The following is a 72,089-nucleotide window of genomic DNA, read 5'->3' on the forward strand; positions in this document are numbered from 1 at the left end:
TATTTGATTGTGTGCAGGTATGTATGACAATTTTCCTATCTATTTACCTGTTATTGAACATTTGGATTGTTCCCAATTCCTGCCTATTGTACTTAGAATTGCTATGAATAGAGCCATGTATAGAATTTTTCAAATTAATGTTTTTGTATTCTTGGGTAGATTCCAAAAGTGGAATCTCTGGGTCATGTGGAAGCTTTATTCTTACTTTTATGAGAAGTGTCAAACTGTTTTCAATAGTGGCTGAACTGGCTCACATTCCCACCAGCAGTAATAAGGTGTTCCTTTTTCATCTTAAGGGTTATTTTTTTTTATAATAATAAGGGTTCCTTTTTCATCTTAAATTCACTAACCTGGGTTACTTCCAGTCTTTTTGATATATGCATGACATTCTCACTGGTGCAAGATGGTATCTCATTGTCATTTTTTATTTTCATTTCTTTGATAATATGTGATGATGAACACTTTTTCATAGCCTGTTGACTCTCTTGTCCTCTCCAGGAAACTATCTGAAGCTTATCTTCTTTTCTGATTTAGGGACTTAAGACTTTCTAGTAACTGGTGAGTCAAAGAACTGAATATGATGAGTCTCTATTGCCAACAGAAGACAAATTATTGGTTCTACATATAGTACTGAAAATCATGTTTATATTATATTTTCAACTTATAAAATGCCACTTTATATTCATTCTCCTATCACAGCTCTTAAAGTCCTGATCTGTGAAGGAATACAAATATAAGAGGATATTTAATAATTACAGATGTCCTGACAGAAAACATTTCTGTTTAGTCACATGTCTCCATATGTATCAATTTTAAGGTGCTAAAATGGACTTTCAAAAATTATAATAATAATTATATTCAATATTTGAACAGTTTCATTTACTTTTATCTCTCTCACTTTTCATTCATTTGTTTTCATTTGTTTGGGGGCTATACTTGGCAGTTCTCATGGGTAACTCCTGGCTCACACTCAGGAATTACCCCTGGAGGTGCTCAGGAGACCATGTGGGTTGCTGGGGATTAAACCCGGATCAGCCGTGTGCAAGGCAGACGCCCTACCCGCTGTACTATTGCTCCAGCTCCTGTTACTCCCACTTTATTACTCCAAAATCAATGTTATCAGATCCTTAATGATAACATTTTGAGAAATATGTTATATACTTACATACAACATGTATATATAATATATATTCATATACATACATATATGTATATATATTATATACATTTTATATATATATATATCCCTCACTGTTTCTAAAGTAGTTTAGGCCTTCACCAAAAGCTCAACAAACAGTCTCTGCTCTGTCTCGTCTATCATTCAAAGAAGATAAGGACCATCTCTCCCCAGTGAGTTCGCATTGCTCAGGGATAAAATCTAAGTCCTAAAAAAAAAAATCTAAGTCCTATATCTGGGTTGGTCTTCTTGTTCCCAAGAACGTGCTCCCACAGACGCTCCTAAACCCCTGTCACTAATGTCCTGGGTCTAGCCCAAGAGAAGAACCCTTAATGCGCTTTTTTGAGGGTTTTTTTTTTTTTTTTGGTTCTTGGGGTCACATTCGGCGATGCTCAGGGATTACTCCTGGTTCTGTATTCAGGAATTACTCCTGGCAGTGCTGGGGGGAACATATGAGATGCCAGGGATCAAACCTAAGTCAGCCACATGCAAGGTAAATGCCCTATCTGCTGTTCTATTGCTCTGGTCCCTTATTGTTCTTTTTTAGTCATTTATTAAACCTATCATGTACTTTCTAGAGTGGTTAATTTTGTAAGGAGATGAATCATCTTTTTCCCTTTTGTCTTCTCTTTGGAGTCTGATATCCTATATTATTTCAACTACCAGTGAGTGAAGTTGAGTTATTATAGAGATAAGCTTTCTGCCGAATTCTGTTTTCTTGACCCAACTATATCACCTGGATTAAGATATAATAATATTTTGAATAAGAGGAGCATTTATTTGGTTTGGCTGGTCAGTGATTTGGTACATGAAGGAAAACTCTTTAATGGAAGGTTAATTCAGACTCATAATAATTTGATAGCTAACTTTGTTTTCTATTCCAGAGATATTTATAATCTAAAAGTTAACAAAACATATATACTTCAGGAATATTCTCTTAAACTTATAAATATTTCTTAGGCCTCTAATATAAAGATTATTACTTGAACTTTAATTATTTTTAATTACTAAATATATTCCACTTTAACGGGCCTTAAAAGATAATGCAGTGTGGGTAGGGAGTTTTCTTGTACATGGCCAACTCAGATTTGATCTCTAGAATCGCATTTGATTCTCTGAGTACCACCAGGAGTAAGCACAGAGCCAGGACTAATCCTGAGCATCACTGGGTGTGGCCCTCAAACAAAAATTTAAAATTTAAAATTCTGGGAGTGGAGCAATAGTACAGGGGGTAGGGAGTTTGCCTTGCATGCAGCCAACCTGGGTTCAGTCCCCAGTATCCCATATGGTCCCCTAAGCTCAGTCAGGAGTAATTACTGAGTGCAGAGCTGGAGTAACTACTGAGTATCACCAGGTGTTATCCCAAAAGCCAAAAAGTCCAAAAATTTTTCTTTTAATTCACTTTTCAAGGAGAAAAGAATTCGTGTATCCATACCAAGGTGAAACATGATTTGCCAAACAAATACCATTATTTCCCCACCCCACCCCCACCAATTCCCACCCCTAAGCAAGCTTTTTTTTTCCTTTTATCTTATCCATGTTGTAGTGCATTGCTAATCTCTTGAAGGTATCATGACAAAATGAACAATCAACCAGTTACCAACTAACACAAAGGAAATCCTGTTGAACCTCAGGAATCTAGAATCATCTGCTCTGCTGTAAAACAATGCAGAACACACCCATGCCTAGAGGGACTCTGAAAAATAGCTATGATTACTCTCCACATACTCTTACCCTTGATTCCCCCATGCTATTTAGTGTAAATTTAATATACAGTGTAACACAGAATAGACTTAGATCTTATTAGATCAGGAAAACTGCATGGTAAATGTGCTCTATTCATTTCAATGGACATATTGCTTATTCAGTAAGAAGATAATGTAACTCAATACCACAGTAGAATTCCTTTTGACTCAGTTTAAGGACAGATTACAAAGTAAGTACTAAATAATTGGTAAAATTAAATTCCTGAGTAGTGAGAACAAGTAAGATTTTGTTTGTACAACATTCTCAAATTAAAAAAACAAAACAAAACAAAACAACCACCAAACCCCTCCCCCCTTCAATCCAGTCCATATCTGGAACTAAAAGTTTATCAGATGATAATTAAAAGAAGTCAATTGGAGCTCAGAGAAACACAGTAAATAATTAGAGAGAACAATTTACAAAGAGAGTTCAAAGGATTTCTGCTGTGTAGTTAAATAAAACTCAGATTTGAGCCTCTTGTGACTGCAAATGCAAGAAAAGAGGATTTACAGTGAAACTGGGCAGAGCTTATGTTATGTAAGGAAGCAGTAGCCTAGCACCACTGTCTGGTGCCAGGTTCCTGGAGAGCTCTGGGACCCGGGGCCCTTCTCTCATCTGAGTCATGGTGTTGAGTATTGGAAGAACCTGTTCAAGCACACCTGGAAGAGTGACCGCAAGTGGACTCCACAGAACTTTGAAATCTAGCTCAGAATTTCACCCCCACCCCTACCTCTATCCTATCTATTATTATTCTGCAGAATGGGAAAATAATAGAGAATCCAGACAAAAACTAGTCAATGTGGTTTTTTGAGTCCATTTCCATTCCAGGTGGGGTGTCATGGAGGATGTGGAAGGGGGTGGGGAAATTTTTATAATTGCAGGTATCAGTTCCATGATGGTGAGATCCTGTGTGTGGTGCAGGGTGCTGTGGTCAGGCTATGATAAAACATCCCCTTGATTTTCCTTATTTACCATGTCTCAGGATTTCAGAACGCTCATAACCCACTTGACACTTCTACCTCCTTCTTGGCTTTTTTGCCAAGGGAAAACTGCACTGTGAGTGTGTACTTGTGTGCACACACTAAAATGTTTGCAGGGGTGATGGAGGGAGTATCTATAAGAAAGCATCAGTATACTAGAAGCTAGAGGTCTCTAAGACAAGCCTGCTCTGTGAGGAATAAAACCTATCAGCCCCCAAATATTTCACAGGAGGCACTCAACAGACATAAGTAGAGTTTGCCCTTTTGTTAGCTAGAGACATGAATGAAAACCTTTCTTTTTAGGGATGGATACTCTCATCAATCCCTTCAGCTTTTATCACTACGAAGGCAGCAACTTAAATTTGCATAATGGCTATGCCCTTTCCCTGGAAGCAACTGACTTTCCCCACTCAGCTTCCTTTGTCCCTAAGTGAATTTACAGAAGGTGCTGACTTAAACCATTTTTCTTTTTTCAGAGTTACTCAATTCTCCTGGATTTCACCTATGCATAAGTGGGAACACAGGTTATACTGAAGCTTATTCTTTGTTCTTGATTTTCTTTTGTTCATCTATCTACTACTTATCATGTTATTTGCCAGCCTAGATGAACCGAGAGGAGAGAGGGATAATTCCCTTCTGTTGTGACAGCAGTGTCCCCAAGAACAAGGATGAACAATAATGATCATGTGCTGATGGTGATGACAATGTCAGGGTGCAAGTCAGTGGATGGTTGACTCAAGAAGGAGATAAGAGAATGAATTTGTGAAGTTCAGGTATGATGTCAGTGAAAAAGAAACAAGACTAGTGAAGATAAGTTAGGCCCAATCAGTTGTAAAGTTTGGAAAGAAATATGAAATAAAGAAAGCAAAAAGGTTTATCTTTCAAAGACCCTTATAAATTGTGAAGGTTGGGAATTAATCCATAGCATTGCACACAATGACAGAACATTTTTCTGTGTCTTGGGATATTTTTAGTGATCTAGAACAGCTATAAGGCATTCAGCAATAATTGTGGTGAAAATATGAGAACCAGGCAGAAGCCAATATCTCCTGGGGTGTATTCCGTAGTTTATCCTGCAAATTTGGGTTTCAGCTTATCTGTGAAGTCTAGGACTGAGTTTAAGAGGGAGGAATACAGAGGTATTCTTTAACCACTGAGGACCAAAGTCGTATCACTGGTCCAGCCATCCCCATAACAATTGCAAGATAGAAGGGCATAAAAATACAAGGGGAAACAACTTCCTTGGGATAAATAAAAGGAGATAGCAGAAATGGTAAATTCTTGGGAAAATAAAGCAACCAGATGCAGGAAGCATTCTACATTCATCTCCCCCTTGAACAGCAGACACGGTGCGTGTACCTTCAACAAACAGAAGCGGTGGCTGTGAAAAATAAAATGCAAAGGCTCTGAATTTTGGAATCAAGACATGTTTAACCCCAGGTATAATGTTGTGTTCCTATTCTCAATACTCAAATACTTTCCTTAATTAAAGCTTTGCCTTTTTCTTACTTCTACAAAGTAAGGAATGCAAAATTGCATTACTCTTTGTACCCTGGAAGCAAATCAAGGAAAACAAATACTTTATCATTTAAGACAGGACCCTTTAAACTCATCCACTGTGTATTAATATTTTATGGGAAGGCCTCTGTCTTGCTGATGATTTTGTAGAAAGTAGCATAAGTTCCTTCAATCATATTTTCATTAGCATTTTGTTTTGTCTGTTGGGAGATTAAAGAAACCTAGAACATAGCCAGGGAAACTAGAATCTTTGTCTTTGCCAATATCATGAGTAGCAGAAAGAATGTGGTTTTATTCTGCTTCATCTTCCAGTGGCTGCAAAGTACTTGTAGTGAACATGGCATGTGATGACACAGAAGTAGTTCCAATTCATTTCTCTTGAATTAACTGCAGATATCTCATTGCAGAAAATTGTCTCACCATGACACTGAGTGGACGAAAGGTTTAAAGTGTGAAGGAAAAGAAGATGGGAAAAAATTTAACTTATATTCTGTTCTCAAAAAATAAAATGCGTCTAGGAAAAAACATCCTGGAAATGGAGGAATCTATGATGTTAGGTTCAAAGAGATTCTTCAAAATGTAGTTTCTAACCTTCACTGGCTCCTATAAATGAAGACATTTTAATCAGAATCCACTAAATCCCAGTTTTCTAGAAGTCATATTTGATTTCCTTTAGTTAACACTTACTAAAAACTGGTTTGTTTCTGTGGGAAGCTCTGTGGTGAGATACAAGTGTGATTCCTGTCTCTATGGGGCTCTCAGTCTGAGAATTTGTGTCAGCCTTGGAAAAAATTTCTCTTCTTCTTCAGATCATGGCACAATTTAGAAGAAGGTATATATTATTAAGGGTGGGGGGAGCAAAAGAGAAGTGTCTGTAGACTTTACCAGAATATTTTAATTTTTGTTTGTGGCTTTGGGGGCCACACCCCGTGGTGCTCAGAAGACTATATATGGTTCTGGAGACAGAAATCAGACCTCCTGTATGCCAAGTGTGCACATCATTGAACTATATCTCTAGTCCTCCCTACATGCTCCTTGATATAGAAAGATAATAAATGTCAGGGCTGGAGTGATAGCACAGCAGGTAGGGCCTTGCATGCGGCCAACCTGGTTCGATTTCCAGCATCCTATATAATCCCCCCAAGCACCGCCAGGAGTAATTCCTGAGTGCAGAGCCAGGAGTAACCCCTGTGCATCACCAGCTATGACCCAAAAAGCTTTAAAAAAAAGAAAAAGAAATGTTATATTACACTTGGATAAATTATTAGGAACAATATTAAAAGGCTAAACTCTATCATATGCAGAGAAAGCACTGTAGCACTGTCCTGTAGCACTGTCCTCCCATTGTTCATCGATTTGCTCGAGCGGGCACCAGTAACGCCTTCATTGTGAGACTTGTTACTGTTTTTGGCATATCGAATACTCCACGGTGAGCTTGCCAGGCTCTGCCATGTGGATGGGATACTCTTGGTAGCTTGCCGGGCTCTCTGAGAGGGGCGGAGCAATCGAACCTGGATCGACTGGCAGAGAAAGTGAGGCATAAATTCAGTAGTAGAGACAGAACATCATTGTTTACAACATTTTGCACTTAGTTTCAATTTTGGGTGGAGAAAAATACTAGAGTTATGATATTAGTATGTGGGTACTACTAAGAACATTTTGGAACTTGACAGCAATAAATTATCCTAATTTATGTACCAGGTTCAAAGTAAACACATATTAGAAGATGCTTTAATGTTGCTGTTTCAGCAAGTCTTGCTCTCCACTATTTTTTAGAAATGATTGAATAACTTGATTCTTCTAGCGGGGCACTGCTGATAAGCTTAAAACATAATGCTTTCTGCATGGAGGTTGATGTCCCTGAGCTAACAACCGAGACTAATCACGGATAGATTTTTTTCTCTGTTAGGTAGAATATGCTTCTTGTGAGTTTAAGGATTGATTCACGTGAGGTGATGCATATATTATTTGTTATATTTTTAAAAATGTATTCCTAAGGCTGGAGCAGTAGCACTGTGGGTAGGGCATTTGCCTTGCACACGGCCAACCCGGGTTCGATTCCCAGCATCCCATGTGGTTCCCTGAGCACCGCCAGTAATAATTGCTAAGTGCAGAGCCAGGAGTAACCCCTGTGCATTGCCGGATGTGACCCCCAAAAGAAAAAATAATTATTTCTACTTAAGCATACATTACACGGCGCCAGGGGGCCAGGTGGTGGGTGTGACCCCCGCCTACTGGAATTTGGAGGATCTGGGTGGAAGATGCTCGACTCCAATTCGAGTAGGCTTGGAGGTCTCGGCCCCGGAACCCGCGTGGCTTTGTCCCTCTGCCAGTACCTTCATGTGTGCGGAGAGTGGTCTCAGCATGGTGGTGGCTGGTCCTGGAGGTCTTCGGCTGCCGGAGCCCTGGTCGAGGTGGGGAGGAAAGCTCAACCCGCTCCCCTCCAAGGGGCTCCGGGAAGGAACACTCAACGCGGGGGCAGAAGACTGCACTGTTCTCGTCCAGAATCTGGATTTTATAGTCTCTGAGTCTTGGCCGCTGATGGGATTACACGGCGCCAGGGGGCCAGGTGGTGGGTGTGACCCCCGCCTACTGGAATTTGGAGGATCTGGGTGGAAGATGCTCGACTCCAATTCGAGTAGGCTTGGAGGTCTCGGCCCCGGAACCCGCGTGGCTTTGTCCCTCTGCCAGTACCTTCATGTGTGCGGAGAGTGGTCTCAGCATGGTGGTGGCTGGTCCTGGAGGTCTTCGGCTGCCGGAGCCCTGGTCGAGGTGGGGAGGAAAGCTCAACCCGCTCCCCTCCAAGGGGCTCCGGGAAGGAACACTCAACGCGGGGGCAGAAGACTGCACTGTTCTCGTCCGGAATCTGGATTTTATAGTCTCTGAGTCTTGGCCGCTGATGGGATTACACGGCGCCAGGGGGCCAGGTGGTGGGTGTCACCCCCGCCTACTGGAATTTGGAGGATCTGGGTGGAAGATGCTCGACTCCAATTCGAGTAGGCTTGGAGGTCTCGGCCCCGGAACCCGCGTGGCTTTGTCCCTCTGCCAGTACCTTCATGTGTGCGGAGAGTGGTCTCAGCATGGTGGTGGCTGGTCCTGGAGGTCTTCGGCTGCCGTAGCCCTGGTCGGGGTGGGGAGGAAAGCTCAACCCGCTCCCCTCCAAGGGGCTCCGGGAAGGAACACTCAACGCGGGGGCAGAAGACTGCCCATCAGCGGCCAAGACTCAGAGACTATAAAATCCAGATCCCGGACGAGAACAGTGCAGTCTCTGCCCCCGCGCCTGGGTGTTCCTTCCCGGAGTCCCTTGGAGGGGAGCGGGTTGAGCTTTCCTCCCCGCCCCGACCAGGGCTACGGCAGCCGAAGACCTCCAGGACCAGCCACCACCATGCTGAGACCACTCTCCGCACACATGAAGGTACTGGCAGAGGGACAAAGCCACGCGGGTTCCGGGGCCGAGACCTCCAAGCCTACTCGAATTGGAGTCGAGGATCTTCCACCCAGATCCTCCAAATTCCAGTAGGCGGGGGTGACACCCACCACCTGGCCCCCTGGTGCCGTGTAATCCCATCAGCGGCCAAGACTCAGAGACTATAAAATCCAGATCCCGGACGAGAACAGTGCAGTCTCTGCCCCCGCGCCTGGGTGTTCCTTCCCGGAGTCCCTTGGAGGGGAGCGGGTTGAGCTTTCCTCCCCGCCCCGACCAGGGCTCCGGCAGCCGAAAACCTCCAGGACCAGCCACCACCATGCTGAGACCACTCTCCGCACACATGAAGGTACTGGCAGAGGGACAAAGCCACGCGGGTTCCGGGGCCGAGACCTCCAAGCCTACTCGAATTGGAGTCGAGCATCTTCCACCCAGATCCTCCAAATTCCAGTAGGTGGGGGTCACATCCACCACCTGGCCCCCTGGCGCCATGTAATCCCATCAGCGGCCAAGACTCAGAGACCATAAAATCCAGATTCCGGAACCGCGCTGCCGCGCGACATCTTATCAGAACTTTTTTTTTTTATGACATCTTATTGTCTCATTACTACTTTGGAAAAACTTGCAGGCTATCGAATGTAACCTGCCCACAGGGCAGAGTCTGGCAAACTCCCCGTGGCGTACCAAATATGCCAGATACCAGTAACAATGATGGGTCTCATTCTCCTAAATAGCCTTGAATATAATCTCAGGGCTAGGATGAAAGAGACGTTACTGGGGCCTGCTCGTGGCAATCGACGAATCGACGAAGCATACATTAGAAGTTTTAATTGTTCTCATCCTTCACCCAGGAAAGTTCACTTATGCTCCAAGCAGCAAGCAATCATGGTGCTTTCTAAACTCTTGGATGCTCTTCCATACTCCTCCTTCTGGAGGTTTTGTGGGAGTCCGTGCCCATGCCTCTCCCCACCCTCTTCAGCATCTCCTAGCCAGTCACATTTCAGCTGGTTGTTGAGCACAGTCATCGGACTAAATCATTTCATGGGACGTCTGATGGAGGTTAAGTGAGATTATGAGTCTACAGAGCATAATACTTCTGTAAAGTGTTACTGAGGGGCAAGTGAGTAAAGAGCACAGGGATCTCACTCTGTACTAGTTCTTACAATGGCACATGAACCTGCTTTTATCTCAAAAAATCTAACACATCCTGTTTGTGAGCATATTATGTTGAATTTCTCAGAGTCTATCTTGTAATCATGCATTTTACTGGCTGATATGCCTCCATATGCCAATTACCACACCTATTTGCTTCTTTCAGCAATATCTTTCTTTATGATAGACAATCTTTCACCAGTAGCAACAGAGAACATTTATATAGAATACTATAATCATACATAAGTTAATCATTTTGAATCACTGATTCAAAATTAGGAGTAAAATGTCTGATTAATAAGGTCTGGTTACTGATAGCTTATATGAAATTTAACAATCACTAATATAAAAGTAATTGTTTAAATCACATAAAGAAAAATATATTTATCCCAGTAACTTGAAATTCACTATGGAATGAGACAGTTCCATAAAAAATTAGCTTGATGACAGAGAGAGAGAGAGAGAGAGAGAGAGAGAGAGATACATAATTGGAGTTTAAAGTTTTAAAATCAGGTGAAATTGTAGAAACATAATTAATATACTTCAATAGTTCATATAATGAACAATTTAGATGTATCTTGTATATTGAAAAACTTACCACAGATTGCCCATATATTAGCTGTTATTTTTTTCCATAACATGCTTAAAGTTTTTGTAGTTTCTGAAGTCATCTTCAAATGTCTGCAAATTTCTGCACTGTATGAATTCATTTCTTTTTTGTTTGTTTGCTTTTGTTTTTGGGGAGTCAGACCTGGTGATACTCAGAGGTTACTCCTGGCTCTGAGCTTAGGAATCATTCATGGTGGTACTTTGAGGACCAAATGGAACGTCAGGGATCAAATTGGGTCGGCCTTGTGCTAGGCAAGCACCCAACTTCCTGTACCCCTAGATAAATTTCTCTCTGACCCCTAGATAAATTTATTTCTACAAATATAAAGTCAGGTCATAATTTTAACATTAATTTTAAAATAATTTCAAACACAATGAACATTCAAGTTCACCACTTTTATGTGAAACTCATGTCTACTCTAGATGAGCTTTCTCAGAGTCTATCTTGTACTCACGTACTTTACTGACTGAATAGCTGATGTGCCAGCCAGGGTAAAGACTTAGAAAACTCATCCAACAATGAGGGCTATTATCTGTGTAGCTGATACAGAACAATGTTGCCACCTTATTAAACATATTGTCCTTTACATCTTCAGACCTTGATGGCTATAATGCTTTAGGAGCACTTTGTTCACCTCCTAAAACGTCCACGCAGAACAAATCGGCAGCAAACCCACTGATCATACTTCAAGCGAAGGCACTGATTACACTAAAGGGTTCCTGTATGCATCAGTTCCGATGACCCAGAAGGGTTTTCAGGAAATGGCTACTGCACAGTTTTTAAGAACCACTGAAGTCCCCTGCTCTTGTTAGCGCTCTGTGCTTGTGATTATTAACCTGCATGTCACTGGGATTGCTAGTCCATGTGAACTTTGAACATATGGATCAGTGATGAGAAAAATTTCAGTGGCAGTTAAGGAGGTTTTTCGCTTCTTAAAACTCATGTTTCAATACCAACTGTTTGCCAAATAGTTATCTAGTATCTTAGGAAACTTTTACTCTGGATGTCTTTATTTGACCCAATAGTGCAAATGCAACTGGAGTTGGGTCTAATTCAAATACTGAAAAATATCTCAACATATTTTTGAGATATTTTGAGTGCCTGGCTGTCCTTGCCGGGGCTCCTTGGAGGGGAGCGTGTTGAGTTTCACTCCCCGCCCTGACCAGGTCTCCAGCAGCCGAAGACCTCCAGAACCAGCCACCACCATGCTGAGACCACTCTCCTCACACATGAAGGTACCAGTAGAGGAACAAAGGCATGCGGGTCCCGGGGCTGAGATCTCCAAGCCTACTCGGATTGGGGCTGAGCATCCTCCACCCAGATCCTCCGAATTCCAGTAGGCGGGGGTCACACCCACCAACTGGCCCCCTGGCGCCGTGTAATCCCATCAACAGCCAAGACTCAGAGACTATAAAACCCAGCTCCCAGAACCGCGCGGCCGCATTTAATATCTCATTCCTACTTTGGACAAACTTGCAGGCTACCGAATGTAACCTGCACACACGGCAGAGTCTGGCAAACTCCCCGTGGCGTACCCATATGCCAAATACCAGTAATAATGATGGGTCTCATTCTCCTAACTCTGAAAGAGTCCTGAATATGGCGCTTTTTAAAAAATCTCAGGGCTAGGTCAAAGGAGACGTTACTGGGGCCTGCTCGAGGCAATCAACGAATAACAGGATGGTTGTGATCATGATCTCAACATACCACTTATCACACCTATTTGCTTCTTTTAGTTTGTCAACCCTAATGGTCTTTCAGAATTGTACTAATTTGTAGAAACAATATATTTGCTAGTTCCTTCATTTCCCCCACTCTTTATCAGTGAGTCCCTTAAGTCATCTTAGCTATTGGGGGAAGCACCTGATTCACTGATTTCTCTGGGCAGAAACTAGTCATAAGGCTCTTCACCTTATGACATGAAACTGAGCAGGGGTCACTGCCAAATTTTGTATCCTTTCGTGTGTATGTGCTTACCATATACTTTTAGGTCTGTGTTGACAGGACTAACTCATCACCAAATAACTCAGTGAGGACCAGTGTGGTGCTGCTTTAAAGATTTTTAACTCAGCGCTTAAATCTTAACAAGAATGAAGAGAGGCATTGTCTACAGTAATGAGCTCCCCATTTCTGAGAATTTCAAGCAAAACTGAGATACTACCTTTTAGGGACACTAATTCTCACATTTATTTTCTAATTCTGCGACAACAGTCTTTGAAAATCACTCTTAACCGAGGCAGTAGAAAGGACAGGGTTGAAGAGGATGCAACCTCTTCCACCCGGCAACTGGCTCCAGTCTGATGTGAGTGGGAGCTTCCTCCCAAAACAAAAACTAAAAAGGATCCAGAGAGATAGTACAAGGGTTAAGGCACTTGCCTTGCATGTGGCTGTCTCAGGCTAGATTCCTGACACCACGAGACCCCAAGTACTATTTGGGGTGACTCTGAGTTTTTGGTGACTCTGAGTTTACGTGATGGCTGGGTGGGAAAGACAACACACATTCCACATACCTGTGCAGTACCCAAGAAGCACATTTCCAGAGACTGGATTAAACTGGGCTCCACTGTGTTAATACAATGACTAGGGCATTTGCCTTGCATGCAGCTGGCACCAGTTGGATTCCTGGTATCCATCCCATATACGCCCCCTTCCCCAGGCCCCAATCCAGCACCGCCAGGAGTAGTTTCTGAGTGCAGAGCCAGGAGTAATCCCTGAGCATCACCAGATGTGACCCAAAAAAGCAAAAATTAAAAAATGAACAAAAATAAAGTGGGCTCTGCTGGCTGAGAATCACTGGAAAGTGCCTCCAGACCTGCTGAGCACTCTTGGGAGACACATTCCCCAAATAATTTTTTTCAAGTAATTTTTTAAAAAGAGAAAATCAATATCCAAATGAATGATCTAATACCTGCAGAACACAGCACTCCAAGACCTACCACCCCAAAAAATAATAAATAAAAATCAGAACGTTTGCTCTGGGTTTGAAAATGGGTATCAACAAAAATGATCATGTCAGCGCAAAATGTTTTTATTTTTTTCTTTCATGACAACCATTAATGTTTTCCACGAATGGCACCATAATTTTCTTAAGCCCTCTTTTGTTTGATGCATACTTGTTTGCTCATATGCAGAGTTTATCAGAAAACAGTTATTGTCTGTCCTTGTAGACATGAACAAAACACGGCTTTCTGTCCATTTTTATATTAATCTCTCCTTCTACACACATGCCCCATATCTCATTTAACCTGAGGGAAATTTAGTTTTCAAAGTTTATGAGTGTCCAGTGAACCTATTTATTGAATTAGGCCTGGATTTGGTTAGTTTCCTGCCATGCCTATCTCTCACTCATGTCTTCTCCCTGTGGAATGTATCATACGCATGAATCTCCTGGGTTTTCTAGACTCTATCTACAGTAAGCTTAATGGTATGCCAAAATATTTTTATTATAGATAAAAGTCAATAGTTATGAAGTTTGTCAGGATAAGGCCATGCTTTCTGAAATCGAAGTTTTTAGTTTTTTTTTTTTTTAATTAAATAAGAATTTATGTTGGGGGCCACACCCTGTGGTGCTCAAGGACCTGCACTCAGGCACGGCTCCTGGCAGGGCCCAGGGGGTGCCAAACCATATGGGGTGCCGCAGATGGAAGTCAGGTCAGCTGCAAGCACAAATACCCTGCCCACCATACCATGACTGCAGCTGCCATGTATGGTTTGTAGTTTTAAAAATGATTTCACTTCCTCCTTCCCTTACCCCAGAAGTTCTGCAGTTGCATCTTTCAGAAAATGTGGAAGCAGTAAATCAAGTCACACGCTCACCCTTACGTGATGGCTGGGTGGGAAAGACAACACACATTCCACATACCTGTGCAAACCCTTTATTAAAGCAACAATCAAAATACAGGATGTATCACGTGAATTTTTTTGTTTTTACATGAACTTAGTTGTTGACATCTTTGAATTATTTTTTTTTTAAATGAACATTCCTAGTTTGACATTTTTGCCCAGATATCTTTTTTGTATTTTATTTTCTGATTTCAAACAAGGACATCCAGAGCTTGGATTAAACTGGGCTCCAGAGATAACAGCAAACCAAATAAAATTACAAGCATCTTCTTTGAACCTAACTCACTGTAAGCAGTTCTGTGGTGCTTTAAGAGATACATTTAAAGGCTCTTATTACTGGTAAAATAAAAAACAATCCTATCATAAAATTCTTAGAACTACTAGCTCTCTGATTTTACCTTCTCTTTGCTTCAGTTTTGATTGTGGTATATTATGTATTAGCTTCTTTAAAAATAAACCTCTACAAATTCTGTTAAAGATCAGTTACCATCATATGATATTTTCTTATATAACAGACACTCATTTCTTTGGAAAACATTCTAAGCTATTTTTTTTCTTTTCCTGCCCACAAATGATCAACTTGATAAACATAATCAAAGTAGAAATCTTTAAAAAGTCATTAGGAAAAGGAATGTGAACATTGTTATCTACTGAAGGATTTTTACATGAACAGATGTGTAAAAATGACAAACATCTTTTGAGATTACTGCTCAGAATGTGTGAATATACAATGAGACTTAGAGTAACACAATGCAAGTTTAAAAAGCAAGAACAGAAACAGGAATTTTTATCCTAGGTACTGCCAAAAGGTGATGGTATAGAAGTTTAGCTATGCTGATTACAAAACAGAGTATGAATGTGTGTGGGATCATTTTTTTTTTTTTGCTTTTTGGGTCACACCCGGCAATGCACAGGGGTTACTCCTGACTCTGCACTCAGGAATCACTCCTGGCGGTGCTCAGGGGACCATATGGGATGCTGAGAATTGAACCCGGGTCAGCCGTGTGCAAGGCAGACGCCCTACCCCCTGTGCTATTGCTCCAGCCCCCAGTGTGTGGGATAAATTCAATGCTCCACTTTACTATCCAATGAAATACTGAAAGGAAACCCAGAGTAAACAGAACCATAGGTGCTGCTATGTTAAGAGTTTTAGCACTGATACAACACTCTTTCCATCTGTGAAGAAAAGGTGTCTGGTCTGCTTTTTTCTTCCAGAGGTTAGGATGTATTTTTTTTTAAGTTAGGCTAGATTGTGTTGACTACGTTGACAACACATTAGTCTGCCTGCTCAGAACATGCAAATTTTCTGTGCCTTACATTCTTTGTCTGCTACAGAACTGAACAGATCCTAGACCACCAATAAATAAAAATCTAAACATTTGATTATCAATCCATTAAATACATAGCATTAGCTCAGTTCAGTCTTGCTCTCCAGTTGCTTTCTAATCGCACATTTGCCCATCAAAGAGAAGTTTAAACAACTTGGACTGCTACAGTTAAAAACTCAAAAAACAGAACAACAAAAGGGAAGGGGAATCCAGAATCAATTTGGCAGGACGTCAGGCCCTTTGCCTTACTTATGAAAAAGGAACTCTCATAACATCTGAGAGAAATTGTTCTGGATGTAATGACATGGCACAATAATGCTTACGATGGGTTAAAAACATTTAGGTATTTCTAAAACAATGCATCATTTATCACATTTGGTTCCTAGAGATTTTAGTCAAGTATTAGTAATTCTTTTTGCCAAGTATGCTATACAAAAAGATGAGAGTAGTAGATGTGTCTAAAGATATGAAAATATAATATATAAAACAAAAACCATTATAAATTAGATTTTCAGTATAAAATTTTTATTTATATCTGCCAACCCAGTTTAAGATCATCTAAAGTGAATTAAATATGCACATATATCAGAATCATTTTTAGTTTTAGCAAAGAAAACTGCTAGATAAGATCAGATGAATCAAGACAAATTTTGAGAATGATCAAGCACAGTCCAAAGGACAAATTTAAGATTCAGTGTTGAGCCTATAAAACTGACCATGAGTCTGATGTATGTGTGAGCACGCATGCATATATGCACAATTGTACTTCTGTGAATTTCTATGACGCTGGAACAGTTTATCTTTGAAAAAAAATCATTTTTGAAAGTCAGGAGGTTTTCTACATTTTGCATTTTAGTAGGAGTGCCTCTCTTGTTTAGTAAAGCAGCTATACGATGAACAGGAAGAATGTACACTTTCTGGAAGAGGAAATCTTTAGTATAAGTAAACTCCTTCTAGACTGGCTGTTTATTCTTTTTGACATCTTCTAAGGAAAAAGTTTAGAAAAATCTAATTCTCCTTACTGTTAAGTCTGAAGCATCTAAAACCAATCTAGACACATTCTTTGGATTCATATTTATGCTTGTTTCCTAAAATATCTGCACATCAGAATTTTTGCCACTAATCAATTTCTAGATGGAATAGATGCATTCTCCTGTTTGGCTCATTCAAAAATTTAGCTATAATATGGGTCTGAGAGGAATGAGAACATAACAGAATGGGGTCAACTCCACACAAGATCTCAAAATGAGCTTAAGTCTCTGTTGTTGCTTTAGACATTTTAAATTCATGCTAAAAGAATCTGTTCACACCTCAGTAACAACTGGAAATGTCTGTATTCTTATAACCGGAAAAAGATCTTCTTTGCAACTCAAATATATAAAATTCTAGTCACAAGACCCAAACAGGGTCAAGTTTCTCTTGAATGCTCATTTTTAATTTATGTGTCCACCCAACTCACTTCTAACTAGCTGTCATCCATTCATTCCTGTCCACGCCTACCTTGGCTTTACTGCACTTAACTTAATTGCTCTTTAGTAGCTGACACATTTCATAAATTAGAGGTTTCTGGTAGCCCTGTACATGAGCTATTCTGTTGGCACTTAAACTTTGTAACATCATGCATTCACTTTGTGTCTCATATTTTTTAGCAATAAATTATCTTTTAAAATTAAAAAAATTAAGTTATGTACTTTTTCTTAGACATAATACTGTTACACATTTATAGACCACAATATAGTGTAAGCATAACTTTCATGTTTACTAGGAAATAAAAACTTTCTGTGGCCAGTTATATCAGTGTCCTCTTTACTGTGATGTTCTAGAAGTAAACTGGCAATACTTCCATGGTGTGCCAGAAAAGAGATGTTTGGTCAAACCCCAGGTCTTGTCAGATTGTCTTCCACACCAGTTATATATAAAGAAACCCATCAAGACCAACCTTAAGGCCAAACCCACTATCCTCAGTCACAGAACTGGATGCATTTGTTGACAAGTCTGGATGTTTTACATTTTGCTCCCAGTATTGCTTGCCTCAAGCAACGGGAGCCACTGTGGAAGATTAGAAACTTTCCATAAAATTATACATGTACTAGAAAGGATCTTATAACAACCCACTGGACATACTTTCGATATTTTCCCTGGGAAAGGGAAGGTCAGTAACCACATTCAAGTCCACTTGTCCAGAGAATGAGAGTGAGGCTAAACATGCGCACTCACTCTCTCAATACCAACATGTCCCAAATGACTGCTGACATTAGGACCCGTCACCTCATGACCCCGTACTTTCAAGGGTAGTACCTACCCTTTAAGTGAAAATAAAGTAATATGCATCCTCACTTCAGTTAAATTATAGAAGTGCTCTGAATGATCTTTTACAACTTGTTGAAAATGCTGGAATTTTAAAAAATTATTTATTTAGGTTTGGGGGCCATACTTAGCACTGCTCAGAGCCTACTTCCAGCGCTGCATGCAGGGATCACTCCTGGTGGGGCGTGGGGAACCCTATGGAGTGCCAGGGATTGAGCCAGTGTAAGTTGTGTGTAAGGCAAGCGCCTTACCCACTGTACTATCTTGCCAGCATGCCCCCCCCACCGATGCTATGATTAAAAATATATATATATATCTTTGAGTAATACAGCATAAAAATGTTAGGTGAATCCTGAGATAAAAAATCCAAAGTAATTGTGAAGACCAAAGATGATAATATTGGCATGGTTCCATGGGAGAGATTTAAAGGGTGCTCAGAACTCACCTAATTTCCCCTTCACCCCCACCCCACATGATGGATAAAGAAACTGAGACCTATACTTGCCCCAATCCTGGAAACTGGTTATGGGCACAGTAAGGTCAAACTTTGGCCTTTAGATGTCAAGTTTTATTTTCCATCCATATTATCAATAAGCCCTGCAGCTAACTTTCTTATGGGGCTAAAAAATAAGCCAGTGATTTTGACTTAACGTGTGATGGCCCAGCTCCTTTTGCTATTTTTCTAATTTTTCGCTCTCCCCCATCAAAGGGCCAAGTAGTTATGCCACTCACAAAGGTAGACATGGTTACATGACCTTAGAGATCTTTTTATACATGCGGCCTCAAATCAGGTGTTTGGATAACCCACGGACATAAGGTCCCTTTGGGGGATTTCCAGGCAATGACATTCTACGCCGACAGAAATTCACCAGATGCCCTGTCTCTGCAAGTGATACGTGTTTCAGTGACAGAATCAGGCCACTTAAACAGCAGTCTTCATGGTAGTGTGGGTCAGTCTTAACAATCTCCCTCCACATCTTGGTTGAACTCACCAAAAGGCTCTCAAAATCAAATAGTAAACACAATTTTATTTGGCTATTAAAGTGCTATTCCCGGGGCAAAATTTTTCTGTTTCACAACAGCAGCTTTACTGAAAACAACAACAGCGATGTATGAAAACAGGCGGGGAGGGGGTGGGTGGAGATGTCTAGTAACTACTTTGTGACATTACAAATGACTTAGAGATCAGCCTGGTCTAGGCAACACCAGGGCCTCTGAGGTAAATGTTCTGGGACAGAAGGAGGACAAAGGAGCCACAAACCCAGAAAGAAAAAAAAAGGATGAAATCCGCAACAACGGACTCCATTAGAAAGGAAGAGTAAAAGTCAAAACGGAGAAGAAAGTGCAACAAACCCACGTCGTGCATTTGCTACGGTAGCAGACCTGTAATTTTTGCAAAGGAAAAGCAATGCAGTGTATGTCTGGACAGGGCACATGAACTCAGACTATCTTACAGTAGCGGACTCTGCCAAAAGGGCACCGCCAATTAAGGTCTTTGGCAGAGAGGAAAATGCGAACCGAATAGAAGGATCCCTTCTGCTCAACAGTGTTATTTTGTGCACCCTGCTGTTTCTCGCAGCCTTTCCTGTCGGGGGAATTCCAGTCGCATCAACTGCACCCGGGTGCTTCCCCTTTGAAAATGGCATCACTCCTACCTAAGGGATGAGAGTCTCCTGGTAAGGCTTAGCGGCAAGTGCGGACTACGTCTGTACTACGAGGAGCAGCCCCTGATTTTTCTGGATATGCATAGCTTTGGGGGTGGGGGTGGGGGTTGATATTCAGACATGGCTTTCATAAATAATGCAGGTGTTTGTGTCGCGGGCCTCTGCTGGTTCTGGCTTTTCCGGGGGAGCTGGTGGCAGGCTTCGGTCGGCCCCCGGGGCTGGACTGGGCTCCTCGGGCGTCAGCTCCGTGGACGTGACGTCCGTGGAAGGCTCGGCAGTATCTGGGGACTGCGCGGCCGACGCTTCCGTCTCCTCGTCGTCGTCGTCATCGTGGTCGTCTCTGCCTTCCAGCTGCACCCCGTCTTGCTCCTCGGCGTGGTCCTTCTTGGACGGCGGGTGGACAGACACCTTGATGGCGATCTGCTGCGGCTGCTCGTGCAGCGACGACGTGTCCGAGTCGGCGGCGGGCGAGTCGCTGCGCTTGAGGGCGTTGGGGATGGTGTACACCTCCTCGTGCTCGGCCGCCTCCTGGCCCTCGGGGGCCTGGCGCACGAAGTTCTGGCCCTGCTCCTCCAGCCCCACCACCTCCATGATCTCCTCCATGATCGTCCGACAGTTCATGATGAGCGGGGGCAGCGGCACGCTGCGGGCCAGCTCCTCGATGTAGCGCGCAAACTCCATGGTCTTGAACTGCGTGACCTTGGCCAGCTCCAGGGTCTTGGCCGACGTGATGATGGGGATGCGCTTGGCGATCTCGAAGGCCTTCTGCAGCTTCTCGGCGCCCTCGGTCCGGAAGAAGTCGTTGATGGCCTTCTCGGTCTTCTTCAGGTGGCTGCTCATCATGCACAGGCGCGTGATGTTGAGGATCATGACGACGGTGAAGGCCACGAGGCAGACGACCATGTAGTAGACGCCCATGTCTCCCGAGGTGAAGATGACGCGCAGCGTGACCGTGTTGTTCACGGTGCCGAGGGCGTTGGTCGCCACGCAGGTGTATTTACCTCGGTCGGAGAAAGACACCGTGGTGATGTTCAGGAGGCCGCTGTCCAGCATTTGCCATTTTCCTGTCGGGAGGGAGAGGAGAAAATTCAACTCAGGGCATGGCATCCCCCCGCCCCCCACGTGGCTGCAAACTCACTCCCGAATGAGCAAACTGCACCTGATGACTCCTCATGAGCCTCTGTGCGGCCGCCTGGAGCACCCGATTTGACAGGATGGGGAAACCGAGGCACTACTAAGAGTAAGCTATCTTCTAGCAGTTAGGAGAAGGTTAGAAACTCAGAGGCTGGACTTTCAGCCACAGATTGGTATCTGGAGCAAGAAAATGAATCTGGAGAACCCTAAATTCTCACTCCAGAATTCCTTGACTGCTGAGTCTCCAATCTGTCCGTGAGCCCCTCTCTCTAGTAATCTGTTTGCACTGGGGGAGTTTAAGGTTTCTAAGAATCTATGGTATTTTAGAATCAACATAAAAACCTTTGGAGAGTGAAATGATAAATACAGTCCTGGGGTTCTTATATTTGTCAGTGAGGTTCTCGTGTGAACTCAATTTACGAAAAGATAATCCGATGAATTTTGAGAATCTATATGGAGTTTTCTCTACTACATAAAATTGCAAGCTGACAAGATTAAGATTCAGGGGCTGATAAGAATTGATACCAATTGTCAAATAAATGTTGATAGGCAGCCTTAAGTCTTGCAAGTAAGTTCCAGATCCACAAGTTGAAACAAAGCCTAACTGCAGGGAAAAATGGCAAAGTGCAATTCTTCTTTCTGCCTCAGGACAGGGAAGGATCTAGCACGTAATGGGTGGAATGAAATTCTGAACCTCAAATTCTTGTTTGGGTTTTGGGACCATACCCGGTGGCACTGCTCCCAACAGTGACTGGGGAACATGTGGGTACCAGGAGCAAACCTGGGGCACTTGCGTGTCAAGTATGCACTCAAATCCTTTGTGCTAATTTCCCAGTCCTGGTAAAAAAAATTATATGGGATTAATCTGTCGTCTGCCTGTTGACTTGCAAGTTGGAAGGCCCCCCACATGCCAGAAAATATACCATAATTAACTTCTGGGTTCTTGGGTATAAGCCTTCCTGAAATCCTCTCTCTCTAGACTGTTCTCTTGAAAAAGGAGGGATGGAGGGTTTGAGTCAGGTCTCTTGGGGAATCTAAGAAGCAGGCAACTCTTCGGGTATCCTAGAAAAGCAAGATCTGGGGCTGGAGAGATAGGACAGACAGTTGGGCTCTTGCCTTGCATGTGGCAAAGTCAGGTTTGATTCTCAGCACTCAATCAGGTTCCCCAAGTCCTGCCTGGTATGTCCCCAAAGGGAAAAAATAAAAGCAGGATCATTGATACCTATGTATAAGAGTCCTCCAGCTCCTTAAGCCAACTAGAGGAACCTAAGACAGTGAGTAATTTAATGTACAGTTCCCTTTAACGTATTAATGCATTGTATTTTTAGTTCTTCCCTGTCTGGCTGTGGTTTTAAATTCTAGTAAAAAGTCTAATATTTTATGAAAGTGACAAGCAAGCAGGGTGTGTGTGTGTGTGTGTGTGTGTGTGTGTGTGTGTGTGTGTGAGAGAGAGAGAGAGAGAGAGAGAGAGAGAGAGAGAGAGAGAGAGAGAGAGAGATCTTCTAGCACACAGTGATCAGGATCTCAGTGAACCGGGAATGAGGCGTCAGAAGGTCGCCTTTATTCCAGTGTTCTCTGCTCCACAGAAGGTTCAGAAGGCAGCAGGAGTGGGGAGGTGCGTGATGGGGGTGGCGGTGTCTCCTGCTAGCTGCCGTGGTAAATCTGGCTGGATGCCCCTCGTAGACGCTGTCACACTGCTTTGCCTTCTGAAAGAACATCTGTGAAAAGAGGTTCCTGGTGTCCCCAAGTAACCTTGTTCTAACAATCAACCAGTGTGTTTCATCCCAAAAGCTCAAAAATGCTGGTTTGCTAAACCAGAGTTGATTGAGTTTTCAATCTTTTGTGAATGTATATGAAGGGACAAGCTGAACCCGAGTCAATAAATTTTTCTTTCAGAGGAGCCAGGGGCAAATCTTCTGCCGCTTTCATTTTTTTGAATGGGAATTGTGAGACTTCAGCTGAACATTTATCCAAATATAAAATGATCTGAGAAAAGGAAAATGATTTTTTTTATATTTCATGTTTCATAAAATTGACTAAGTAGGCAAAGAAAAAGGCAAAAAGGATTCTCAACTGCTTGAAAACTTATTTCATTTATGTATAGATGTTCTGGAATCTTCAAAATTATAGATTCTACTTATGGATTCTCATATATATATATATACATATACATTTATACACACACCACACAAACACACACACACACACACACACATATTCCTTCCTTGGGTGGTAAACAGAGCAGGAAAGAGTTGAGGACAGGGTGAGAAGGTGGGGTTGCTTAGGGACTCCCTAGGCTTCTGTTGTTCACTGTTACTCCCCATTGCCACTCCATTTACAGAGTAATTATTTGTAAAGACAGAATAGTGTCAAAGAAATGCAGAAAACACACTAAGAAGGCAATATAAATAGCTTTATCCCCATATATAATTTTTAGTGACAACTCCAATTGTTTGTAAAAAATAGTTGCAACATTGCAATGCTTTCTATCCTCAACTTTCCTTAAATGTTATTTTCATGCATACTATTAATTGCTGGCAAGTACTTATTCTAGGATCAAGCAATTCCTCTTAACTAACAATTTAGACACTTTAAAAGTTTTCTGTCATCCTATTAAATCAGGCAGCATTTATAGTCATTATGGGGAGCCTGTGATGTGTGGGATAGATGAGTTAATTACTATTTAGACACATACTCTGTTTCTTAGCTCAGGTTGGTGGGTCCGTAATCTAGCATCCTTTATATACTTTATATGTACTTTATATCTCCCTAATAACTGAGTTGTTCAACTTTGAAGTCCACAATGTTATCTGTGAAGTGCTTATATTTGATTTATTACAAATTATTACAAATTTTCTAGATTCTTTTTGAAACATATTTATGCCTTAAGATAATATTAGTGTCACCTGGATTATCACTTGAATATGCAATGAAGATTTTCATAAAGCAAGTCTTTGGAAGTGAACACATACACAAAAACTGAGTCACACACACCTAAAATTATTTCAGCAGAACCAAGATTCAGCCTCAAAGGTGATTATACTGGTATCACTTCCTTTCTAAAACGTTATACATTCCTTCCTTGTAGGGAACAAGACTAGGACTATTTTCCTTGGAACTCCCTTTGCTTAGATAAAAATTAAGATTTCTCCATGTGCTACCACCACATGCTGGCCTGAAAAATACGAAGTCGGCACAAATTCTGTTCTGAAACGGGTCTTCCAGGCCTGTTCAGATTCATGAATAACCTCAGCATGATACCCATCTACCAGAGCTGGAATCATCACAGGAATATTTTTGGTGTCACAATCATTCAATTCACTGTAAAGCTATCTGGGTCCTAGACCCATTCCCGAAGAAGTCCCCTCTATAGCCAAGCAAAGATAAAGAAATCAAAGTATCCACTTGACTCGGGAAACCCACGCAGATGTAGCGGGTATACACACTTCTGTCCCTGTGCATTGGAAAATGTAACTGGGCCAGAAAGAGTGTTTCAAGGGCTGTGCACACACATTGTGTGGGGGAGCCCTGGGTTTGAACTCTGACACTGCATGGTCCCCGGAGCACTGCTGGAACACCCCACCCATTGTCAGCAGAGAGCCAGGAGTAGCCCCAAAGCATTGGCAAGTGAGGACCTCAAAATGAAAACCCCCAACCAGAGGAGAAAGACACTGATGGATGTGCCTGAATATAACATGTGTTGTGCAAAATATGTCTAAACACTTCTTTTCATTCATTCATTTCCTGAATTGGGTTCAGCATGTAGCCCCAAACCCAAACCCCCTGGAATGTCCTTCCCTCTATCCCCTCCACCTTCCTGATGGCTCTGGGACTCAAATACTATGCCACAGTGGAAGACAGGCTGCCACACTTCTCTAGGATGCCAGTGTTGGCCCAGGAATCTGTCCCTCTTCCCCAGAAACTCCACTCACACAATACCATGTGATCCAAGTCCCATGTGCCTGGGAAATGTGGCGACAGTCTCTCCTCTGCAAAGAGAAAAGCTCCCAGATGTTACATTTCAGCAGCTCTGTTGTGTGCACTCCGTGCCACAGAGCAAAGTTGACATTTCCAGAGTGCAGTGATCTTCAATCTTGTTCATGCATTTAGTCAACAATGTGACCAAGTAAACGGTGTGTATCCCTGGCGCCACACCAGTATATGTGAGCACAAAGACAAGACAGCAGCCCTGACTGCAAAACCATCCTCCTCACAGAACAAGGACTGTGACAGATGCAGGATCATGTGGCCCAGGGGTGGGGGTGGGGGTGGCACTGGCCACTGGCCAAAGGTTCCAACAGGGTTCAGAGGGGCAGCGGGGTTAGCTGGGTCAGCTACAGTTGGTGCAGCCACACAGAGGAAGGGGATGGAGAATCAGTGTCTTAAAGGACACAGGATAATGCAGCAAAGGAGGGAGGGGGGTGGATGGAGGAAAATCATGAAGAGGGTAGCTGGAGCTAGCCAGTTGACTGCGGACTGCCGTGAATACAGCCCGGAAGGCTGGTTGGGGACAGGTTTTGAGAATGCAGAGAGATCTTAGGCTGATTTGCTGAAGAACGGAAGTCATCTTTTCCCAGGCTTGAGTGAGCCTCATTTCCCTGGATTGATTTCAGTTCTTAGGGGATGCCATAGCCCCTGCCCCCGCCTCCCCCCCCACTTTCTCTTCATCCACCCAAGCCTCTATCAACCTCTCCCATTCTTGGTTCCGATAGGGCCCCTGATTAAACCAGACAGTGCTATCACTGGGAGTTTCAAAATAAAACAAGACCCAAAAAAATCATTTCAATTAAGAGGAAAGAAAACTAGGATAACTACTCACTGGGGGAGAAATTAAGCTTAATTTCTTTTTTATGTGATACATAAAAATAAATTCTGAAGATTTAAGTGTAGAATTAAAAGTATAAAATTAATAGGGGTTTTAAGAACAATATTTGCATATCCTTTTTTAGGAAAGCCCTTATAAAGCATTTCTAGAATCCCAGAAATTATAAGCAGTAACATTAATGGCTCAGATGTTTCCCGAATTCAATTTTTCACACTATATATCAAACTGAAAAGCAAATGACAAAACAAGAGAAAATTCTAGAATATATGACAAACAAAAGCTTAAATGCATAAAGAATACCTATAAATCAAGACAATAAACCTAAACGAAATAAATGAGAACAAACCACAAGGAAAAGGAGGGAGGTGGGTTGGCTAAAACCTTTAGGAGGCCGCTCTGAAGGCATCTGTCCAAATGTAAAATGATGTAGCCTCCGGGCCTCTTTATGCTCCTTTAAATTCTTCAAATCAAGCAAATCTCATCAGACTGGGAACATAATAAAGGTAGTAAGAAAATCGAGCTGACTGGGGGCAGGGGGTGGAGAGGAAAAGCCCATTTCAGAATAGTTGTTCTCCCTCTCCAGTACATTTTCTAGATGTTCTCCTGCTGATGTTCTGAGAGAAGCAATGGCCTCAGGTCCAGTTCAGGAGAAGGCTGACTTTGGTATCACAGTGACACCTGGGGCAGGTGCACTCCAGACAGTACAAAGACAGAAATGAAATAGACAGAGCATGGAGTAACTAGAAGGAGATCAACAGTAGCTAATCCTGTAAGATCATGAGCTGGGGGAGAAGGCAGCTGGGATAGAGATGGGACCAGTAAGTCAATGATGGTTGGAGGGATCATTTGGGATGGGAGATGTGTGCTGAAAGTAGATAAAGGACCAAATGTGATTGCCTCTCAGTATCTGTACTGCAAACTATGATGCCCAAAAGTAGAGTGAGTATGGGGGGAATTGTCTGCCATAGAGGCAGGGGGTGGGGAGGGGAAGTGGGGGGATACTGGGGACATTGGTGGTGGAGAATGTGCACTGGTGGAGGGATGGGTGTTCGATCATTGTATGACTGCAACTCAAACATGAAAGCTTCTTTGTAACTACATCTCATGGTGATTCCAAAAAAAAAAAAAATATCAAGAGATTCCATGGCCTATGGGGTAAAATGCAAAGTGGAAGTTGGAGCTGGCCTGTGTCGGAAGGAGAATGTCATTCGGACATTCTCCAACCACATCATCACTGCACAGAAACCAGCAATGCCAACACTGCAGGAACTGCACACCCAGCAGGGGAAATACGAGCACAACCTCCAGAGAGACCATCACCACAGCTGCTCTCAGAACCCAACACGGACCAAAATCCAAGTTATTCCCATCTTCTTTGGGTTATCAGTGACTAAGTACATCATCAGCATTATGTCTCCTGCACAGATTTTTAGAAATTCCTTCAAGTTACTAAGTGAAGAATTTTTTTCTCCCCTTGGAGATCTGTGTGTAAAAACCTGAATTGTTGTTTGTCTGTATCCCCAATGATTGCCACTCAACAATTCCATTTAGATTCTTTCATTCTTTTAAAAATTTTCTTTCATGGGGAGGGGAGAGGGAAGGGAGAGGAGATTGAACCCAGGGCTTCGTACGCATGAAACATGTACTCTGCCACTAAGCTACATCCTTGGCTTGGCTACCAGGTTATTTTCGTGCAACCAACTGGAATAGAAATGTTCAGGTGCCGAGCGCAGCAATCACTGTTAATGCAGAGATAAATGTGGCAAAACAGTCACCCTAATGACCCTCTTCAGATAACAAAATGTATGTGTGTGCCTGCGTCTCAGGCGCCTACTTTCCGAGAAATGAAATACGGACCAGCGGAGAGAAAGGCGCCATGCTTTTAAAAATAAAACAAAACATAATTGAAAACAAATTTAGCACTGCCAGCCTGCACCTGATTCAGGGTCTCGCAGAAGACAGCTCCTCGAAGCTGCTGCGAAGCGTCAGGCCATAAACATTGCAAGTTGCAAGGGCTCTTGTGCCCCCCCCCCTCCCCGGCATTGCCACCCCGATCCTCCCACGAGGCCTCTTCTGCAAACACTAGAGCAGCTCTAACAAGCTACTTCTCATATGATGCAGGGTCAAGGGGGCTCTGAATAATGCAGACTTGGTCCAGCTTGCAGTCCAAGGCAAGGGCTGTGCTGTTCAGAGGCTGTGCTGTTCAGAGGCAGCAATTCTGCTCCCAAAAGACAGAAATAATATCTGCAAAAAAAGAACTATTTTTCCATTTCCTAGCAAAGCAAAAATCTGCCCTTTTGCTCATTTGACCATGCAATCTTAATATCTTTTCGAAGTACCAAGCATATAATTCCATGTAAACATATAATTCCATCATCTTTTCTGAGACTACAGCCGCACCCAAGAATGAGTCAGTATAAATGCCATCCATTTGGGGAATTGCCACTAGTATTTTTAACCAGAAATGGAATGGAAAGGGTCTTTTCATGGCTAATACTAAAGCATTCTCGGCTCACAGGTCATCAAAGAAATTCTGTATGTGGCAGTTAGGGTGTAGGTTGGCCCTTAGATGCATCTCAATGGAAAATGGACGATGGTGCTATAAATTAAAGCACTTACAGGAAAAGACATGAGTGGTTCAAACCTCTGGAGTTGAGATCAACTTGAGAGTGATTCCTAGCTGAAAGAGGTCTTTGGGTTAGATCAGGATTTTCCAACTTAAGTCTTCTCTTAGAGGTTTCCTGTGCATTTTGAGATGTTTTGTTGCATCACCAGATACGAATTGCATAATCTGCTCTTCTTTTCTCAGGTTCCCATAATTAAGACAACTAAAAAATGTTTCCAGCTTCCGCCAGTGTTCTGGGGGTGTGAGGGTGGGAGAGAGACTGCAGTAGATGCCAGTTGAGAATGAAAGGGCTAGGCAAATGCGAACTTCATCCTATGCCCTAAATACTGTAACATCCACATACACTGTTTCTTCAGTGGCAAAAGCCTATTAAATAACAAGGGCTCAGTATACACAAAAGTGATGTGCAGGAACACTTGCACAGGGTCCCACAAGATAGTACAAAGAGGTGAATGGGATGGCTGGCATACACAAAGCCTGGAGTTTGATCCCCAGCGGTACCTGAACCTCTGCTGTCCCAGCTGTGGGGGAGTCCTTGAACAATGAAGTGACCCCCTACAAAAGACACACGGAAAAGAAAAGACTTACTCAGAGATAATTAAGAGATTCTTCTGAATTTCCATAATGATTCATACTGTCTGACTATTGATGAGGTTTTCTTTTTTTTAATTTGGTTTTTGGGCCACACCCAATAGTGCTCAAGGGACCATACAGGATGCCAGGAATTGAACTCTGGGTCAGCTGTGTGCAAGACAAGTGCCCTACCTGCTTTTACTATCAAATGTGGCCCGTAAGTTGATTTTTTAAAATGTCAACTAAATTACTAAGAAGTGAGTATCTTTTCATAGGTTAGCAAACTATGATAACTTCATCTTCAAGATAACTCTTGTTGTCTGTAAATGAAGCAGGGAGGTAATATGTTACTACACTACTGTCTGAGAACATGGCTGACACAGGTGCGCCTTGCAGAAGTAGAAAAAAAGCATTTCACAGTCTATTAGAAAAGGCTGCAAAAGTGGAAAGAGAAAAACACTGGAGCAATGGAAACTAACTACAGAATTTATAATTCCGAACTTCACAAAGCCAGAGGAGCATTAGTGACAATTGTGAACATGGAGCAAATGAGCTCAGCTTACTCTGTGCATATTTATTTTAGAAGATAATTCTTAATTGTTTTTGGTGACAAAGGTATGGAAAACAAATCTCAGATAAGTCAAAAAACCCAACTTATAGGATGAATTTCAGACTTAACAAGCCAGTGTTTACAAAAGCCTACACCAGCTGACTTCCTTGAAATGCTTGCTGTTTATCGTGTGATAAAGGTTGCTAATGTGCATTTAAACAGTTTAAGCTAAAAACAAGAAGCCAGGGTAAAAATACACTAGATAATCAGTACCTGAAATAACTAGGATTTTTTCTTAATACTTTCTGAAAATGACAGATTTCTGCTCGCCTCCAGAAGAAAAATGGAAATAGCACACTTACTGTCCATTTGTGGTTACTCATACTATTTGAACCATGAGTTATTTCTGTAATTTGGTTGGTGAACCACTCCAAATGGAAGGGAGGAAGGGAGGGAGGGGAAGGAGGGAGAAGGGTGGAAGGAAAGAAGGGTGGGAGGGAAGAGGGAAGAAGGGAAGGGAAGAAAAAAAGAATAGAGGATACTGCAAAAATAGATTATGCCCAAGCCTTTGTGGAATGCCCAGAAACCTGTGGAAATGAAGTGACAGGATTTTTAAGTGAGATAGTAATTCTCTGCAATTGGGAAGCAAAGCAGACCAGCACCTCTTAGGCCAAGGAAAGGACAATGTCCCATTGTTTCTAAGAAGAGCCCTCCCGTTGATCGTCGATTTGCTTGAGCGGGCCCAGTAACGTCTCCATTGGAGACTTTGTTGTTACTGTGTCTGGCATATCGAATACTCTCGGTAGCTTGCCGGGCTCTCCAAGAGGGGCAGAGGAATCGAACTCGGGTCGGCCATGTTGGCCGCGTGCAAGGCAGACGCCCTACCCGCTGTGAAGAGCAGGACCAGAATAGCCATCCCACATTTTTCAGCATCAAAAAGAAACTATTCCTTTCCAGGTTTATCATCAAGAGAGGTCGAGCATGCCTCGGAGAGCAACTCAGTGCTCCTGAAGGCGAGTGGTTGTGAGTGTTCATGCCCCACACACTGCTCACTGCACACACTCTCTTAAGGCAAGGATGCTTGCCTTGCTGCTGGTTGCAAATGCCTCTTCCCACCAGGACATTAGCTCCCAATCAGTACCTCACATCAGATGAGCAACACTGTTCACGTTCTGTGGTGCGAAGGATGACCAGTAAAGTATAAACAGAAGCCTGGCACACACTGGTAGTATAATAAATAGCTTCTGCCATTCACTTCTCACCTGTATACCCGAGGATTAAGCATCAAGCTTACTGTACAAGAATTACATATACATGTTAGCCGTTCCAGGGCTGCTTAAACAGTAATAACTGCTAGTAGAAACCCCTTAAATTTAGACGTGGAGAAGTAGTACAGCAGGTAGGATGCTTGCCTTGCACGCAGCTGACCTGCGTTTGATCCCCAGCATGTCACTGGCTCCCTGAGCACGGCCAGGAGTAATTCCTGAGTGCAGAGCTGAGAGCATCCCCTGCTGAGCATTGCCGGGTGTCAAAACCAAAAAAAGTGAAAAGAAAAAGAAAGAAAGAAAGAAAGAAAGACAGGCAGGCAGGCAAGCATTTAAGTTTTGAAGTCTGTGCTAAACTGTCTGTCTAGGTAATGTTCCAGGATACCAGCATCATTTTTCATACTATATTCAATCACCACTTTGTTGAGTTCCAAATGAAACACTATTCCACTTAAACCTCTAGGAACTGAAATCTAAGGCTGGGGTTACAATCTGGACATTCTACCCTTTGGGGAATGTGGAGTTAAAAGTCTGTGAGTACTCTCACAGGCCATTTTAGCAATAAAATCCTAATATTTTATGACAAGGAGTTTCTTATTTCCCTCTCCAAGGCTTCTGTTCTGAAGTTCCTATTATTATACACTGCGATTACAAAAGCTGAGCTGGAACATGAAGTACCAGGATGAGTTCTTTTCAAAAATCTGCAGTGCATCTTATGAGATTTTGAAAAAAGACCTGATTTATTGGCAAGGCAGCTGGCTACCAAGAGGAATTTGAGCTGGTTCTGACACACTCTTAGTGCCAGAGGTTTTAACTGCTACTGCTGGTTTGGGCAGGTATTGGCTGATGAGGGCTACTACAAGACCACCTGAGTCCCTTACCCCCCAAAAAAACAAAAGGGAAGTAAGCCAGATGTGATCTCCATCCAGGTCACACGTGAGGCAGAGTCTGCCTGCCATGTTAAGAGGACCTCTTCAAAGCAGCCATCACGTGAGCTCTTGAAAACACTGGGTTATGGCTTTAGTACCACGCTCCAATGGACTGAGCTGCCCCCCCTAGTCTCTTCCTCTTTAGGACTTAGGAATTCAAAGCCTCAGCCTCAACTTTTTACTCCCAGGGATAACCATAGCTGCAGGGTTCCTATGACAGACACAGGAGAACCTCATTCCCCTCAGTTTGGTCACCTTTATATTCCTCGTAGTGGCCCAGCTTTGTAGAAAGGTCTGATGAAGCACTGGGATCTCACTGTGTATACATTACCATGGTTACCTACCCCTGCCAGTATGAGGTCACTTCCTCCTGACTTAAGAGTCTAGAAGAAGCTATCAGAATCAAAGGAATTGTGGGCTGATGGTCTTTCATATTCCCCCGTCATTAGTGAAGGGTGCTAAGTCACAGCCAGTTAATAGCATCAGAACCCTGAGAATGCTAGTGAAATGGCATATGGATTACATTTCCCTGAAGGTTCTTCCAACTTTTGTTTGTTTGGGGGCAACACCTGGAATATTCCTGGTGGTGCTATAGGGATCATATGGGATGCTGGGGATGGAACCCAAACTGACTACAGGCAAGGCAAGTGTCCTACCCATTGTCCTGTCTCTGACCTTCCAAAGTGCCCTTCTGTACAAAAAATTCTGGATCCTGGGTGTCTTAACCCTTAGGAACAGAAAGGAGAACCACAAGTATTAAAATGCAAGAAAACGCTATTCACTTTGCTAAGGAGACATAAGGCATGAGTCTCCATTCTTTTTAAAGCAATTAAGATAAAAGGAGAGAAAAAGATTAAAAATGTAGGTTTCCTAAGAGCAGAAACCTCCTGAGGACTGTTCATTGCTTGAAGGGCTTGTAGAATGGGAAGGACAAGATGAACATTAAGGTAGTGTAGATGAGGAAGTCGCTGTGCCCAAACACTTCTTTGAACCCCATCTCCTCCCACTCCTGCTCCATTGCACAGCAAATGCTTGGGAAGGTCCATTAACTCCTTCCTGTCCATCATGATCAGGCTTGGGGTCTAAGATCACAGCTGCACGCCTGCAAGAAACACCACCCCCACCCCCACCCCCAGTCAATCCCTTCTCTGGCTGAAGTCTTTCAGGACTGAAGCTGGTACTGAGGAACATGGAATCTCATAAAAAGCCCAAAATTCCCCTATCCATTGTCACACGTGACTCTGTGTGTGTGTGTGTGTGTGTGTGTGTGTGTGTGTGTGTGTCAGGAAACAGTCTAGAAATTTCAGCCAAGGTGCCGAGAGGGATCTGGAGTGAGCGGCTGAGAACTTGGGGGGTCTTTTGATAAGTGTGGTCTTTAAATCCCTAGCCCTGGGATTACACTGGAACTAAATAAAAAACTGTGACTGTTTATTCTGTCCATGAAACAAAACAGAACTCAAACAGAACTTATATTTAGTGAAAACTCATTTGACATTCATCCCTATAAAATTTTGTATGCATCATATTACAGAATTCCAAGAGGCCTTTTAAAAGACTTCAATGCCTGCCCTTTGTCTTCTGAGTCAAAGGGGTGGGGGTGGGGGAAAGGAATCAATTACTACTTTGAGTCCTGAAGGACCGACCTTTCTCTCTCCTGCCTGTGAAAAACAAGACAAAACAAATGCGTCCTAAAGAAGTCATTTCCAATGACCTGTTCATAAGTCAACCCCTAAGCAGAATATGAACTAACAGTCAGGGGTGCTGGTTTCACATGTATGTTTGAAGTTTTAGGACCTCTGACACAACTTTCAAAGCCTACCTCCCTCCTCTTCTTCCTCCTCCACCTCCTCCTCATCTTCTCTCAGCAGCTTGCCGATGGAATTGTACCACTTGAATTGTGGTTCCGGGATACCATAGACACTGCAGTTAATCAAGGCACTGTTCCCCTCCTTGACTATGATGTGGTCAGTTCTGGCGACGATGACGGGCGCAGAGCCGTTTAAAGTGCTGTTAGTCACTCCCTCAGCAGGGGCGAGAGCGGATACTAGAATTAAGAAGGGCACAGAAGGTAGAAAGCACACGGGCAGACGGTTCTTCAATCGACCCATCGTCATTGCTGGCTGGGTAAGGCAGCAGAGGGGGTTGGCCCACAGGCTCTGCGATCAGACAGCACCTGGCTCAGAGCCCACCATGGGTCACACGTGCCCTGGGTCCACTGAGTTGGCTTCTGGCGAAGAACCTGCTAGAAGGAAAGAAGACAGGATCTCAGTAGGGCATCCATGCCTTATCTGTGGTGGTGTCAAAGCCCGAACTCAGCCCTTCAAACAGGAAGCACCAGCTTCACCATGAAACTACACACCCAGACCACAGTATGCATATTTTTAAAAATATTATTTATGGGTCACAGTGATACAGAGGATAGGACAGTGGGTGGGGAACTTGCTTTGCACGTGACTGGCCCAGGTTTGATCCCTGGTACCCCGTATAGACCCCGGAGGCCCACGAGGAGTGGTCCAACAACGAAAACCAAAATGTCTTATTCATGAAGATCAGGAATGTATCTCAGTGGCTACATGTGTGAGGTGCTGAGTTTAATTTCTGACAGATCAACTATCTAGATACATATGTAGATAACATGCATATATAATAAACATATATTGGGTTGGAGCAATAGCACAGCGGGTAGGGCGTTTGCCTTGCACATGGCCAGCCCGGGTTCGATTCCCAGAATCCCATATGGTCCCCTGAGCACCACCAGGAGTAATTCCTGACTGCATAAACCAAAAAAAACCCCTGTGCATTGCCGGGTGTGACCAAAAAGACCCCCCCAAAAAAACCTAAATAATATACATATACTGAATATATAAAGTAAAGTAAAAAGTTAAGGCCCTCCCGTTGATCATCGATTTGCTCAAGCGGGCCCAGTAACGTCTCCATTGGAGACTTTGTTGTTACTGTGTCTGGCATATCGAATACGTCACGGGGAGCTTGCCAGGCTCTGCCGTGCGGGCGAGATACTCTCGGTAGCTTGCCGGGCTCTCCGAGAGGAGCGGAGGAATCGAACTCGGGTCAGCCATGTTGGCTGCGTGCAAGGCAAACAAAACCCAGTTAAAATACAAACCTATTGAATTTAAGCAATTTATAAATTCAGTTGTTCCAAACACTAAATGGTACTTTTCACAGACTCATATTTTACAATATATAAAAGACAGGGGCTTGGGGCTGGAGCAATAGCACAGCGGGTAGGACATTTGCCTTGCACGTGGCTGACTCGGGTTCAATTCCAGCATCCATATGGTCCCCTGAGCACTGCCAGGAGTAATTCCTGAATGCTGGAGCCAGGAGTAACCCGTATGCATCGCTGGGTGTGACCCAAAGAGGAAAAAAAAAGACAGGGACAATAGCACAGCAGGTAGGGGACTTGCCTTGTACATAGCTGCCCCAGGTTCAATGTTCAGCCCACAGCTAAGGTCGGAGGCAGGGCTGAGACCCCTTGGTGGGGCTCCAGTAGTTTGGGTGTTCCAGGGGACGAGGGATGGATTCTCTCCCCCATAACTTTATGCTACTGTAAATTAGGGGGTATGCTTCTTGGGGTTCCTTCACAGCTCAGCCAGTACTTCACCAGTTTCGGAGGTGCCATAGCAGGAAAGAGGTGCATGTGAGGTGGGGCTGACTTCCTGGGTGCTCCTGGCTGCAACCTTTCTGGCAGCCTACAGGGTTCCAGGGCACCAAGGGGTAAAGCTTCCCTCCAGCAAGAAAGGGGTTCGTGCCGGGACACAGAGGGTTCACTGGATCCTTCACAGTAGCCAGGCTGGCTGTCTCTGGGTTTGGGGGTGCAGTGGGGCTAGAGGTTGCCTTGTGGTGTAAAAGTTCTAATTCATCTGTTCAACCTGTTCTGTATCCCAGCACCCCATCTACGCTACCCCGGTGCCCTCCTGGGCTGCTCAGGAAATACCTGGGGGTTCTGCCTCCCTTAATACTGTTTGGATTCGTTTGGTTCTTTTCTCCCAGAGGATGCCTTGGCTTCCTCTCCCCGCGTCCTTTCTACAAATGGTGTGGATGTCCCTGTCTCTCTCCTGTGCCCCAGCTTCCCTCTGCAACTCCAAACCCAGTGCTGTTCCTTTCTGTAGCCACCTTAGAAGCTTCTGCCCTGCTGGAGCATCTGAGCTCCTCCTATTAGAAAATTAGTGGGCATCTACTAGTAGCACTGTAGCACTGTCGTCCCGTTGCTCATCAATTTGCTCAAGCGGGCCCAATAACGTCTCCATTGTGAGACTTCTTGTTACTGTGTTTGGTATATCGAATATGTCATGGGTAGCTTGGCAGGCTTTGCCATGTGGGTGAGATACTCTCTGTAGCTTTCCAGGCTCTCCAAGAGTGAGGAATCGAACCTGGGTTGGTTGGGTCGGCCTCATGCAAGGCAAACGCCCTACCCGCTGGGCTACTAATAAGGAGGCCTTATTCTAGAACTCATGGTAGAGGACATCCTTCCTGTTACATATTAGACCTCTGGGGCTGGAGGGATGGTCCAGCAGATAGACCAATGTGGGTTTGATCACTGGGACCCCAGCCTGGTCCTCTGAGCCCCACTAGAAGTAATCCCTGAGCACTTCCAGGTATGACCCCACAATGGAAAAATAAAACCTATAGTTTTGCAGAGGAAAGCCAACAAGTACCATGTTGAGAGCACTGAAAAACTACACCAGGATAAGGAAGAGACCTGGAGGGGGAAGTTTTGAAATCAGCAAACAACCAGGGAGGGAACAAACAGGATGAGGCACAGAAGACAGGCCAGATCACCTCAGGCTTTGAAAAACAGAGCTAGGAGTTTCGATTTTATCTCGTGTCCCTTATAAGGAAAAATTTAAGCAAGGAAGTGATAAATAGGATTTCTTTAAAGTCATTTCACTGAGTTATACTTAACAAAAAATAATAAGTGCACATTTCAGTATAGATTTTAAACAAATGTATATACACTTATACAAGCACTCTAGCACTGTCCTCCCGTTGTTTATCAATTTGCTCAAGCGGGCACCAATAATGCCTCCATTGTGAGACTTCTTGTTACTGTTTTTGGCATACTGAATACGCCATAAGGAGCATGACAGGCTCTGCCGTGCGGGCAGGATACTCTCAGTAGCTTTCCGGGATCTCCGAGAGGGTCGGAAGAATTGAACCTGGGTTGGCCATGTGCAAGGCAAATGCCCTACCCACTGTGCTATCGCTCCAGCCACACTTGTACAAATTAAACATAAATTTATACGAATATTTCATTATGTACTGTGGCAACTACCATAGCAAATAAGATAGAGAAGATATCACCAAAACTTCCCTTGAAGCTCCTCCCAGTTCTAGGTTTTACAATGATCTACTCTATTTACTTTTTTGTAGGGCATAAGAGTAGAACTGAGGTTCAGTGTCCTGCCCCACCCCTCATCCCTTCAAGGACACCAGTTGTTTCAGCAGTCTGCAGAAAAGGAGAGTTTTCTCCAATGCATTACCTCGCCTTCCCATCAGAAAATTCAAGTCTATTTCTAACCTCTATTCTGTCACCCAAACGTTTCTTATGTCAATCCCTATGCCAATACCACTCTACCCCACTGACCTTTGAGGTACACTGTCTGAGACTTTATTTTATTGATTTTATTGGGGGGGGGGCATCTAGCAGTGTTCTGGGTTTACTCCTGGATCTGTACTCAGGGCTCACTCCTAATGAGCCTCAGGGCTTTCACAGGAGGTAACAGAGGTCAACCTGGGTCAGCCTCATACAAGGTAAAATGCCCTACCTGCTGTACTCAACAGATTATGGTGCCTTGGGTAAGTGAATCTCTCTTCAAGGGCAGAAGTGATTTCCATTGTAGACATGATGTGCCTAGACTTCTGTGGCCTACGGCCCCCTTTCCAGAAAAGAAAATTTCCTGCCATGGAAATACCAATTTTTTCTTTTTGGGTCAGACCCGGCAATGCACAGGGGTAACTCCTGGCTCTGCACGAAGGAATTACTCCTGGTAGTGCTGGGGGACCACATGGGATGCTGGGAATCGAACCCGGGTGGGCCGCATGCAAGGCAAACACCCTACCCACTGTGCTATAGCTCCAGCCCCCAGGAAATACCTTCTTCAAGCAAACAAACCTAAACTGTCCCTCAGCTGCGCCGTAGCTGCCATACTACTGCATCATTCCAGCTGCCCCACTCTGGGTGTGTGTGTGTGTGTGTGTGTGTGTGTGTGTGTGTGTGTGTGTGTGTTGGGAGGGGGGTGTGGAGAATTACTCACTTGGGGAAGCGCTGCTGTAGACAAACTAAAGACGTGCAGAGGGTGATGAATTACTTTCAGATCCTGTTTTTTTTCGATGGGAAAGAAAAGTGTTTCTCAGTGCCCCCTTCTGCACCGCCCACTGGCCTTGCGTGCTTCCCAGCCCGGAAGGCCCTGCACCCCTTGGCCAGCTGTGCTCATGTGGTGGAGGCAGATAACAGGCTCCCAGGGCCTGACAGATCCCCATGGCACTGTCACAATTATTTTTCACTTGCTAGACGACTTGACGTTTCCTTTGAAAAGGGACACTGTAAAACGGACTTCTGCAAAGAAGGAGTAAAAGCATGACCTCGGGTTTCAGTGGGTCTGGGCCGTGCTCTTGATCCAGCCACCTTATTCGCTGGGTCAAGGACTTACAGCAGAGTAACACATGGTGAGGCTAGTGGGAGAATGATAAAGACAACCTAACACAGATAGTGCTTATATATTGCTCATCTGCATAAACAAGCGTCCAAACTAATATCTAGATATAGGTAGATAAAGGATCCTTTCCTGAAATTCTCTCATTTAAATCCTGCATGCTTTTACAGAAAGGTTATTCTATAAAACCTCCACTGTAATAGAATGTTAGGGTGGAGTGGGGAACTTCTGGCCAGGAAGTGCTCAGGGTCTACTCCTGTCTCTATACTCAGAGGTGACTCTCCGCAGTACTAGGGTCTGGGTGGTGGCGAGATTAGAACCAGGCCTCCAGCATAGCTCCAGCCCATTGAGTCACTTCCCAAGCCCCAGAATTCCCCAAGGTTTACATCAACTGTGTGCATGTGTGTGTGCGTGTGCATGTGTGTGTGTGTGTGTGTGTGTGTGTGTGTGTGTGTGTGTGTGTCTTGGTCTCAGTTGAAGCAATCTAGAAACTTCAGCCAAGGTGCTATGTGTTTTGCCAGGGAGTGAACCCAGGGATTCATACAAGCAAGGCAAGAACTCTACCAAGGAGCTACATCCTGGCTCACACCAGTCGCTCTTAACTACTTCTAAGTGCACTAGATCACTCTGAAATATGGTGGGTCATAAACAGCACATTGCCCTAGAAAACGCCCGGAATCTGCCCAATTTGAGTTGACTTAACTTATGCCATTTCCAAGGCATGGCCTGTTTGGGTTTTGTTTAACACACAACTGAGAGCCAGCCCACTCTCAGAGGCCTTTCACTGCTGGGCACTCTGCGATGACTCCTGTCTGAGGGCGAATAGCTGCTCTCTAGCTAACTCACTGGGCACAACGCTTTTGTTTTGTTCTGTCTGGGGGCCACATCCAGCTGTGCTTACAGGTTACTCTTGGCTCTGCACTCAGGAGTTACTCCTGACTGGCTTGGGGGACCCTATAGGATGCCGAGGACCAAACGCACAGTGCTGTTGCTCTGAATACGCAACCTGACTTCTAAGCCCCATTTTACAAATTGATTTCAGTCCCTAGGGGGTGCCAATGCATACTTCCCTGAAGCTGGAGCTTGTAGCAGGACAGGCTGGCTCCGGCATGGCTGGCTGTGTGCACCCCACCCCAATATCCATTTCTACTTTCTCCCTTGCCATACCTTTCCTACCGGAGCCGTGGACCCCCTTCCACTCTAGCCATGAATTGTGCAGTTGGTACCCCATTGTCTGGCACCCCTCTGGTAGATGATGGTGAGCATCCTTGTTTCATGTGGAGGACACATTTGTCAGTTACAGTGCTGTGGATGGCAGGAAATCCTGAAAACCTCCAGGCCATCCCTGTGACATACCCTACAATGGCGAAAGTCTGTGAGTTGGCTGAGCTACCAGAGACCTTGGGCTGTCTGCCACTTTGGAAACTGAGGGGACAATCCACAGATGTGCTCTGTTCAGTGGCTCAGAGTATTCGACCAGCCTCACGGATTGCAGTTCATCACACTGTAGCATTCAAAGATCCCTTTAACAGCTAAAGAATAAACCGTAAGCACCATCATCTAGCAGTAGAAAATGGCAGTCCTTCAAAATGCAAGAACAAAGGCTATGGATTCCAGGCCAGGGATTTGCAAAAGTTACAATGGGCATATTGTTAAACTTCAAATTTTTGCTCATGGCCTTTGGGAAATACTTCCCTAGAATGTTTTATTTTCCATAAATAAAACTAAAGGGAAAATATTTAGCAAATAACCAGCACCCTTTCTTCGCCTCAATCCCTTTCTCACCCTCCAACAATTGTATTTTTGTCTAAAAAAACATTGACTAGAATGTTTTGTGAAGTCTTGACTCCTTCCTTTTTCCACCTATAATGACACATGAGTCCTGACCATGAATTTCTGGAGTTGGGTGGGAAAAAAAGCCTCCTGATTCAGAGGGCTCTGAGGGAACTGAATAGGCTCTTCTTTCATTAGCCTTCACGCAGGCATTTTCTTATCAACTATGATGGATACAATCTGAAGAGAAACCAGAGTATAAACTTCCAGCCACGGCCATGCTAGGACCACTCTCCACACGTCCGGACAAGCTTCATGCATAAAAGAACTGGCAGAGGAACCCAGAGGGTCCTGGGGCTGAGATCTCCAAGCCTGCTCGGATTGGGACTGGGCCTTCTCCACCCAGACCCCCATCTTCCAGTAGGTAGGCGTCACACCCACCAGCTGCCGCCAGCACCAGGTTGGTCCCATCAACGGCCAAGATGCAGAGGCTATAAAACCCAGCTCCCGGAAGCGCATAGCCACATTTGCGGCCGCGTGGCATCTTATTATCTCATTTTTCCTTTGGAGAACCTAGCAGGCTTCCAAAAGTATCCTGCCCGCATGACAGAGTCTGGCAAACTTCCCGTGTCGTACTCAATATGCCAAATACCAGTAACAATGATGGGGCACATTCTCCTAACCCTGAAAGAGCATTGAAATGGCTCTTTTAAAATCTCAGGGCTAGGAAGAAGGGGACGTTACTGTTACCTGCTCGAGGCAATTGACGAACAACAGGATGATCGTGATATGATGGATAAATTGTAGAGTTGCACATCTAGCTTTTGTCAAAACATCTACTAGAAGTTACTATCATTTTCATTTGTTTCAATGATGCCACAGGTAGGAAGGCTATCACTCCATCTCTGACACCTCCCCTCAAGGACCAAACTCCAGGGCTCTCCCAGGCGAGACAGGTGCTCTGCCACTGAGCTATCTGCCTGCTCCTAAGACACAGGCTGTGTCTCATGAGCAGAGGGGAGAAGGCAGCTGGAATAGTGAAGGGATCACTAAGAAAATGAGGGTTGGAAGAATCAGTCAGGATGGGAGATGTGTGCTGAAAGTAGATGAAGGACCAAACATGATAACCTTTCAGTGTGTGTATTGCAAACCATAATGCCCAAAAGTAGAGAGAGAGAGAGAGTATGGGGAATATTGTCTGCCACAGAGGTAGGGGGAGGGTGGGAAAGGGGGGTGTACTGGGGAGATTGGTGGTGGGGAATGTGCACTGGTGGAGGGATGGGTGTTTGATCATTGTGTGACTGTAACTCAAACATGAAAGCTTGTAACTATCTCACTGTGATTCAATAAAATAAAAAAAAAGAAAAAAAAAGAAAAAAAAAGACACAGGCTGGAGAGTTTCTCATTAAGCAAAGGGAGGATACTGATTCAAGTGAAATTTGCATGTCATGAACACTTAACTTTCCATAATTGGTAGTCAATTGAGTTCATTTTCATTATGACAGTATCTTTGCAAATTCCATTCCCATATATCAATTAACGAGTGAAAAGTATTTACACTACTCTTCCTTTTAAGAGAATTTAAAAAGACTTTCTTTTGCATCTCCCTCCTGGCCTGGCCAGGGCTCTTCTCTGGCAATCATTCACTCTACCATGGAGGCACATTCTCTCAGCTTCTTTATTTTGCAATTAAAAAAAAATTAAAACAAAATTGTTATCAGCCCATCATAACCCCTTGCATTTTTCAAGATCACCACAGAGGCACATTCCCAGCTCCTTTCTTTTGCAATTTTTTATAAAAATTAAAAACAAAATTGTTCTCGGAACATCATTCTTCACCTCCTTGCATTTTTCAAGATCAACAATGACTGAATTTTATGTAAGTTAATCTGCATAAGGACTATGAGAATCCAAAGTCAAAAGCTTAGAAATATATGGAAGAATGTTCCTAGTTACTACTACAATAGCTAGAGTTCAGAATACAGTCATTTGTGAGGGGCGAAAAAAACACTCAAGAACTCCAGGGGGGTTGGAGCTATAGCATAGTGGATAGGGTGTTTGCCTTGCATGCGGCAGACCCAGGTTCAATTCCCAGTATCCCATATGGACCCCCGAAAACCGCCAGGAGTAATTCCTGAGTGCATGAGCCCTGTGCAAAACCGGGTGTGACCCAAAAAGAAATAAAAAGGACTCCAGGGAAACAAACAGAAGGCACCTCCAATTAAGGCTGGAGCAATAGTAGAACAGTGTGACCGACGCATGTTCAATCCCTGGCATCCCATATGGTGCTCTCCTGAGCACCACAAGGAATCTTAAGTACAGAGCCAGGAGTAATATCTAAGCATCTTGGGGTGTGACTCCCAAACAAAAACAACAAAAAAGCACTTTCAATTATACTGAAGGTTACTACTGCACCCTGGTTTGGTCAAGTGTTCCCTATGGGGCAGTACTATCCAGGTGTAAAAGATGGTCCATGGTTCTTTTTGTGCAGAGATTCTTGATACTTCTAAGCATGCAAAAAGTAATGTCCAACTCAAATGGCCCAGGTGATCATTACATGAGAATGTGGAAGAACAACATTTCTGGGTTGCTTTTAGAAGCATCCAGACAGATCAAATTCAGAGTAAATCAGTTACACTGGGAAACTATCCTATCCCTGGAATGCTGCTGGGGTAAGAACAATGGAAAAAAAGCAGTCCCCAACTGTCCAAGAATCTGTAAGGAAAGTATGTCAACTGTGAGAAAATGTCAAGGATCCACTGGGATGCGACAGAGGAGAACCCAAACAGTCTGGAAGGGCCAAAAAAAAAAGCATTCTAGAGACAGTCACCCTTAATTAGAAAGGAGTCCACCAGTAGAACAGAGGGAAGACCACCCCAAAGGGGGAAAGGCAGAGCAAAGAACGGTAGTCGGAGAGAACCCAACACAAGGGGAAATGTACAGAAGTAGGCCCCGCTAGGTGGTGTGCAGGAGAAATACACAAAGTCGGTTGGAAAGGAAACCAAATTCAGGTAACAATGGGAATGCCACGGAGCACCAAGAACTGTGCACAGTCACAGGAGCTCAAAAACAAGGGATGGAATGGCCAGTTTTGTGTGGCTTCAGATCTTGCTCACAAGTGGCTGATGCTAGAGAGGCGGCCGGTGCCTACCACAATAGAAAGAACAAAACTGGGAATAGAGAGGGAGGGAGGACACGAGAATACCAGATGCATCCTGGGAGTTAATGACTGATGGGCCACATGCATGGCCCATCACAAATTATCACAAGACCTCCTGAGCACGTTGTGGTGACACCAAAAGCTCTGAGTGGAGTAGGGAAGCGATGCCAAGAACTCAGAGTTGGGGGGGGCAGAGTGACAGTACAGCAGGCAGGGCGTTTGCCTTGCAAGCGGCAGACCCAGGTTCAATCCCCATCATATATAGCATCATATATTGTCCCCCAATCACTTCCAGGAGTGATTCCTGAGTGCAGAGCCAGGAGTAACCCCTGAGCATCGCTGGGTGTGACCCCAAAGCAAAAAAAAACAAAACAAAACAACAACAACAAAAAGGACCCAGAGTGAAAGGGGCCTGAACACACAGTTTCAGAATTCTAACTAGCAACTCCCCTGGGCAGTGCTGGCTTCGTCTCCAAGACTCACCCGCTCCTCTCGGCCGCTCCTAATGCAACAGCGTCACTCACATGTAGGGACTGTCACAAATTGAGAGCAATAGGGAAGCACATCACGAGGAAAACTAGGGCCTGTCTTCTGAAAGTGGCCTTCAGGGGCAAGCGCAATAAAGGGAGGATTAATTAGCCATGCGGCATTCGGGATCTCTTCCAGCTACTTCATGGGGGTGCAAAACACGTGCCCTGACTTGCTGGGTATCTGGGAATGACCCTGCACGAGCACTTTAAGCTCACCTAACCATTCAGAAGGGGCTAGAACTAAAGGTCTCATTCCTCCTCTATGGACTACACAAATGCTAACACCCTGAGGAGTTAGTTCATGTTGGGAGGAAGACACATACTTCACAAAACCCAATGGCTGTTAAAATCACTATTCTTCCAATTTAAAAAATGAACCATAAGCCCAAAGACACCAGTTTTTAATACTTTATTTTTGATGTCGCCTCATTTTAGGAAACCAATCTTGGATCTCTGTCACATTATTTTTTCCCCGCATGGTATGCTAAGAATGACATAAAAATGAAACTTTTAGAAATAGAGTGTTCTTAAAAAGGAAACAGAGAAAAAGTTTATATTGGGCTAGAGTGTAAATACAGTGGGCAAGGCACCTGCCATGCAGGCAGCTGTTTGGCCCCCAAACAAAACACAGAACCAAAAATAAAAAATTAAAAAAAAATAAATTTTTCCTCTTTAGATGAAATTATTCTTATTATGCAAGTTAATTATTTTCATCATGCCTGGTTGTTCACAGAACTAGAATATTGGCTTTGAAAAACCCTGATGTCTTTCCATAAAGATATTTCCTTAGGACACGAAAGGTAGGCCCAGAGTTACAGAACCAAATGGCTGTGGCCAGGGAAAATAGCTCCTGCCCAGATTGGGCTTGATGGCCAATATATGAACATTTCTCGGTTCCTTAGGTTGATATTTGGTTTTGTTTTATGGGCCATAGAAGCAGTGCTTGGGGGACCACATGTCTCCCAAGTGAAGCCAGGGAAGTGAAGCCAGGCCTTCCACATGCAAGCAATTCCTCCAGCTTCTGAGGCAATCTCCATCTGACAGGCTGCGTAAGTTATTCAATGAAGACTTGCAAGTGGGAGGCTTCAAATCACAGCTCTGTTTCCTAGGACAGGTTACCGATATGGTAGCTTGTACTTCTCCAAATCCTCATTTTCAATAAAGGGGCAGAAGTAGTTTAGGGGTTCAACTCATGCAAAAACCTTAACTGATCAGAGTTTTTTCTAAGAAACCTATTGGTCGAGAGAATAAATCAACCCTGGGGACTGAATTATAAATGGAATGAATGCTTAGGTGGATGGCATCTTGTGCTGCCAATGATTTATTTTACTGAGATCAAAGGATTAGAAGGCTGTCTTCGTATTTTTCTTTTATGTAGGACACCGTCATCAGATTCTAATTCAACTAAAAGCTGGTTCAAATGCACCCCTATATGCTTCTGTCTCTGGTAATAGATTTCTTAATCCCTCAGCACTTCTTCCCATCTTTTAAAAAAAACAAAATTCTATTATTTAAAAATGTCCCCCGGGACTGGAGCTATAGTACAGTGGGTAGGGCATTTGCCTTGCACGCAGCCGATCCGGGTTCGATCCCTAGCATTCCATATGGTCCCCTGAGCACTGCCAGGAGTAATTCCTGATGCAGAGCCAAGAGTAACCCGTGTGCATTGCTGGGTTTGACCCCAAAAAAGCAAAACTGAAAAATAAAATAAAATAGAATAAATAAAAAGTCCCCCCGTTCTCTCTGGGCCGAAGCAATAGCACAGAGGGCAGGGCACTTGGCTGACCTGGGTTCAATTCTTGGCACCACAAGAGTCCCTGGAACCCTGGCTGATCCCTGGGTGATCTTTGAGCCTAGAGAGAGGAGCCCCAAGCACCTCTGGGCATGCCCCCAAACAAAAACAAAATCAAATAATAACATTCCCCCTACCCATTTGGAATGCATTTAGGGTGAGTCAAAGTTTTAGTTTAATTCCAGTAATGTAGGGCATCTGATACTTTTGGCCAACTTTCAATTGCTCTTGTTTTTAATTTGGTCTCCAGTCTACTTTCCGAGAAGTTCTTAATGTATTTAATATATAAGCACCTCTGTCCAGTGAACCCAGGCCAGAGCTGATGACTTTCTGGAAGCATGGACCGGTCAAGGAGTCAGAATTATCCTTCTGGCCTGGAAAAACAACTAGAGGATCCCATCAACTGGAGGGATGTTTTACTGAGGTGCTGACCCCTAGCTGCCCTCCGGCCTGAAGGTCCAAGCTGGCCAGCATGTGGCCAGGAGGAGGGGCAGGCACGTGTTCTACGAGCAGTCTGCAATGTTCATCTATAAGTCATGAAGCAATATTCTTTATTAAAAAAATTTAAAAATCAGGATTTGGGGCTGGAGCAATAGTACAGCAGGTAGGGCACAACAGCCTTGCATGTTGCCAACCCGGGTTCGATTCCCAGAATCCCATATGGTCCCCTGAACATCTCCAGGAATAATTCTTGAGTGCAAAGCCAGGAGTAACCCCTGTGCATCACCAGGTATGACCCATAAAGCCAAAAAAAAAACCCCAGCACTTATGATTTAGATGGAGACAGTTACTTAGCACACATCACCAAGCACTGAGGGCCCATGACTTCTCACCCCTGCTTTTTGTCACTGCGTTCTCTCCTGCTAGCTCACACTGCTCTTGCTTGGTTCTCTCTGTTCTATGATCCAAGGCCAAGTGCTTGTCATCATTCGGTACTGTTTATTCCCTTGTTTTGTTTCCCTCTATACCACCAATGAATGACGTCATCCTGCCCTCGTCCTTCTCTGAGAACAATATTCTTCACATGCTTTCCTATACAGGATTCCTGAGTTGAAGCACACTGCAGATTTACATTTTTGCGCTGAATCTGGCATATCCTAGAAACACTTAAACCTTGGTAATCAACAAAGCTGTCTGAACCTCTGCACCCTCATATCGCACTGCACACAGACAGTGACCCCACCGCCATATAGCACTCCTGCTGGGGGTAGGAGAGTACAGCAGGCAGTGCATTTGCTGGTACTCATCGACCCAGGTTCAATCCCCACAACCCACATGGTCCCCCCAAGTCCCACCAGGAGTGACCCTAAAGTGCCACTGGGTGTTACCCAAAAACACACAAAAAATTTCCAAATGTCACTTTTACCTGAAACAAGGAGAACAGTTGTCCACAGGAAGAATCTTATAATGGGCTGTTGATTGTTCTCTATGGGATGACCAGTGACTGAGCTATTTAACTTCTTTACGAGTATAAAGCAGTGTCCACAGTACCCAGCTAAGCCTCAGGATACAAGGAAAGACTAGTCAGAAATCATCCAGTTGCAAAAGACAGTGTGAGGAGGAAATATGCTGGGATCATCACATGGCAAAGGCGCAAGATTATTTCCAGAATAAGAAATGGGACAGGTCTGCGGTTAGGGAGATAGTACAGTGGGTAGGGTACTTGTCTTACACATGGCTGACCTGGGTTCCATACCCGGCTTCCCATAAGGTTCCACTGAGCACTGCCATGAATCATCCTGAACACAGAACCAGGAATAACATTTGAGCAGCACTGGGTGTGGCCCCACAATCAAAAATGAGAGAGCGAGAGAGAGGGACTCCAGATCAAGGACTAGAAATCAGGCTGGAGAGATAGTGCAGTGAGCAGGGAGCTTGCCTTGCACAACGCTGACTTGGGTTGGATTCCCGGCATCCCATATGGTCCCTCAAGCACTGCCAGGAGTAACCCCTGAGCATCACCAGCTATCACCCAAATCAAAAGAACTAGAAATCTGGGACGAGATGTAAAAACATTAGCATTTTAGCATTAAGATCCACAAAATCTGGGAGTATATTAGCACTTTTCCCCATTTCTGCCCCGCTGAGGAATGACTTGGGGGTGTCAGCTGACTCTTCTGAGCCACAGACATCTATCAAGTTCCTTTCAGTGACCCCAGCAAACAGGTACAACTGGGCCTGGCTGAGGACATGGTGACAGGAGAGCGTGAGAGCAAGGAGGTGAAGATGACACTGCAGGAAATGCAACCAGGGCCAAGGGCTGTGATGGCCAAGCTATCTGTGACTTGGCAGAGGCTAGGACTCAGTTTCTGGGCCATGTGGGTGGTGACTTGGCTCCCGTAGGGAATGCAGCTTCTCAAATTTTATTTAAAAAAATTTTTTTTGCTGCTTGTTTTGGGGCCACATACTGTGGTGCTCACGGCTTTCTCCTGCTCTGTGCTCATGAATCGATCACTCCTGGCAGACCTCAGTGGGCCATGTGGGGTGCTGGGGATTGAACCCAGATGGACCACACGCAAGGCCAAGGCCCTACCTTCTGTACTATCATGACAGACTGCCACTTGGTTTAACTCTTTTTTATTTATTTATTTTTAATGTTTGGCTTTCTGGGTCATACCCAGCGAGTTACCCAGTAACTCTCAGGAGTTACTCTTGGTTCTGCACTCAGAAATGACTCCTGGCAGTGCATCAGGGACCAGATGGGATGCCGGTGATTGAGCCTGGGTCGGCCATGTGCAAGGCAAACACCTTACCCACTGCACTATTGCTCCAGCCCCCATTGGTTTAACTATTGAAAGAGGGACAATCATATTCCTTACTATGTTCACCTAATATTGAGTTTACCAGGCCTGTCGCCCATGTGATCCCCTCTAAGTCTCACCCTAGTCTGTGACAAGGGAATGCTGTGTGGGTCTGTCCACACAGTGAGGAGAGACTCCCCCCAGTACCCGCTGCTGACCCCCACATCATCTGACTCTGGGATTCTCGGGACTGGCACGCAGCCATCCATGAGAGAACATCACAGAACGGGTAAAATTTTGAAGTTCAATAAACATCTAAACCACTATTATTTTCAGATACTACATATAAAATAATAGTAGTTGAGCCAGTACCATGGGTAGGGCACTTTTCTTGCACATGGCTGATCCCGATTGGACCCCCAGCATCCTATACGGTCCCCCCAAGAATGATCTCTGAGCACAGAGCCAGGAGTCCTGAGCACAGCTAGGTGTGATGCAAAAACAAAAGCAAATATCATTTCACCATTTTGTATATAAAAGGAATATCTTTCAGAATCTGACTGGATCTGAATAACCAGCCTCACCATCATCATCATTTGAATGATTGATTTTCCCCCAGCTGCACTCAAAGTGAAGTGTTTTCCACACACTTAGAAAGGTTATCCGAACTAAGCCAAAACACCATAAGTTGAAAATATAAATTCAAGGCTTCCGCAACAAATTTCTGAGGGGAAATTTGCTTTGCTCTTAGCTTGGATGAAAAAAGGTAATGCCCAATGTTTGTACCTCCCAGAGCGTGCGCAACGATTTCTCAGCTGGGCAGTCAGATTCATCTAAGTGATAAAAGCAATTAGCAGCTAGCCATATCAATTAAATTGAACCCAATGTATTCATGCGGCCATTATTAGCAATTTAGTACAACTGCTGTGGGGATTTAAGAAAAGTAAGATCAGGTTTTTAACTAAGGGCGCTTAGAATCTTGGCGTGGCCGTGCCTGCAGACAAAGCAATATATAATTATGCAACAAAGTGAGTAAATACCATAGAAATTCAGAGGAGGCCAGCTGGAAAGGTCATAGAAGGTTCCCTGGGGTTGGCCAAATCTTGAAGGATGAATAAAGGAGACAAGGACATTTTCCCAGCAGGAGTGTAGATAATTTGGAAAGAAAGAAACACAAGCGTGCCAATTAAAAATACAAAGCCAGGGCTGGAGACATAGTACAGCACGTAACCTTACACTTGGCTGACCTGGGTTCAATCCCCAGCACCTCTATGTTCCCCTGAGCCCTATCAGGAGTGATCCCTGAGAACAGCCATGTGTGACCCAAACCACTCCCCCTTACCCTCTAAAAATACTAAGTAATACTGGAGGATGTTCCAGCAAGCCCTAGGCACACTCATCTTCAAAATTCTGGTAAACAGGCACGAACCCAGAATAAGGATTTTATCTGCGGATCTGCAGGGTCTCTTAGAAGAAATGATCAAGAGGACTTTGAGGGGCTGGAGAGGTTAGTATAGTGGGTAGGGTGTTTGCCTCACACCCATTCGACCCAGGTTCAGTTATCCCTGGCACCACATATGGTCCAGAGCCTGCGAAAGAAGCGTGGAGCTAGAGGTAAGTTCTAAGCACCATCCCGTGTGTCTCTTTCCGCAAAATGCAAACAAAAGAAAAAAAGAAAAAGGGGCTTTGAGACAGAATGATTGCCTCAGGAGTGAAAATTCTCTCTCTACAAAGAAGGAGCAATGGTCATCTCTGGTGAGAGGAACGAAATACCACAGCATGCAGGAAGGTGTTCAGTGCCTACTGCAGGCTCATGAAAGCCCACAAAAGCCCACGGTGAACTCTTTTCTAGAAACAAATTTTAGGTTCCACAAAATGTTTTAAAAATGGAGAAAAAAATACTATCCATTGGAGGAAAACTAACAAGAACTAAGAGGCTTACTGAGCCTCTTACTCAAGGCTGGAGAGATACAGCGGATAGGGATAGACCTTGCATGTGGCTAATGTGAGTTTGATCCCTAGCACCCCATATGGTCCCTTGAGCCCCACCAGGAGTAATCCCAAAGCACAAAGCCAGGAGTAAGTCCTCAGCAGTGCCCTGTGCAGTCCACAAACAAAAATGCACAACAAAAAAAGACCTAGACCTACATATGTACCCAATGTACATATACATATACATAGGGTTGTCCAAAGCAGAAAGGAAAAAAAATGCAGGGCTGGAGAGATAGTACAGCATTAGCCTTGTACGCAGCTGATCCAGGTTCATTCCCTGCCATCCCATATGGTTCCCAGAGCACCACCAGGAGTGATCCCTGAGTGCAGAGCCAGGAGTAATCCCTGAGCATCACCGGGTGTGATCCAAAAAGCCAAAAATGAAAGAAAGAAAAAAAATGAAAAAAAAAAAAGCTTTGCTTTCACTTGAAACTGTTAGCAAAGAAAAAAAAAGAATCAAAAAGATGGAGTAGGAAGGCAAAGAGACTGCAGCAAAGTCCGGTAAGAGGAGCAGAGAAGGCAGGCAGACATTTACAAGAAGCCTATACCTCTGAGCTAGGAGCAAGCTCTGTCAGTGTAGAAGAAGTTCAAGAGCGGCAGGCCCTAACTGGGTAAGGACCAGAAGTAGGTTCCCCGCACAACTTGCCTTGAGGCCAGGCACGGAATGGGAGGGCCAGGGAAAGTGGGTTTTGCACCTTGAAAACAACAAAAGATGTTGTACACCACCTACCTCTTGGTGGAGGAAGGTCTCAGTCTGTGGCTCTGCAATCTTCTCCACTGTCACAGACTGCTCACAGCTGTGCCTCTACCCCAGGAGAGGTGCTGCTTGAATGACCACAGGAGAATCCGTGCAGTCTTTGAACCTCTACCCTCCAGCCCCGCCCGAACAGGACAGACCTGCGAAAGGGGGAACCTGGGAGCACTTTCTTCCAAGCCATTGATTTCCTTAAGGAACAAAACCTTCCCTTAAACTCGAGCTGGCACCGTCTGCCCACTCGCTCCCCAGTGGGAAGAAAGAGTTGGGATGACACAAATATCTGCTTGGAAACTTCATCTTTCCCACCGATGACAAAGAGCACACTTTGGCCCAGCCCCTCAAAGAGTTCCCCTCCAAACAGAGAATGAAGGGAAGTCAACCAGGGGACAATTTCCTTTCGGGGGCCCCAGCTAACACGTCTATCCAGCAGCTGGAGAGCACTTGGGGAAGGAGCTCCCCCTCTCTGGTGCTGCGGGGTATGGACTGGTCCCTTCCTCTACTGCTTCAGTTCCTGCTTCAGCCAGCGCGACAGAGTATAGCTCTGATAAGGCCAAGTCCCGTGCTATGCAGAAGGGTCTCACAGGGCAGCCCCGAGCATGCAACCCCTGCCACTGGGGGTGTTTTCTGGCCTTACTGGATGCCTTGTTCTGTTCCCTGCCCACACGGCTACCACAGTCAGGGGCTGTGTTCCCTCCCTGGGCTCCCCCTCTGTGACCAACCTTCAGTTTCACCTGCCTCCAAGTCAGGCACCACGTTGCTGGTAACGTCAGCTGGTCCAAATCTGACTTAAACCACATTCTGGGGTTGGAGAGGGCTCAAAAGGTCAGAGGGCAAGCAGGGTGTGCCCAAGACCCCAAGTTTGATCCCCAGCCTGGGTCCTAACGCACTGAGGCTTCTGAGCAAAAGCACCCCATCTTCATTCTGTTCCCAGGTCTTTAGCTTTAAAACTGCTCATGGTCTGACTCATTCCTGAGTGATTCTCTCCCCCACCTCTCCCTTCCTGGGCCCTCCAGGTCCCCTCAACATCTCTCTCCACCCAACCCTATCCGAGCGTGATAGGAAACCACTTCCTTGGCCTTCAACTTGACCCCAAAGTTTCCCAAGATGTCAGGGAACCACCCAGCCTCTTCATTCTCACTGCCTTTTACCCAGAATCTTTCTGCTCCTCGGTCCCTCTATTTTATTTATTTATTTATTTATTTATTATTGAATCACCATGAGAAACAGTTACAAAACTTTCATGTTTGAGGTTCAGTCATACCATGATCAGACCCATCCCTCCGCCAGTGCACATTTTCCACCAATGTCCCCAGTATCCAACCCCCCATCCCAATCCTCCCCCTGTCTCTATTGCAGACAATTTCCCTCATACTCTCTCTCTACTTTTGAGCATTATGGTTTGTAATACAGATACTGAGAGGCTATCACGTTTGATCTTTTATCTACTTTCAGCACATATCTGCCATCCTGAATGATCCCTCCAACCATCATTGACTTAGTGATCCCTTCTCTATTCCAGTTGCCTTCTCCCCCAGCTTATGAGGCAGGTTTCCAAATACGAAGCAATATTCCTGGTCCTTTTTTCTACTGTCCTTGGGTATCAGTCTCATATTATGTTATTTTATATTCCACAAATGAGTGCAGTCATTCTATGTCTGTTCCTCTCTTTCTAACTCATTTCACTTAGCATGATACCTCCATGACTATCCACTTAGAAGCAAATTTCATGACTTCATCTTTCCTAACAGCTGCATAGTATTCCATTGCATAGATGTACCAAAGTTTCTTTAACCAGTTGTCTGTTCTGGGGCACTCAGGTTGTTTCCAGATTCTGGCTATTTTGAACAGTGCTGCAATGAACATACAGGTGCAGAAGTCATTTCTATTGTGCTTTTTTGCACACTTGGAATATATTCCCAGAAGTGGTATTGTAGTGTATGAAAGCTCAATTTACAGTTTTTGAAGGAATGCACATATTGTTTTTCCAAAACGCTGCTCCCTCTACTTATTATGCAGAAGCTCTTTGGGTAACAATATCCGCTGGCTGAGTCAAAGAGCTAGTATACGGGTGGATGATGGGTTTCTCTGAAAGACAGATTTGGAGACACTGGTGTTGGGGTGAATAATAAGGTAAGGTAAAGGTAAAGGCCCTCCCGTTGATCGTCGATTTGCTCGAGCGGGCCCAGTAACGTCTCCATTGGAGACTTTGTTGTTACTGTGTTTGGCATATCGAATACTCTCAGTAGCTTGCCGGGCTCTCCGAGAGGGGCAGAGGAATCGAACTCGGGTCGGCCATGTTGGCCGCTTGTAAGGCAAACGCCCTACCGCTGTGCTCCAGGAAAAGTTTATCACCCAGAAAGAATACAGGGAGTTGGGGTGATAAGGCCTAGAGTCCAGGACAAGGAAGGACAAATATTTGGAGAAATAACACGTTAACAACGTTATTACTAATAATTACCATTATAATTATACAGGGCAAAGTAAGGGCACATAGCTCTGAGGCCAGGGCACAGGGGACTAGAGGGCAGGGAATGGTTTTTGTGAGCTCACTCTAAAGCAGAAAACAATTATTACGATGTTATATAAGGAAGTTTCGGTAAAAAAAATCATAAAATTATGCAAATGGAAGTACAATGTGGAAATAAAATACAGGTTTTATTTTTTATTGGGCTAACTCTTTGGGTCACACCCGGTGATGCTCAGGGATTACTCCTGGCTCTGCACTCAGAACTTACTCCTGGCGGTGCTCGGGGGACCATATGGGATGCTGGGACTCGAACACGGGCCAGCTGCATGCAAGGCAAATGCCCTACCCACTGTGCTATCGCTCCAGCCCCCAGGATTAACTCTCAATGAAATCTTACTGTTGTTACCATGTGTCCTTTAACATTTGTCTGAAGGACATTTGTTTTCCTAGCATAATTTCACTGCAGGTGTCAGCCATTCCTAAGGCTGATCTCTTCAGTTGAGGTGTCCATGCAAGAAGACCAAAGCCTGGCTAGGGCACACATTAGGCTCTTGGGCATAATAAATAAATAAATAAATAAATAAATAAATGGGCTGGAGTGATAGCACAGCAGGTAGGGCATTTGCCTTGCATGCAGCCAACATGGCTGACCCAAGTTCGATTCCTCCGCCCCTCTCGGAGAGCCCGGCAAGCTACCGAGAGTATCTCGCCCTCAACGCAAAGCCTAGCAAGCTATCTGTGATGTATTCAATATGCCCCAAACAGTAACAACAAGTCTCACAATTTGTTGTGAGATGTTACTGGTGCCCGCTCGAGCAGATCGATGAACAACAGAAGGCCAGTGCTAAATAAATAAATGGAATGAATAAGGTAGACACTGAATTTCTTCTACTTCCCCAGGAAGGAGTGAGGTCTCACTGCTGGGGGACCTTGCTGACTGTGTCAACTTCCCAGCCAAGCCCACCCACCCTGGACATGAAAGCAAGTCTGGCCTACTGGTCACTCAAGCCTGGGTGACACAGCATCTGCTCAAGTAAGCTCTTAAATATGAGCTTCCACAGCTCTTGGAGGCAGTGATAGGCAGAGCACTCACAGGTGGGGCTTGTATCTCTGTCTATGTCCTCCTTTCACACACTGTGAATAAAGGTTTCCTTAGGTAGCTAATTCCACCCATGCAAACAGGCGTATTTCACGTCAGTTCAGAGCTGAATTCTTTTTTTATTGTCCTTTTGGTTTCTGGACTATACCTGGTGGTTCTTCAAGCTTACTCCTGGCCTCTGCACTCTGGGATCATGCCAGGGGATCATCATATGGGGTACCAGGGATCGAACCCAGGTCAGCCACATGTAAGGCAAGTGCACCTACCAGCCATGAAAGCTGAATTCTTACTAACAAGGTGGAAGATCAGAGATGCAGAGATAATTATCTCTGGATTATCAGAGATCCCACTTCTGACAATCTGATCAGACACCCTTGGTCCAAACTGCCCTGTCAAACTTTGGCTTTGGGGGGGAAATAAATGTGGCAGTCTTCCCGTGCAGTGCCTGTCTAACAATCCTTAGCCTCTCGTCATTTATGCACAATAGAATAAAAATCCAAAATTCCTTTGTATCACATCAACTTCATCAAGATGAAAATAATATCGCTCCCTTCTTCTCTTGCCACTATTCCATCTACTTAAATTTTTCGAGAGGTATGGCTGTGTCACTTTCTATGACACTGGGTAACACATTGAGTAGCACTGTAGCACTGTCGTCCCGTTGTTCATCTGGTCTTTCTATTGTGAGACTTGTTGTTACTGTTTTTGGCATACTGAATATGCAGCGGGATACTCTCGGTAGCTTGTCAGGCTCTCTGAGAGAGACAGAGGAATTAAATCCAGGTTGGTCGCAAAGGCAAACGTCCTACCCGCTGTGCTATCGCTCCAGCCCACTGAGTACAACATAAAAATGTATTACCTTCTAGTTCTGTCACTTAAAGGTGGTCACAAAAGACAAATCAAGGAATTGGCTGGGCTGGGTAGCTGCATAAGTGGGCAGTCTACTCTAGCGTGGTATTACTTGCTTCTTGGTCCCTTTCATCTTCAAAGGCAGCCAGGAGCAATCAGGCCCTGTTCCCATTGCAGCATACTGACCCTAACTTCCCTCTGTCCTTTCACTATTATGCACAATGGACCCACTAGATAAAGATAATCTGAGATAATCTCCCCATCTCAATATAATCGTATCTGTCAGGGGCTGAGGAAGACCTCTTTGGGGGAACATAATTCTAATTACCATCATGCGTTACTTCTGCATAGAATGTCCATTGTCAGATCCCCAATTTCTTAGGCCTTGGAAAAGCTACTTTCTCATGTCACCCCCTCATCCCTGCTGCCCTCTGTGCCCTCCTGCCAGGGGCTCCTTCCTTTCTCTTCTGCCTCTTATACCTCTCCCGCAGCACTGACTCTGCACTCAAGCATGTCTCTCTGACACACTGTGACTCACTGTGTCTTACACGTTTTGGGAGAACCTCAGGATTGAACTATAAAAGACCGCAGGGTAGAAAAATGAATGTGGGATTTGACTGAGTAAAAGACCTTGCCTAGGAGTGGTAGCAGAGGCAAATCCAATACATTCATAGGACTTCTGTTCTGAGTTATGAACTTTAGAAATTAGTTCTGAGAGCTTTTAACTTTTTTTTTTTTTTAAATCACATCATCAACCCAATCTCTTAATTCTTTAGCTAGGAAGGTACTGAAGCAAACTTAAAAGACCAATCATTTGCATCTAAGGCTCTTTATAATATTAATGAGATTTGCCATGAATCATGTTGTCCAGATTTTAAGCATCCTCAAAGGGGCAAGGGGCAAGCCATCTCCCACCTGTGTGGTTAATGTCAAAAGAAGTGATACTATTTGCACTCTTTCTGAATTCCAAACAACAGCTACACTAACAAATCAGGGATCTAACAAAACTAATTATCTCCCTTAGAGATTTAAAAGCAACTCTGCAACAATATTTGGTACTTCAGTACAAGGAAGTTCTTTCACTTGAAACAAAGGAATAAAATATTGAAATTAAGCAAAGCTTAAAGAGCCCAAGTATTTACCTAGCAAGCCAAAGAATAAGTCCCGTGAGTGGGGGAGAGATCTATTTTTAAAGACAATCCTTTGCCAGGAATATCTAATGTCACTAACAACCATAAGCACAGAAATCTAAAGACATGGAAATAAACTCATTGTCTATATTCCCAGTAATAATCACTTTTCCTATTTGAGAACAGTCTACTTTTCTATTTGTTCTCCTCTTTAGCTATAATAACGAACCTAAATCATCAACCTAAATCTTGTTGGGTTAGTTTTAGGTTGGAAGAATGTGGAAGTCTTGAAGTCACAAGCTGTGCTTAAATGTGCCTTTTGTTAAATTTCATTATTTGTCCTAATACTAAGAAAACAAATAGGATTTTTGAATCCAGATCCAAATGTGCTTTAATTTGCACATTTGCAAAGGGGAAACTGAGGCATGGCTACTTCCTCTAGATCAGAAAACACCCTAGGCTGGAGTGGAGGCTGTACTCACTGGGGAATGCAGCCTGAAGACTAGAAAGTTGTGCAAACATGTACACATGTGTATATACATGCAGCTCACATGTGCACATGCTTACAGATCAGATGCATTTAGAAAGGGCACACATAATTTCTCAGTACTTGTGCTGGGTTTCTGCAAAGCTGGAAATTTTCCTGTAACATTTAACTCAATGAACACCACTAACACTACTTGGCTAAAATGGGGCCAGCCTGCAGTTGAATTTGTAGAAATAGTCATGTCATTGATGCTGCTGCCTGCTGTTTGGGCATTTCAAGCCTTTCCTATTATTAAATATTTGTCATATACAGGCATCAAGGCCACTTGGGAAAAATCACCTCAAGTGTTTGGAATGGGAGCTGGAGTCATTTGAGATGAGAACAAACATACAAAAGCTACTCACAACCTAATGAAAAGTCACTGCACCTTAGAAGCCTATTACTGTCTATCAAGAATGCAAACAATAGGTTTTGTAATAAGCGCAATGAAAGGTTTAGTTAGAAGAAGAACTAGTTCCCACTAGAACAAGAAGTGTTTACCTTGCGCTGAGTAGATCCAATAATCTTGAGTGGCAATGGTATTAATGTTTTAAGAATCAACAGAAGCCGCAGTGGGACCTACAAATTGCGTTTTCCATAAAAGTAAAATGCCACTGGAATTACACTGTCCTAACTTACTCTATTCTAAAAACAAATTTTCTTCCATCTTGCATCTCATCCAAGGAAACAATTTTACTACGTTCAGCATAGTAGCAACTGGGGGGGAAATGTGTTTCATCTAGAAACAAAAGTGAGAAAACTCCACGAAAAACACGGCGCTAGGTTTCCAAGTTCTGAGCATAAAGCTACGAAAATGCAAATTAAGACTGTTACAGTAACCAAACTTTTATGTTTCAGTACCCTTAAAAACAAAGACAACAGGGCTGGATTGATAGTACAGCGGGGAGAGCAACTAATCCCGGGTTCAATCCCAGGCACCCGATATGGTCCCCTGAGCACTACCACCATTACCAAGTATAACCCAAAAAGGGAAAAAACAAAACCCAAAAGCAAAGGCAACTTTGCCACGATAGATTATTTCCTAGAATGCAAGCAAAAAATGGACCTGCTATCCCGCCCCCCCCCCCCCCCCATTTTTCCCCTTGCTAGTCGTTTTATAAATTTTGCAACTTGCAAGCTCAAGTTTTCTGGAGAGGAAGACTGGCTGGTTAATGGTCAAGCTTAAAATAAATCTGTTCTGCAATTGGGTTTTCCTTCCCCACCCTATCCCCCGCCCTCCCCCAAGCCCAAGCCCAAGCCCACGAAGCATGTTTCCCCGTTTCACACCGTGAAGCAATTCCATGCCCAACTTGCTATGGAGTCAGATGCGACAAACTCCAAGAGCTTCAGTCGCGAGGCGGCGGCAACTCCCCGCAGCATCAGGACCCGGAGCTTCCTCAGCTCTGGACGCGGAACCCCCCAGCCCCCACCCCCCAACACACACGGGCTCTGGGAAGGTCGGGGCGTTACGCACTCCCTCCGTGCTGGGGAAACCGAGGCAGATTGCCTTGAATGATCTAGAGTCCCGCCGAGGCCACCGCCACTGCCTGGCACCCCCCTTTCCCCGGAGACTCTAGAGGCTCCTCTGGCAGCGGCGCGGGGAAGACCCCGCACTCCAATCCCTAGGAAGGGCTCAAGGCGCGGCTGTCCCCAGTCGGACGCCCCCCGGGTGGGGGACCCGCGCGGGTCTCGAAGCATCCACCCAGGAGGAGAGTCCGGCGTGGGGGGACCCCGCAGCCTCCGCCCGCCGTGCAGCCGACCCCCCAAAGTTCCGCGGCCCCGGCGTCCCCCGCTCACCTGCCGCGCCTCGCCGCTCAGGTGGCCGCCGTGCGCCCCTCGCCATGCCCCGCGCGCCCAGCTCCGCGCCCGCCGCCCGGCAGCGCCTAGTGTGCGGGGGACCGCGGGCGGCGGGGAGTGCGGCGCTGCCCACCTCCGGGCGCCCGAGCCGGCCGGGCCCGAGCATGCCCAGTGCGGCTGGCGGGCGGCGCGGGCCGCCGGCGCCGGGTTTTCGCTGCAGCAGGGCCGGGGGGCGGAGCGGCCGGCGCGGGGCCAACCTGTGGGAGCTGCGGGGCGGGCTGGCCCGGCGGGTTTCGCCCCCCCACCACCCCACCCCCTCCTCCGATCCTCCGCCGAGACGCCCGCGGGGACTCGGCTGCGGTCCGCCGGGCTCGACCCCCACCCCCCGAAGCGCTGCCCGGCCGGCTAATTGTTGGGGGTGCACGGGTGCAGGGGTGCAGGGCGCGCCCAGGCTTCCACAGTAACTTTTCTGAGCGTCGCGTCGCGCGGTGCTTTGGGAACACCCGGACTAAGGCTTCTCCCAAGCCTGGAGCGCGAGCAGCACCCGCGGACACGCGCGCGCGCACGCCCGCACCTTACCACGTCTCCGACGCCGCTGCCCCAGCCTCGCGGCTGGCGATCTGAAGCGGCGCCGCGCTTCTCGGATGTCGGTGCTAGACGCTGTGAAGAGGCTGCGGACTATCCCAGGACGACCTGAAGGAACGCCGCTGCCTTCCGAGAGGCGGCCGAAGGGCAGGCAGGAGGTTCCAGCAAATTGTTTTTTCTATTTATATTTTTTAATTTGTCGTTTCCTAAGGGTTTTCTTTTTCTCCCCCTAATGCACAATATGGTGCTCGTATTTTAAGTTTAAAAGGCGAGTTGCTTTAGAAACGTTTTTGGAAATAACGCTAGAAGTTTAGCAGCACAATCCTGCCGCGTAAACTGCTTTTTCTTTTTTCTTTTTTTTAAATGTCTTGCCTAAGACCTTCATTTCGGGGCCGGCCCAGGCTCCGCCCCGGCCCCGCCCCTCCCACCTAGCCCCCGCCCCTCGCCCGCACCTCCCTCCCGCGCCCCCTCGGTTGTTGGGGAAACCCGGAACGCTGGATTCACGCAGCGACGTTCACGCTGGGTCCTGCAGCCAGACTGGGCATGTGCCGCTGCCGGGTCAGGGTCTGCAGTTAAGTGAGGACAGAGATGGCTTTAAAGCAACTCTGCGTTTCTCTTTTCTTGCGGGTGGTCTTCAGCAAAGGATGCAAAAAATCTGCACCTCCGACCTCTCGCCCCGGGCTCAGACCCGCAGAAATGGGTCAGGACCCGACTGAGCATGCTCTGGGCAGTGCCAGACTCCCGCACGCGGCTGCCTCTGGCTGCCCAGGATTGATGTAGCCATGCTGGTTCATCACGACATCGAAGGTCAGGAGAGGCGTCCTGGACACGTGGGCAGGTGGACCCTGCCCAGGGGGGCTGGGTGCGGGGGATCTGATTTCCCAAGGACTCAAAGCCTGATTTCCCTCCTTTCAAAAAATTGCAATTAGAGGTAATTTAACACTAGTTTTATGACATCCCCGATACCAGCACAATTTTAGCCCTTAACTCTTTGGCTGGTTCTTTTTGTAAAATGACCTTCGGCATTCTTTCCTAGTGTTTGTTTGTTTGTTTTGCTTTTGGGGCCACACTCTGTCATGCTCAGGGGTTACTCCTGGCTCTGTACTTAGGAATTACTCCTGGCGGTGCTCAGGGGATCTCTTTCCTAGTCTTCAATATGTTTTAACAGTCGCGTTCGAACTCAATAAATTTTCACTCTTTTACTAAAGATAAAATATTCCCCGCACTCAAATCATTTCTCAGAATTATATTCCTTAATTTCTCACCATCAAGTACAATCCTTTCTTTTTCTTCTTCAGACGATTCTGCATGCACTTCGCAAAGTATTTCTTTTTGCCTTCCCTTGACATTCCCAGAGCTCCCATGCTTAGATACATTGGAGGCAAGTGTGAGGAATTGGCTTTTAATCCTCTATGACTGAAGGCTGAAGTGGAGATTTTTTAAGACTTGAGTTTAATAAACTTGAGAACCCCGAGAGCGCCTTGCATTGAACCATGCAGGTGCTTGGAATAGTTGTGTGTTCCCAGAAGGAAGAAGATGGGGGGAGGGGTGGCCGGGGTGTCAGTTTACCGGGTGAGATTTGGTGTTCCAGTGAGGAAATTTCCTGAGTGGAATTGAGTGAGCTTCCTTGCGGGGGGAGGTTCAGCTTCCAGTACTTAGAAACACCATCTTCAGGGGAAGTTTACTAGCTGGGAATAGGATAGCCTAAATACTTCCTCCTAGGGGCAGAACTTCTGCTGGGGTCCCTAGCATCCCTGAGCTTTGAAATTCATTTCTTGCCGCTCCTTCTGGATACTGCTCCAGAACTGGGTCTGGAACTTGGCTATAGTCCTTAAACATCCACACTCTTCTTCCCGTCTGGAACTTTCTACTCTTTCAACGTCTACAAAGGAGCTGTCTTAGTGTCTTCTATCTTGTTCTCATCCTTCTCTTTCAAGTTTTTAGCCCATACTACTCTCTTCTGGGTACTCTGTCCCCTGGCTTCTTTCCTGCTTCTCTCCTGATACCTCTCACCCTCTGAATAGTCTTCAGTACCAAGATGACATCTAGCTGGAGGATGGGAATAGCTGGGCTAGCATTCCTGCACTCCTTCCGGTTCTAATTGGTTACCGTCTGTGCCTGGGGATAGTAAAGTAGGTAAGGACACTTGCCTTGAACACTGCCAATCCAGGTTTGACCCCTAGCACCACATATGTTTTCCTGAGACCACCAGAAGCATCACTGAATGCAGAGCTAGGAGTAAACCTGGTGTGGCCAAGGAAAAAACCAAAACCAAATCCTTGTGTGTAATCTATTACATTACAGATATCTTTATAGATACTTAGATTACGTTAACTTCTAGGAAATTTGAGCGCACTGCATCCCAGTGGAATTCACAAATGGTAGTTGCCTTTTGGTTTGTCCATTCTGGTTTGGTTTCATGGCACTGAGGTTTTTCAGTGCTACACACTACAAATATGAATGTTATGCTAGATTTATCTATCTGATTTTCTCCTGTCATTCAGCTAGTCCCTGGTACTGTCCATCCTTCCTACCCTTAGACATCTCTGAATATAGACCTTGTACCTATTGCACTTCAGTGTATCTTCTGAAATCCTTGAATGGATTCCTGTGCAGTGCCTTGGGGATAAAGTTCAAGTCTCTGTCTCTGTATTAGTCTCCAACTAATCAGTTCTCACTGTCCTTTCTAGTCAATTCCATTTGTCATGCAGATTCATACCTCCATGTTATTCTGTTATGTCTCTCAGTTGTTTTCTTTCCTAATCCCTTGTTCACCCAATGACAAATCTTTTTTTTTTCTTTTTGGGTCATACCCGGCAATGCACAGGGGTTACCTGTCACTCAGGAATTACCCCTGGCAGTGCTCAGGGGACCATATGGGTTGCTGGGAATTGAACCCGGGTTGAACACATGTGAGGTTGACCTACCCGCTGTACTATCTCTCCAGTCCCCGCCCCCCCAACCAACAAATTGGCTCCATTTCTCTGACCTCTTCCAGATGACTCCTCTTGAGTACTTTTGACACTTACCTAAACTAATTTTCCTTCATGTCTACTGCTTTGTTGATGGTGTGATCAAAAGAAATTATGTCAAACATCTTTATCTCTTTGCTCATCATCCTCAATGAATTTTTACTTAGCTAAATGAATGATAAGTATTTGCACCCATATCAGACTTAGTGTTTTAGTAGTTTTTATAATTGTTTCTGACAATTGTAACTAGAGGGGGGAATAAAAAGAGAAAAACTCACATTTACAATATGAGTGGTTGTATCCCTTTTAATAATATAAGATCTCAGAGTTGACCCCAAACTTAGAGAATTGTCTTCACGTTCAGAAAAAAACTGGAAGGGGCTGGGGCTGGAGCGATAGCACAGCGGGTAGGGCGTTTGCCTTGCACGCAGCCAACATGACTGACACAGGTTCGATTCCCAGCACCCCATATGGTCCCCTGAGCACCGACAGGACCAATTCCTGAGTGCATGAGCCAGACTCCTGAGCATCGCCGGGTGTGACCCAAAAAGCAAAAAAAAACCCCCAAAACTGGAAGGGGACTAGAGAAATAGTACAGGAGGTAGATGTGCTTGCCTTGCCCGCAGCTGACCTGCGTTCAGTTTCCGGCATTCCCCTGAGTCTGCCAAAACTTCTGGGTATGGCCCAAAAACAAAAAACAAAACAAAAATAAATCAGGAAACTCTTTGTAAGATAGTCTAATGCATTTATTAGTCTATAACTTCATGAAGTCCAGCATTGGGTTGCTAATTAATTCCCAGTTTCTATTGTTCTCTTTTATAGTGTTGCCTTCCACATTATAGTTCTGATCTCTAATTATATTGTTTTGCCTTAGAACAGATTTTGTTATTTTTTATTCTATTGAAAGTTTAGCACTCTGGGAAGACAGGTGAACCACTTTGGCATAAGTATAATGTCTTCTGGTCTACCAGCTCACATTGTCTTTGAAAGCACCTAGAGCTAACTGTGGAGGGTCAACCTGTTTCCAAGTGCCCCTGGGACCATGACCTCATGTCCTATCTCCTGTGCAGAGTGCTCCAAAGCAGTGATTTTCAACTGCTGGTTTTGGGATCTGTAAGTTTAAAAAAGTTGAAAGCCAGTGGCCCAGAGGACACAATTTTAACAAGCTCTTTGCAAACACATTACATTTGAGAACCACAGTGCCAACCCATAGGTTCAAAGGAAAAGAGAAGGTCTGGTGAGAAGTACAGTACAAGTACTGGAGAAGTACAGGGCAGGTGCTTGCATGCGACTGACCTGGATTCTATCTCCAACACCCCAAATGGTCCCCTGAGCACTGCCAGGAGTGATCCCTGAACATAGAGCTGGGAGTGAGCCCTGGATTTTGTTTTCCTAATTAAAAATATTTGTTGATCCAGAGAACTTCAAATTGCTCCTTTACTGATTTTTAGCAGGAACATATATGGGGGCGGGGGGCAGATAATTATCCCTGTGTGTACTTTTTCTATAGCCTTGGCCCACAGCTGTGTGAGCATCAGAACCCTATTAGAACGAGCATGGGAGGATGGAGAGTGTTCACCAAGGCATAACTCCATAGGCCTTATATTGTGACAGCTCTCCTTGAGACCACAGGTGGACCATACTGACTTTGCATCATGGCAGCTCTCCATGAGACCACTAGAGGACTCCACTGACTTTGCATCACCCCTGAGACAGACCTGCTTCTGATTTCTGTGAATGCATTCCTCTGTCTGAGCATCTTATTTGTTTCCAAATAAGCCCTGTTTGTTTTGAAGTCCGCAGTTGATATCTGGACACGTATGGCAAGGGGAGGGTTGTCGCAAGTTGGTCAAGGTTGTTGACCAACTCTTGGTCAAATCCATCTCTTGGATTTTACTGGGTGAGCCATGGAGGATGGCTGGTTATATTTTTCAGCAACTCTCTCAACACGAGGGGAGCAGGTCAGTGGGTCAGAGGAAGTCTGGACTTTACCCCTTCCTTGAGAAAGGAAAAGGAGAGGCTTGTGACTTGACATTAGAGTTTCCTCCTAGTCCTGGGACTCTGAAAGCACATGCTTAGGAAGGGGAGCGAGAAGGAATGGAAGGAAACCTATTTCCTCTATCGTCTTTGCCTGCAGAGTATGTAGCGCCTTGAAGGGCTGAGGCAGCAGTGGGGAAGTACTCCCTTCCGTACTGTGAGTTTAGAGGAAGCCCGGATGCTGGTCCTTTGGAGGCTTGCAAGTGTGTGGTCTCCTTAGCCAGCTGCAAAGCTTAGGGAAGCCACAGCTGTGTTGCTGCTTCCAGGAGGCAGAAACCTGGCGGGAAGGGTGGCAGCTCTCCTTGAGACCACACCAACCCCTTCTTCTCACACGGTTTGTCTGTCAACCGAACGTGAAAGGCCACCCACCTTCCCCCCTACTCCCCCCACCCCCTCTCAGGGCTTCGTTCCAGACAATGACTCAAATTTGCTGTTAAAATTACTCACTGAATGACTTTCCCAACAATGACTCAGGATATGAAATATTGGCAGGAGAAGGGATAAATCCAGTAATCCCTCCCGCGTGCAGGGGTGAGGCTTCCTGATGGTGAATGGCGACCTGCAGGGAAGGTTAGGAGAGGCCGATGAAGGGTAGATGGGGTGAGTCTGAGATGGGATCCTTTCCTAAGACTGTGCGTTGGGGTCAGAGTAATAGCATAGCAGGCAGGGAGCTCGCCTGGCACACAGCTTACCTGAGTTTGATCCCCAGCATCCCATATGGTCCCCTGAACCTGTTAGGAGTGATCCCTGAGCACAGTCAGAAGTAAACCCTGAGCCTAGTCATCCCCTTCAAAGAAAAAACAAAACAGAACAAAAACTTGCCTTTGCAGGTGCTTCTCCCTTGGATTCTGGAAGTGTTGTGTCTTCAGTTTAACTGGAATTTGGTTCTCCTATTTTATCATTGTCTCAGGCAGGAGGGAGAGCGCCTGTGTTCTTTCTGTTCCATCCAATTGAATGGAAAGAGAGTGGGAGCGCACGTGATCAAATGGGCAAACGAGTCACTGGCAGACATGTGGAGAACACACAGCCAACATGTTTTGAAGGAGTGTGGCCCTCAAGGACAACGCTTTGTCTTGAGGCTTGACATGGATTTTTCACTGCCCTTGCAGGAGGGGTCCGACTCTGCTGTGTGACAGGAAATTCAAGATAGTATCAGCAGGCTGGGAGATGGGGCCAGAGTGATAGGACAATCAGTAGGGCATTCAGCTGGTTCAATCCCCTGCATCTCATTCGGTGCTCAGGTCATCCTCACCACTGCCAGGAGTGATTCCTGAGTGCGGTGCCTGGAGTAAAGCCCTGAGCAACACTGGTTGTGGCCCAAAAACTAAAAAACAAAACAAAACAAAACAAATATTGGGCCGCTAGTCTCTGTGCTATTGATTTCTGTGCCTCTCTTCTTACTGCGTAGGTGTTTGTTAGAATTCAGCGAAGATGACTCTTTGGGGAGAGGAGGGCACATCACCAAGGCTCACCCTGGCAGTGCTTAGAGGCTTGCTGTGTTGGGGACTAAACCTCGGGATCATGAATTCCAGGCCTACACTCTAATACTGAGAGCCAAATGCCTTGACACTATATTGTATCTTTTTATTTATGTATTTAGGTTGGGCAGGGGGAACACCTAGTGGTGCTCAGGGCTCATTCCTCTTGGGGTTCAGAGGACCATATGGGATGCTGGGGGTCAAACCCAGATTGGCCACATGCAGGGCAAACACCCTACCCAATCTACTATTGCTCCAACCCCTGTGTCTTTTTACTGTGTATATACATGTGACAGCAAAAAATTCCGTATGGTGGGGCTGGAGTGATAGCACAGTGGCTGACCCATGTTTGATTCCTAGCATCCCATATGGTCCCCAGAGCACTGCCAGGAGTAATTGCTGAGTGCAGAGCCAGGAGTAACCCCTGTGCATCGCTGGGTATCACCCAAAAAGAAAAAAAAAATCCAAATGGTTCTAGGACTGGGGTAAGGGAATGTTCCATGAGGGTGAAGGCCAGAAAGAGGTTCCCTCCTGGACTCACAGAGGGAAGCGTGGATATGCTATGGCCCAGCGGTCATGGGCAGAGCTGGGTTTGTCATGTGGGTTTAGAAGGTCTCTGGAAGGTTCACGGACCTTGCATGACATGCACGTGCCGTTTCCTCTCTGAGCCTTGTCCGTGGCCGGCCCAGGTGTCAGTAGAGCTGGGAATGTGCCGTCCAACACCCTGGCCCTTTCCTGCAGGCTCTGAACCTCCACAGTGAGTTGTCACCAGAAGAGTAGTTGGAGAGGAGACTAACATTTGCCTTAGATGATGTCACAATTGTGCCCTGAGTCAATGGGGGAAGGAAGTTTCCCAACAAAGGGAGATTCTTCCTCTCCATCACAAAAGACAAAGTCCAAATGCCCTTGCAGGCTAAGCCTTGTCCTCTTCTTCCTGAGAAAAATACATCTAGCCCAGGCACAAAGTGTGTGACTGTGTGTCTGTCACAGATGTGTGCACTCATGAGTCTCATGGACAGCACAGAGGTTAAGACCCAATCAATTATCCGGCGGAGGGAATAGATTTCCTCATTTGGACCACACGTGCTTCCTTGGTGTGTGTCAACAGAACCTTTTTGGTTCTCTTTTTAGTCACATCGCAAATGACTTTAAATTGTCAAGACATATAAATTGTAAAATGATGCCCATACATTTCGTCAAATTATATGCCAGAAATAGGCATCAGAACGACATGGAGTATCTCTCTTTTTTTAACGTTTCAAACTTTTTTTTAAAATTTATTTTTATTAAATCACTGTGAGGTACAGTAACAAACACCCATCCCTTCACCAGTGCACGTTTTCCACCACCAAAATCCCAGTATCCTCCCTGCCCCGCCCCACCCCCCCTCCACACACACACACCTCCCCCTGCCTGTGTGGCAGACAATACTTGGAGTATCACTTCTTAATCACTTAATCCCCGTTATTCATCGATTTATTCGAGCGGGTGCCAGTAACGTCTCCATTCATCCCGGTTGCGTGCTAGCGTAGCCCAATGGTATCTGTTCGTTTTAGGAACATGTAGAGCCTCAAACCGATCATTTAGGGTCTTGACGAAGAAGTCTGACCATCTTATAGGTGGGCGTCCAAGTGATCTTTTGATGTCTTGTGGAATCCAATCAGTAATGGCTCTAGTCCATCGGTTGTCTGTAAACCTCATTACGTGTCCAGCCCATCTGATTTTTGATGTCTTGGCAAATGAGACAGCGTCCCTGATTCTTGAGCGTTGACGAAGATCAGAACTCCAGATTCTATCTCTCATTTGAGTGAATCGTGATATTCCAAGCATAGTTCTTTCGATTCCTCTTTGAGAGACCCGAATAGTGTTCTCATCCTGTTTTCGTAGGGTCCAGGTCTCTGAGGCATATGTTAATGCAGGAAGAACAGTGGAATCAAAGAGATGTGCTCGTAGCTGGAGGTTCTTTGTCCTTTTAGTTATTTCTTCAATGCTCTTGAAGGCATTCCAAGCCGCTCTCTTCCTCCTGCGCAACTCAGGTGCCAGGTCATTCATCATGTTGATTTCTCGACCTAGGTATATATAACTGTTGCATTCGGAGATGGTGGTTCCGTTGAGAGCGAATGGAGCGTCAGGAACAAGGCTGTTTCTCATAAACATTGTCTTCGTAAGATTCAGCTGTAGTCCGACCTTTCCACATTCACGGTCAAAGTCGTTCAGCATTTGTGCCGCTTGGTTGATGTTTGGAGTATCTTAAAGGAAAATGTTCAGAAATAGGAAGACCACCAGTTATGTGCTTGGTGTGAAACACAACAGCGTCAGACTTTGGCCTGGGCTCTGTGATACTGATTCTGTTTTTCTTTCTCATGGAGAGTCTCTGATCTGCTCCTAGCACAACCCTTCCTGTTCTGAGCAAGCTGGCGTAGAGAGGCAAAGCTGCAAGCCAACCTAGGGCGAATGCATGCCTGAGTGCAGAACACCTGAAAGAAGGTTATGGACAAAGAGTTGATTGGCTGCCTTTGTTACATCACATTCATGGGTCCTGTTGTAATAAAATATTTCTGTCCATAAGTCTGTATAAAAGCAGCTCTGTGATTTCTTGCAATAAATTTTCTTTTGTGTTTAGACTTTCAGAGGGTTCTTGATATGAATGATTCCTAAAACAGGAGGAATGTTATACTGCATTTATGCAGTGGGCCAGGCTCCTTACACTAAAGAGAAATCATGCTTTGCATCTCACACCTGTGAAGTGTCCAGTACGGCAGCTCCAGAATGCTTCCAGGAGTTGCTGATAAGCATAATGACATTGGCTCAGGCTGACATGGAGAAAAGAGAGGAGGGTGAAAGGACCCTGCGGATCTGTTGATGTGATTGTTTCCCGTGATTTCTAACTCCTCATGTGCCTTGGCTCACAGGTCTCATGACTGGAAATGGACTCAGCTTGAAAGGGGGAGTACCCAGCTTGGTTTTAGGAAGCTTTGACGGTCACATGAATATTACATTTAATTACTGTAAAAGTCCACTATTGTGTGTTGCCCATAAGAAAAACAGTTACTACCAAGTTCCCTCCAGCAAAGCAGTCCATCACCACTGAACCATTTACCAGCCCATAATTCCTCTAAACACTGGGATCCTGGTTCTGAGGTCACCAGGAAAGCAAGAGAATCAAAGATGATTCTGCAGGCGTTAACATTAAAAAGAAGCATCCCCCACACATCCCTACTCCCTGCGGAACACCCCTTCTCCCTCTCCCCCACGCACACACAAAGTGTCATTTGTGGCCAAATAATATTACCTCACTCTGCCCTGCACTCATTTGGTTGTTCCCACTCAGTGACTGGCAATTTGAAGTTCTTGTGTAACCTGCTTTGTGTCCGGGTGCTTAAGGTTCAGGAGGTCACCGTTTGTGTTTCTGTCTCCTTGTTTGGGCTCCGATTAGCTACCACACTGTTTATCTTGAGAGTGTTGTCTGTTTTCCTTTCATGGTATTCTGGGAAGAGTCTAGAATGGACCACTGGGAAATTGAGGGTCCAGAGCCGTTACTGGAATGCTGTGGGCCTCCTCAGAGGCACGCCAGCCCACAGCTCACAGCCTGCCTGCTGCCACTTTCCCAGAGACCACGTGCCTCAAGGCTTGAATCGATTGGTTCCTTGTAAGATTTGGCTCAGGCCCTGGTTGCCTTCAAATAATGCTTATACCCTAAAGTGTTGGGCTGGAGCCATAGCACAGTAGGTATAGGGCGTTTGCCTTGCACTCTGCCCCCTCGGTAGAGTCTGGCAAGCTACTGAGAGTATCTTGCCCACACGGCAAAGTTTGGCAAGCTCCCTGTGAGATATTCGGTATTAGATATGCCAGAAACAGTAACAAGTCTCACAATTTGTTGTGAAACCTTACTGGTGCCCACTCGAGCAAATCGATGAACAACGGGAGGACAGTGCTACAGTGCTACCCTAAAGTGTTAAAAAGGTAGGCCAGGCTGGGACATCGGAGATACTGATTATAAAATTAGGAATTTTTGGACCCTCATGAAATCCGCTTTTTTATTTCTTTTTCCTTTCTTTCTTTCTTTCTTTTTTTTTTTTTTTTTTGGCTTTTTGGGACACACCCAGTGGTGCTCAGGGGTTACTTCTGGTTCTGCACTCAGGAATTGCTCCTGGCGGTGCTCTGGGGACCATATGGGATGCTGGGGATTGAACTCGGGTCAGCCTTGTGCAAGGCAAACGCCCTACCCACTGTGCTATCACTCCAGCCCCAAGTCCACTTTTTTCAACCTTGTGAGATCTCCTTATCCATGCCTTGAATTGGTAAGGAACAATATCAAGAAAGCAGCATGGGGGTGGGGTTGGGGGCCTGCTTTTCAAAGTTTGCCTAGAGTTCCTCAAGTCCAGCCAGCAGCGATGCCTGACCATAGAGCCAGGAGTAACCTCAGAGCACTACCAAAAATCACAAGAACAAAAAAAGAAGAACAGAAGAGGCCAGGCAGATGGCATGAAGTGAAAAAGAGATAGAAACCAGTTATCTTGGGGCCAGAGTGATACATAATACAGCTGCTAGGGCATTGGCCTTGCATATGGCCGGCTCGGGTTCGATTCTTGGTATCCCATATGGTCCCCCAAGCTTGCCAAAAGTGATTCCTGAGCACACAGCCAGGAGTAACCCTTGAACACTGCCAAGTTTGACACAAAAACCTAAAAACACACACATACAAAAACAAAACCCACAACCCCCTCCAGCCACCTTTTAGGGAAGGTGAGGACCCTCTTAGGCTGTAGCTCAATCAAGGGTGGGTCTCAGTTTAGCTGGAGGCTTATATTTCTGTGAGAGAGGTGTAGAATTGCGTCTATGGGGTGACAAGAGGGAATTTTAGGTGGGAATGCATATATCTTCATTCATGTGACGGTGTATCAATTCAAGAATATTGACAGTTTGGGGTTGAGGCCATTTTCCTGTATTTGATGAATGTTAGATTGTATCTTTCTAAACAAGAGTGTGATGGTCGATCAGCCCAGGCCTGTGATAAAGTGGCCAATTGGCAATGCTGTCTGAATTTTGTGCAATTTGCTCTTACTGTCAGCACAAGAAATTAATCCTTTGATTAATGAGTTTTAGAATGGATTAGTTGCAATATTTTGGGCCAGTGAAATTAATATTGTAGATAAGTGGGAAAATCAAGTCCAGTGCACATACTTTAATTTATTATAAACCAAATATGTGAGATTTGTCTAACAATCGAGAAACATTGAATAATTTATACTGACAACTCATTTACAAAAGCCTTTTTTTTTAACAGCCATAAAGCTAGTTTAGGTGGCTTTCATCCCATCAGTTATTTATGGTAGAAGATTAATAATAAAAAAATTTAAAGAGTGGCAAATGAATTTTCAGTGACAGTATAACAGTCTGGGAGAAATATCCATTGCAATAAAAATATAGTGGATTTTACATTTTTAATCAATCTAAGGAATTTTACTAAATAGAAAATTAAGCAGTTTCCTTTTTATCTAGTACATTAAAATAGTTTTATTGTGCAAATTATTTTAAACACAGTGCCTTTTATTCTCAACTAGTTAAAAAGTCCTTGAGGAGAGAGGCCATGTTTCATATTCTTGCAGCTTCTGCATCAGGATATTATTCTATACATGGCAGGTACTCGCTGAAGGTCTGTTAAATAAAATATGAACTTATTAGCAATTTATAACACTTTCAATGAAGCCAGCCTATATGAGGAAAAGCAGTAATGAAAGGAAAACGATGACTTCATTCTCAATAGTCGCTTACTCCCCTCGCTCTCCCCAGCACAAGACGCTTTATGAGCAGGTTGGTTTCAGGTACGGCTAGGTTCGAAAGTTTAGATATGGCGAAAGTTAACCTAGAAAATCCCTTAAGTAGACCATAAAATGCCACAAATCTGGTTGAGTATTTAATCATTTTTCAAAGGGAGGCAATGAAAACAAAGTCTTAGTACAAGTGTGCCAGATTTTCGTGATACCTATTAGATTCTCAGGAGAAGGTAGATGAAAGTGAGGTGTTCAAAGATTCCTGCTTGTCGACAAGATTTAATCCATTCTTTCTTAATAGTAGA

General features: G+C 44.8%; 1 protein-coding gene across 3 annotated transcripts; it reads right to left on the reverse strand.

The window, feature by feature from the left end:
- Nucleotides 1–14,474: 14,474 nt before the first annotated feature.
- Nucleotides 14,475–59,882, reverse strand: MFAP3L (microfibril associated protein 3 like). Of its 3 annotated transcripts, none has more exons than XM_056114015.1 (3): nt 59,518–59,882; nt 33,471–33,893; nt 14,475–20,813 (listed from the first exon to the last, which is right to left on the reverse strand). In XM_056114015.1, exons 2-3 carry the CDS (start codon nt 33,763–33,765, stop codon nt 19,864–19,866), a joined length of 1,245 nt encoding a protein of 414 aa, XP_055969990.1. In that variant the 5' UTR covers nt 33,766–33,893; nt 59,518–59,882; the 3' UTR covers nt 14,475–19,863. The 3 variants fall into 3 exon arrangements, with proteins under 3 accessions (XP_055969990.1, XP_055969989.1, XP_055969988.1); XM_056114014.1 differs by lacking the exon at nt 59,518–59,882 and adding an exon at nt 58,939–59,105 and having other exon boundaries at nt 33,471–33,890; XM_056114013.1 differs by lacking the exon at nt 59,518–59,882 and adding an exon at nt 58,939–59,105.
- Nucleotides 59,883–72,089: the final 12,207 nt, after the last annotated feature.

This window comes from Sorex fumeus, unplaced genomic scaffold (genome assembly GCF_029834395.1).
Source record: "Sorex fumeus unplaced genomic scaffold, SorFum_2.1 ptg000024l, whole genome shotgun sequence".
NCBI lineage: Eukaryota > Metazoa > Chordata > Mammalia > Eulipotyphla > Soricidae > Sorex > Sorex fumeus.

Coding starts and splice junctions, on each gene's coding strand:
- MFAP3L (XM_056114015.1), bottom strand. CDS start 33,765: ATGACGATGGGTCGATTGAAGAACCGTCTGCCCGTGTGCTTTCTACCT. Junction 20,814..33,470: donor GGAGGAAGAAGAGGAGGGAG/GTAGGCTTTGAA, acceptor CCCTCCCGACAG/GAAAATGGCAAATGCTGGAC.